Consider the following 72,089-nt stretch of genomic DNA (forward strand, 5'->3'; position numbering starts at 1 on the left):
AATCCCAAAGTCATTTGTTAAAAAGATTTACAACTATGTGAGACAGTTGGAATAGTAAGAAGTTAATTTCCCCTTAAGAGAGTAAAATATCCATTATGAAAAATAATTTTCATATGCTGTTTTGCTTAAAGGAGTAAATGGACATTTCTAAAATTCATAAACAAAATAAGTATGTAATCATATTTTAATCAGTAACTCTAAGTGCCTTATTGAAAATTCGAGAAAATACATCCTTACTAACAAAGTGGGTTTTTTTCTCTCTGATAGAATATTTAGGTACTGCAGGTTATTTACAAGTTGGGAAAGTAAAAGAATGAATTCTCTGTATTAATTCCATAAATATGAACAATATTTCTGAAAAATATTATTTTTCTGTTTTTATCTCTGAGGTTTTTCCATGTATTTTTCCATATTATCATATATTTATTGAACTTAGACTTTGTAAAATATGTATTTAGGTCTATATATATATACATTCACTTCCTGAGAGACTTTAAGGAAAAAATTATTTATCAGAACAGTTAGGAAAAGTTTTGTTGAGTAAATTTTTTATTTTTTATGGTACACTATAGTTTAACATCATAATGTGGATCATATTGACAATGGCACACATTCATATAGTACTTGGTGGCCCCCCTGCTTCCCCTTTCCCCCCTCCCAAAAATGAGTGTCCAGGTTGACCATGCTACATTCACACTTCTACACATATTCGGATGTAGCTGCTCCATTAACCAACCTCGACCTTCTTCCTCTCCTCTCCTTCCTTTCTAGCTTTGCTGAGGTTTCCCCTCCATTATCTGGAGTCCCTCTGGTATCCCCAATACTCCTCAGTTTGGGCATATTAGAGAAAACATATGTCCCTTCTCTTTCTGTGCTCGGCTGATCTCAACATAATCGAGGAATGGGCAACTGAATTGAATAGACACTTCACAAAAGAAGAGATACAAATGGCCACTAGATACATGAAAAGATGTTCTTCATCATTAGCCATCAGGAAGATGCAAATCAAAACTACGCTGAGATTCCATCTAATCCCACCCAGAGTGGCAAGCATAAAGAAATCAAACAACAACAAATGCTTGTGAGGATGTGGGGAAAGAGGAACTCTTTTACACTGTTGGCGGGAGTGCAAACTAGTTCAGCCACTATGGAGATCTGTGTGGAGATTCCTAAGAGAGCTAGGAATAGATCCACCATACGATCCAGCTATACCACTCCTGGGTATCTTTCCAAAGGGGTTGAAATCAGAGAACTAGAGTAACATTGCATACCCATGTTCATAGCAGCACAGTTTGTAATAGCCAAAATATGGAACCAACCTAGGTTTCCATTAATAGATGAATGATTTGCAAAATTATGGAAATACATACAATGGAATTCTATTCAGCTATAAAGAAGAACAAAATCATGGCATTCTTAAAAAAACGGAGGGATCTGGAGAACATTATGTTGAGTAAAACAATTGGATGAATAATGTATGATTCTTTTAAAGTAAAACAAACAATAAATTTATAAAATAAAAACTGTGCTAAGTCATCTGTTATCACTCCTGCCCATCGTACTTTCCTTTCTAAAAGTAATAAATAGCTAATCTTGGTTTGTGTATATCCTTCCAGATCTTTCTCTTTCACTCATATGATACTATTATGCACATACACAAAATAGAATAATATCTCATTAGCCTAGGGATATATGTTTTTGAAATAAAGTGTGTATAAATAAAAATGTGTATAAATATATACATGTATACATTATATATACATACATAAAATAGAATATCTCAATCTTGCATGTATGTCTTTGGAATATATATGTATATATGCACATATATATAAATACATACATAAATATATTCTGCTACTTGGCATTTTGGAATTTTGTATTTTATTTAATAATTTACAGTATTCATCTAATTATTTTAGTTTAAGCATCTACTAAAATACTTAAAATTGTTTAAATATATTTAAAAGTATAAATAAATTGTAAATTACAATTTATTTTTCAAAATATTATTATATTTACCTAGCAAGGACATCCTCAACTTAGTAAAATCCTGTTTTAAAATAAAAAATAAAATAGTGCTGGGGGTATAGCTCTGAGGTAGAATGCACTTGAGTTCAGTCCCCAGCACCACAAAAATAATTAAATTAACAAATAATAAAAGATATATCATTACTGGTATATAATGTTATATGTAGTGAAATGAATATATACCAAAGTAGTCAATATATCCATAATCTCAAATAATTTTCTTTTTTATAAGAATAACATTTAAAATCTATGTTCTTAGCAAATTTTAAGGGGACTTTACATTATTACTCATGATAATTATGTTATATATGATATATATGATATATATATATATAATTATATGATATATCTCTAGAACATATTCCCCCTTTCTAAACAAAAACTTTGTACTATATAATAAATATTTCCCCAATCTCTGTCTCTCCTTCTCAGCTTCTGGTAACCACCATCCTACTTTTTGTTTCTATGAGTTGACATTTTTACATTCTTCATGTGAGACGTACTTGTCTTTCTGTGTCTTGCATATTTGACTTAATGTCCTTCAGGTTTACCCAATGTGCTACAAAGGAGAGCACTTCCGACTTTTAAAAAGCTTATAAGAAAAGCCAGACTTCCAGGAAGATGGCGACCGAGAAAAGCGGGGTTTAAGAGCCCCGCTAACAACCAATCTCCATTACCACAAAATCAGCGCCATACATAGCCAGAAAACACCATCACCAGAGAAACAAAAAATCACCAGGCTCCAGAGAGAAAGTGGACTGAGAACAGAGCTCAGAGCCACAGAGGAGATACACCGGCCTCACGCCTGAGGACGTGGCAGCAGCGCTTTACTGCCGGCGGCAGCGGTGAGTTCACCAGACGGCTACAGCAAGCCCTGGTGAGCCGCTGCGGAACAGCCAGGCGGGATTATTTGGCGCAGGGAGCATCTAAAGCTCCCAGTGGCTAAGCTCAGCACACGCTGCAGGGACTCAGAGTGGAACTCAAAACCAAGAAAAAATATGCCAGCCTCACGGCCGAGGGCGTAGCAACAGCGCCATATTGCCAGTGGCAGCAGCAGCAGCAAATTCACCGAGTCCAGTACAGCTACATCTGTGAACTCAAGAACAGTGAGTCAAATTGCGGGCCCCAGAGGAGAAATCCCAGTACTGTATTCCCAGGGACTTGACCCAGTGGGGGAGTGGTGGTGGCAGAGATATCACACCATAGGAGAACGTGCAACCTAGCACCCCCCCATAGTTTAAAGCAGCCTCTATCGACTCTCTGGGTCAGAGACTCTGTGATACAACCCAGTAAAGGAGTAGTGGGGTCTGAGATACTACAGACTTGAGATCCAGAGCACCTTAAGTGAAGTCATAGTGACCCAAGGGAAGAACCCAGAGAAGGCACAAACTTCCAAAATCATGGGAAAGAGGAATAAGACTGGAGCAATGAATGCCCACAACCCCACAACATCAGAACCCGATAAAACAGAAAATCAGAGATTTCTAGAAGATCAAATCAGGAAAATAACTTTAGAAATAATAGAGGTGCTTCGAAAAGAATTCAGAGAGAGCCAAAAAGAGATAAAGGATGCAATTAATGAAGTAAAGGCCTCAATTCAAAGCACAAACAACCGATTAGACCACATGGAGAACAGAATCTCACTCTTAGAAGATGATCATTCCAAGACCACATGGAGAACAGAATCTCACTCTTAGAAGATGATCATTCCAAAAATGAACACATAGTTTCTAATCTAGAAAAAAATATCCGACAGCAGGAATCTGATATTGAAGAAATATGGGCCCATTTTAAGAGAGCTAACTTAAGAATAATTGGAATAGAGGAGGGAAAAGAAAGTGAAACCAAAGGGATCAACAATCTCTTCAAGGAAGTAATAACAGAAAATTTTCCAAACATCGAAGAAGAGGTTGATACACAGATCCAGGAAACTTATAGAACTCCCTTTAGACAGGATTGGAGAAGAGGATCCCCACGCCACATAATTGTCAAAATGACCAATGTGGAAGCCAAGCAGAGAATCTTAAAGGCAACAAAAACAAAGGGCCAAGTGACATTCAGAGGCAAACCAATTAGAATCACTCCAGACTTCCCAAACCAAGTCATGAGAGCCAGAAGGGCTTGGAGTAACATATTCCAAACTCTGAAAGAAAACAACTTCCAGCCAAAAATTTCCTACCCAGCAAAACTTTCTATCAAATTAGATGGAGAAATAAGAAGCTTCCATGACAAACAGAAACTCAAGGAATTTATGTCTTCAAAACCAGCACTAGAGAAAATACTCAAAGAGATTAACTCCAAAGAAGAAATAGGTAACACACACCAGAACCAGAGAAACAAGAGTTTCCATCCAACAGTCAACTAAGATTGGTTATCTGTGGAGATTCATTATTTATGTTAGTCTTTTACCTATCTCTCAATGGTATTGTTTGCCTTTATTGTTGTTAATTTTTAGGATTTCTAGTTGGAATATTAATACCTTCAGATATAGCATTTGGAAATATTTTATCCCATTCTATTAGTAACTGTTAACTCTGTTTACATTGTCTTTGGATATAGAATTTTTTTTTATTTCTTAGGGAGTTTGTGTACTCTTCTGTTGCCTGTGCCATTGAAATCATATCCATGAAATCACTCCCAATTTCAATGTTGTGAGGTTTTATGACCCAGATTTTCTTCTAAAAGTTTATAGTCTTAAGATTTATATTTAGGTCTTTTATCTATTTTGAGTTAATATTTGTATATGGGATTAGATAAGTGTCCAATTTTATTCTTTTTCATGTAATTATTATTTTTCAACAATATTGAGTTAAAAAATTATTATTTCCCCCAACAAATGTTCGTGGAAACCTTGTCAAAAATAACTTGACAATATAGGGAAGAATTTAGCTCTAGGCTTTTATTTAACTCCAATGGTTTATATATCTGCCTTTAAAACAGTACTACACTTTCAATTATTGTAGCTTTATATGGTTTGAAATCAGAAAATATATATCTTCTAGATTTGTTCCTCTTTGAGATTGTTTTGGGTATCTAGAGTCTATATTCCATATTAGGATAGATTTTTTTTCCTGAAAAATAAATATATAAATATATGACAGTTTCACCTAAAAAAAAAAAAGAATAAAATATTCTCTGGTAAGAAAGAAAGCAAAACAAAGTATTGAAATGTTATCTTTAAGTTATCAAAAGCTTGGTATCAGACAAATGAAACTGTTATGTGAGATTATCATTTTTAATTTTGGATAATTTGCTATAATACTAGATGTCAACCACTAAGCCAAGCATGGGAAGGAGGGATGGGGAGGGAATGGGGTGGGGATAGGGTGGGGGCTGACTGGGTGATGTGTGCATGTATATCTACAAAAGTTTGTATCCCACTATGCTGTATGAATACAGTGCACCAATAAAAAATTAAAAAAAAGAAAAAAAAAAAGAAAAGCCAGACATGGTGGTGCACCCTTGTAATCCCTGCACTTGGGAGGCTGAGACAGGAGGATTGCACAGGTCCGAAGCCAGCCTCAGCTACTTAGTGATGCTCTCAGCAGCTTAGTGAGACCCTGTTTCAAAATAAAATGTAAAATAGGTCTAGGGGTGTGGCCTGGAGGTAGAAAGCCCCTGGTTTCCATTCCCAGTACCACAAAAAAAAAAAAAAAACTTATAGGAAAGAAGGATGAATAGTATTCTCTTTTGGACATTTAGCACATTTTCTTGGTCCATTCTCCTGTTGATGGACACTTAGGTTGTTTACATTTCTTAACTATTTTGGATAGTGCTTCAATGAACATGAGACTGCAGATATCCCATCAACATAATGATTCACTTTATTCTAACCATTTCTCTTTTTTAAAATAAATTTTTATTGGTGCATTATAGTCATACATCTCAATGGGATAAAAAAATTAACTTGTGGAGATATACATGCACATGTCACCCAAACAACCTCTACCCAATCTCTAACCCCTTCCTTCCTCCTCCCTCCCACCTACCCATGCTTGGCTTCCTGATTGACTGTATGTTTAAGTACATCATGTGCTTTAAAGAGTTTCCCTTATCCTCCCTCTTATACCCTTAGATATGTCACCTTCATTGCTCCTCTATAGGGCCCCTTCTTCATCTAGAATTTCTCCTATAACCCATTTCTCCCTAATATTTTGCACATTAGGAAAAACATCTGATTTCTTATTTTTTTGACATTTCACTGTAAATGCCATACTTTTGTTCTCTCTTATGGCTGGGCAAAATTCCATTGTGTACATATCCCAGTTTTGAAATCCACTCATTCATTGAAGGACATCTTGTTGTTTCTAGTCTATCCATATTATAAACAATATTGGATAAACCATTCAACTATGTATGCTAATAAAATTGTGTATATATGTAGACTTTTGTGGGGCAAAATCCTAGAAGTACACTGCTAGGTCAAATGGTAAGCAGAAAAATTCGAAATTTTTTTCGTAGAATCTCATCTGATAGCTAGCACACTCAAATATATATTTACCCTGTGATGACCAAATCTGTCAGAAATACTGCTTACCCTGTTTTCCTCAATCTAGGAACAATAATCTGGTTTGCAGTAGTCAGGGAGATTGCCCAAGCTCATTATGTTATGCCTGCTAAAAGCAGGCATGACATTGTGTGTGTGTGTGTGTGTGTGTGTGTGTGTGTGTGTGTGTAGTACTGGGGATTGAACCCAAGGGCATTCTATTTCCAAAACACATCCCCAGTTCTAATTTTTATTCTTAATTCTGAAAAAAAAAAGTCTCACAGAATTGCAAAGGGCCCCACTAAGTAGCTAAGGCTGGCCACAAACTTGTGATCCTCCTGCCTCAGCCTCCCAACCGATGGGATTACAAGCATGCATCACCATTCTTGGCTGCATGTACGACTTTTTAGAAGAGAAAAAATGGTCAGTTTACATCTACTCCCTGTATGAATGAATAAATACTATTTAGTCTTCCTCTGATTATAACAGCAATGCATGTGTACATGTGTGTGAAGAAAACACACATAGAGTTGTTTACTTGACTGAGTACTGTGCATATCATAGAGTTTTCCACACTAAATAATTTTTGAAATGTGTAAGTCATGTGATTCATACAATATTTTTAATCTGGCAGTGTCTGGGTACTTTTCCAAAGGAGCTACTGATTTTTACCAAGTTCTATAAAATTCTGGTTACATTGGGTTTGTTATGTCCCTTATGTTGAAGTTCTCTAATCTTATTTCTTACTCATGAATTCACAGTGACCTTTTTTAAATGACATTCTTTATCAGATTACTTTGACCTGAGGCTCTGCTTTCATCCTTTTAATCACAGTTCATTCATTCACCTAGGAATTACAGTTCTACTGTCTGCTTAAGTGTTTATACTGTGGACATGTTCTTGTATTTAACAGCAATTTGGCATGGTGTTTATGAAGAGAGTATTTTAAATACTTTGGGGCTGAAGGAGTAAGGGAAATTAAGCTGATTGGGGTCTGCATTGTGCCATGTTATCTTCTGTGTTGTGCCATCGTGACCTTTTGCGCACAGCCATCTGCACCCCACCCCTCTCCTGGTTTACATAATCCAGGAATATTCCTATCATGTCACACTCACTACTGCAAATTAGTGAGCACAATGTCCTACACATTGTAGATGCTAAGAAGTCTGTTTAATAAAAGGATGAATTAATCAATCCGACTGGCAGGTTATTTCACAGTCAAGTTTGTCAAAGCCCTGAAATCCATTTGGTTGTCATTTCACTTTGGATAACTTGGAGTGAATTGATACAAATAAAAAATGCTTCCTCAAAGCTTAATATTCTATAAACCTACCACATAAATGTACTTTTCTCCCATAGGTATGAAATGCTGGAGGCCATTATATGCCATTAAGGCACCATTAAGAGCCACCCTGCTATTGTTTTGCATTCTGCTCTTAGTGCTCTTTTGTCGGGAAAATGAATTGCTCATATTTTAAAACAGTGGTAATAATCATCATTATTAGGTATTTAGCATTAATCACTCTGTTTTATCACCCATTAAAATATGTGACAATTCTATTCTGTAGAAAATATCAACAACTAAAACATTGACCTTTACAATGTTGTAATATAGCACATCATTCCAGTTCTTCTTGGGTGCCTACTCTGAGTAACCTACGGGGAGCAGGTGAAATAGCCAGTCATTCTAAATGCAAAATATTTGAAAGGTCAACTATAAAAACAGTCACTTAATGCCAAACCATAAATTGTCATAAGAAAGGGGCCTGAGCTATCAAGGAAGACTGCATCCTAGTCACTTTAGTGAGAACAAAAAATAGCAGGAATAAACCTCTTTTGATTTTGCATAGTGCCAATGGAATTGCGGACTGCCTCAGGTAGTATTGAAGCTATTATAGGTATTGTTGTACTGAATATGGGTAATGATATTTTGGATACTGCATTGGTGTGTAACATTTCTATTTTCTTTATTCTCTATCATATAACGTCTGTGGGTGGGGGTACTTGGGATGGAACACAGAAGCATTCTATCTTCAAGCTATACCCCCAGCCCTATCTTATTTTATTTAATTTGGGGGGAGGGGGAAAACAGGTTTTGACAAAGTTTTTCTCAGAGCCTCACCAAATTGCAGAGGCTGACTTTGAACCTGATATCTGTCTCAGCTTCTCAAGTACCATGATTACAGGTTTACATCACCATGCCTGGTTTATCATATCACTTTTGAGTAAAGCCATGTAATTGTTTTAGTAAAAAGACTTAGACTTTCATGCATGTTAACATTAGACAATGATATACCTGGGTATATTGCCCATGCCTATAATCCTGGTTATTGGTAGAAGCTGAGACAGGAGGATAGCAAAGGTTAGGCCAGCCTGGAAGACTTAATGAGACCTTGTCCCACAAATACAATTAAAAGAGGGAGAGAAGCCATGTGTGGTGGCACACACTTATAGTCCCAGCATTTGGGAGGCAAAGACCTGAGGATCGTGGTTCGCAGCCTCAGCTACTTAGTGAGTCCCTTAACAACTCAGTGAGACCCTGTTTCAAACATAAAGGACTAAAAATATAGGGCTGGGGACGTAGCTCCTAGGTTCCATCCCCAGTAGCTCAAAAGAAGAGAAGAGGAGAGAGAGAGAGAGAGAGAGAGAGAGAGAGAGAGAGAGAGAGAGAGAGATAGCCTCATTGGTAAAGAGATTGCCTAGCTTATATGTGGCCCTGGGTTCAGTCCCCACAATATAAAAAGAAACATTTTTGTATAATTAAGTATTATAATACTTCTCAAAATTTTCATGGAGGACATCAGATGCAAAATAAGAAAAATCAAAGTCTTCTGTCAGTGCACACCCTTTCAAAACTGTTTCCTATACTTTGAATGCTCTTTTTTTTCTTTATAGAATAATCCTATGCATCTTTTCAGTTAAATTTATTGTTTTTTCTTGCTGCTACAGGTCGACCATTGACTGTTAAAAAAAGTCCATATCAATTATAAATTCAATATAAGTTTAAATAAGCAACATGACAATTATATTGAAAAGTAGGTGACCTCGTATAGTTTCTACTGTTAAAAGTGGCTTAGGTAAGAATATAAAACATTGATGGACTAAGAATTTGAATATTATTACTGAGTGTTCATGTAGACAAGGTGTGACTGGAGGAAGCAGGTCACTGGGGGTGTGGCCTTGGAGATTGCATACCACATCCTTCCCTTGCATGCCTGTTCCCTTTCTCTCTCCCCTCTTCCCCCAGTGACCTACCTCTCCTTGGGCTTCTGGCAGCCTCCATGATGTGACAGCAGAATCGTTGTGTGCACCCTGCTGCTGCCTCCACCACCACATTTCCAGCCTGGTATCTGGTCCTATTAAATGAAACTTTTAAAACCATGTGCATCAGTAAAACTTTCTACCTGTACATTGTTCTTATCGGGCATTATGGTCACAGTGGTGGGAAATCAGACTAAAAGAGTATAGAAGGTTGTTCAAAATATTATAAACAATGGCAACATAGGCCAAATGTTGTAAGTCTAAATATAAATTTCTAGAATGATGAGATAAAACATATGTAGACCTGAGAAGAGTTACAGGTGTTTGTTTTGGTGCTGAGCATTGAACCCAGGGGCCATCTATCTCTGAGCTATACTCCCAGCCCCTTTTAACTTTATATTTTATTCATTTATTTTAATGTGGATAAAATTGGAAATGGCATACATTCAAACAGTGCTTGGGGCCCTGGCCCCCCACTTCCCCTTCCCTCTCTCCCAACAGTGAGTGTCCAGGTTGATCACGCTACATTCATACTTATATAATATTCAAATATAGCTCCTCCATTAATCAAACTCAGCTTTCTTTCTTTCCTTTCTAGCTTTGCTGAGGTTTCATCTCCATTATCTGGAGCCCCTCTGATATCTAATATTCCCTAGTTTGGGCATATTAGAGAAAACATATGTCCATTCTTTCTGTGCAGGGACTCACTAAGTCGCTGAGAGCCTCACTAAGTTGCTTGGGCTGCTTACAAACTGCAATTCTCTTTTCTCAGACTCCCAAGTAATAAGGTTACAGACATGTGTCACCAAACATGGCTTCAAGAACATTTCTTTCTTATCCATTTAGCCCACAGCCTAACTCTAAACCTGCTTTCTTTTCCCATAGTCCTTCCTTGAGTCTCACTTGACTTTTTAGAGGTAGGTTAAAAGAATAAACAAGACATATTTTTCTTCCTTGATACCCAGGATAAGCCACCCACTTCATGTTTCCTTTCACTGGATTTTCATATTTGTCTAGTGATTCCTTGGCAGGGCTATTTCATCTCCTAAGCAATATCTGATTACATGCACCATATGGAAATGAAGACAAGAAGAAATAAACAATGCAAAGCAGAAGAGAGAATCAAGAAAGGAAAACTTTCCCTTTCCAATCTGTTGACAAAACATGTTCTTTGCTTACTAAACATTATTTTGTCTTCTTTGGTAAACCTCTTGCTATAGTTTGGATCTGGAATGACCAACAAAGGCCCATGTGGTAAAGGCTTAGTGCCCAGGTTGGTGGACTATTTAAGAGGCAGAGGCTAGTGGGAGGCTATAGCCCTTGGTGGCATGCCTTCAAGGAACCTGGACATTTCCTCTTTCATTCTTTCTCTTTTTGACCATGAGATAAGCTTTTTGCTCTGCTATGTGTTGTCCTGCCACAGACAAGATACAACCTCCAAAACGAAGAGCCAATATAAAACTTTTCTCTTATAAGTTGATTAGCTCAGGTATTTGTTACAGTGGTGGAAAGTTTTTTTTTTTTTTCTTTTTGGTGGTACTGGGGTTCCTGGAAACCCTCCTACCTCCGGGCTACACTCCCAGACCTATATTATACTTTTTTTATTTAGAAATAGGGTCTCTTAAGCCAGCGTGGCTGGCTTCGAACCTGCGTGATCCTCCTGTCTTCACCTCCCAAGCGCGGAGATTACAAGCCTGCGTCACCACGCCCAGCTCACAGTGATGGAAAATTAACTACCACCCCTCGTATGTGTTTTGTAGGTCTATGTTATTATTTCTTACTTAGCCTTTTCAGACTATGCTGATAATTGCCTACCTAATAGTCATTATCCTTTTCTTCAGTATTAACAGAGAAATTTGAGAGAAAGGAGTGAAAAAAGTACCACTGGACATGCAGTATCAATTTTTTATGATCAATAATAGGTGAGTAGAATTTTACTGTGAGGACTCTAAAACAGCTGATTTTTTTCTGAAATAAAAGAGACTCAGCTATGATGAGTATTTTCCTTTACTTTTCTTCCTACATTAATTTGATAGGGCATAAAAAGAAAGGTATTTGGCATATGGGATCTATACTATCGGGTTTGAATTTCACTATGGATTTCTTTTTAGTTGTCAGGTTTTCTATTAGTATATCTTGAAAGTAATTCTTACCAATATAGTAATAAAATCTATGAAAGAATTAATTCTTAGTGAGTTAAGAGTTGAGAGAGAAAGAAAGAAGGAGGAGGAGGAGGAGGAGGAGGAGGAGGAGGAGGAGGAGGAGGAAGAGGAGGAGGAGGAGGAAGGGAGAGTCCCAAATCTTCAATTTGTGTGTCTGTAGAAGTGAAGGAAGACACTTGATTCTTTCTAGGAAGTTAATATATATATATATATATATATATATGATTTTAAAAAAAAACAGAGTATGGGCCTGGGGGTATAGTTCACTGGTAGAGCACTTGCCTAGCATTTATGAGGTCCTGGATATGACCCATAGCACTGCCATTATCATCACCACCACAGCAATGACAACAACACACTTTATGATACTCTCATGAGTGGTGATATTTATTTTAAACAATACAACTATAGTAGTTGAGATAGTTATTGGATGTTTTTAAAATGCCCTTCCTAATGAGGATGTTATTGGATATTTAAAAAAAATGCCCTTCCTAATGAGGATAAAGTGCCAGGTTAAATGTTTAGACTAAGGATGTGATAAGAGAAGGAGCAGATGGGACGAAAGACAAAAATTTCTAGATGGAATAAAAAAGAAGAAAAGTTATAAACATGACAGTCACTTAAATTTCTAAATATAAAAAATTCCAAACTGATTCAAAATTGTTCAAAATCAGTAAAATAGTATGAGGAAGAGTGTACACATTGTATACCTGGAAGTATTTCCAGATTGTCACTTATGCTCATGTAGCATTTGTCCCCAAGGGAGAATTTTTTGAGAATACGTGGCTTAGCCTAAAAGATATAAACATCATTCATATTGGAAAAATCTAAATCTTGACATGCACATGTCATTTATTTTCTATTATTCTTTCTTCTTGTGGTAAGGAAAATACTTTGCAACATTTGAGGCACTATTATTTGCACTCTATTTGAAAAATCCAGCTGTGATTGGTCTTTGATTTATACCATTAGGATCATCTAAGTTAGATTTTTCTCCTTTAAGGCTTATACTGTTCTCGTTTTCATTAAATGTGTTAGATTATCTGCTGCAGAGTTTTGCCATTTATATGTAGCAATATTATATAGGAATTCATGAAGCAAATTTATGATATTACTGAAGCAGATGGTTTTACATTGTCAAGTTCTGGGCCTATTAGACTGTGTTCAAATAAGGCTAGAAATTGCAAACTGCCATGTTTAACCAGCCTACATTCAGTTTCAAGGACCACAAACTATAAAGCTGACCAAATCAGGACATCTTAAGGGTATACTAGTACTTTCTTCTTCTTTGAGCACTCTGATGATAATATTCCCTCTTTAGGGTAGCAAAAGTATGATTCTGCCTTGTGACAGCTAGAAGGACTGAATTATCTCTTTGAGGAACACTTGTAAATTACCATGATTTTGTGATTTTGAAACTAATAATTCTATCCTATTGTTCATTCCTCAAATAGTCAAAAAGCTCAGCAAAAGTAACTTAAGATAGAGAAGGAACAGAAGTTCTACTAAGGAAAAAGCAAACCATGTATTTGTCATGGCATTTTTTTTTGTCATGACATTTTTAGTGGTATGTGACTGCTCAAAGTAGAATCAATACAGTGGAGATAACATGAGCTCACAAATCAGAAGCTCATGGGGTTAACTGATATTAGACGTGACAGGATCTAGTTTTTCAACTAAGTTCAATAAGAATTTCTCTTTTTTATATTCTTTATATCACTGATTGATCCTCAGTCACACACCTTTCTATGGAAGTCTATATTTGTGTTATCTTTCTTAGTAGAAATGTAGATATAAGAAAATTATTCTTTTTTAGAAATTGTTAGAAAAGTTCTGCTTATCACTATACCAATCACTGTGGAAAAAGGAATTTACTACATCAATTGTTTAGGCTGTGTCCATATTTAAGCCCATAAATATAGGTCTGAATGAATCTCAAAATACTGGAGTGATTGGTATAAATCCACCCAATATATGTGAATTCTGAAAGTTAAGAGAAAGATGCTTCTTCACAGGAAAATCAAGTGTTATTATTAAAAGAAGGAAGAAGAGTTGAGCATGGTAGCACATGCATGTAATCCCGATACTTGGGAGGCTGACACAGGAGGCTCTCAGGTTTGAGGCTAGCCTCAGCAATTCATTGAAACCCTGTTTCAAAATAATATAAATTAAAATATAAAGTATGGGATTGTAGCTCGGAGATAGAATGCCCCTGGGTTCAACCCTTAGTACCAAAATAATATATAAAAGAAGAAAGAAGAAATGCTGTAGCTACAATACAACAGAGTGAATTAAATAAAAAGAAACAACAAAGATAAAACCATTACAAAAGAGAAACGTGGAAATAAATGCATGCTTATCCAACTGTCCCTAGATTACTTTTCACTTTATAATAAAGTAAAAGGTAGTTTTTTATGTGCATTTCAGAATTTTTATTTAATAATTGGATAGCTTGTCTTACTCTGTGTGATAATACACTTGAAATTTTTAATGAAACTATCACCAGAACATTTTACAGATGGGATGGGGACAGAATGCAGCCATTATGTTCTCAAGAATTGGCTGTGTCTTTAAAGTTCCATTAACTGCATTGTATCTCCTATTCATAAATTGCTTCTCTAAATTTTTTTCTTTAAATATTTTAATCAGAATTTTAGAATAAGTTAAGTGTTTAAGTATAGGGAAAAATCAAGAATAAGTTTCAATGATAAACCAAGGCCTATATACCCATTTAGTTCAACTCATAAGCAGAAGTGAAACTTACTTCTTCACTATACCTGTTTAATAAATCATGGTATACAAGAGTTAAGATGATAGCATTCCCTTTAGGAAATAGATTCTGCTTTTTTCCCCTAAAACACTAAAATGCCATGGGAAATTTATGATGTTTTTCCCATACAAACTAAGTACTATGATTTATGTTCAGTTCCAGGATATTAAACAACAGTGGCACAGTGATTGTAATTTACTGAAAAGTATCTAGTGAAGTGAAAATTTTAACAATAATTCCAAATAGGATTACATCTACTAATATTACTCTCCCATAGATTCCTACTAATATATCTTTTCTAAGTTTTTATAAAAATGTATGAGAATTTTGACCAAAAAAATCTTGTTACTTTTGAATCTTTTGATAAAACTCTAATCTTAACCAGTTCTCAATTTACAAAGTGGGAGTTATCTTTATTTTATTTAGAAGACTATCTGAATCAATTGACCTATTTGATTTTTTTATTGGTGCATTTTAATCATAGATTGTGATGAAGTGCAGAGTAATAGAGGCATATATATCCACAGTAGTAGTTGAACCCTCCCCCAAGGACTTTCCTATTCCATCTCCTCCCCTTCCTTCCCATGCTCAGCACAGTGATGGGCTGTGTGTGTGTGTGTGCGTGCGTGCGTGCGTGTGTGTGTGGTACTGGGGGTGGAACTCAGGGACTTTCTACCTCCAGGCTATACTCCCAGACCTATTTTATGTTTTATTTAGAAACCGGGTCTCACTAAATTGCTGAGAGCCTCACTAAGTAGCTGAGGCTGGCTTGGAACCTGTGCGATCCTCCTGTCTCAGCCTCCCAAGTGCAGGGATTACAAGCGTGCGCCACCACGCCCGGCTTCAGTAATTGGCTTTGATAAGTTAATTTATGTACATCATGTCTACTGAGGTGTTTCTTTCTTCCTCCCCATCCATCTCCCTGAATTAGGTCACCTTCTTCACTCATCTAAGGGTTTCTCTTCCTTTGTATGGGAACCCTCTTGTAGCCCAATTACTCCCTAGCTTCCACATATGAGATGAAATATATGACCCTTCACTTTCTGTGACTGGCTTATCTCCCTTAGCATAATATCTGCCAGTTCCAACCATTTCCCTGCAAATGACATAATATTCTCTTCTTTATGGCTGAGCAAAATTCCATTGGGTACATATCCCATAGTTTTGTAATTTATTCATCTGTTGATGGACATCTTAACTGGTTCCAGAGTTTAGCAATTGTGAATTTTGCAAGTATGAACATAGATTTGCATGTGTTAGTCTGGTAGTTTGGCTTTTGGGTAGATACCCAGAAGTGGTATTGCTGGATCATATGGTAAGTTCATCCCCATTTTTCTGAGGATCCTTCACACTGTTTTCCAAAGTGGCTGTAATAATGTGCAATCCCACCAACAATGTATTAGAGTTCCTACTTCTCCGCATTATCCATAGCACTTGTTGTTTGTGTTTTTAATTATTGTAATTCTCATTGGGGCTAGGATCAAATTTCAGGGTAGTTTTGATTGTATCTCTCTGATTGCTAATGATGTTGACCATTTGTAATTTTTCTTTTGTGAAATGTCTATTTAGTTCACTTGTCCATTTTTTTTTTTTTGCACCACTGGGGATGGAACCCATGGGCATTCTACATCAAAGACACAAGCCCAGATCTATTTTTTATTCTTCATTTTGTAACAGGATCTCACTAAATTGTGGAGGGCCTCACTAAGTAGCTGAGGCTGGCTGAAAACCTATGATCCTCCTGTCTCAGCCTCCCAAGTACCGGGATTACAAAAATGCACCACCACTTCTGGCTTACTTTTCCATTGGGTTATTTGTTTTTATAAAGGTGAGTTTCTTGAGTTCTTTCTATATTCTAACTATTAGTCCTCTATCAGAGGAGTAGTTGGCAAAAATGTTCTTTCACTCTGTCGGCTCTCTTTTGAAGTTCTTGATAGTTTCCCTTGCTGCATAGAAACTTTTTAGAGCCATAAAAATAAAAACAAAATGGTACTGGCACAAAAGCAGACACTTAGGCCAATGGAGCAGAATAGGAGACTCAGAAACAAATTCACACACTTATCACCAATTGAATTTTGACAAAAGGGCCCAAAACATACACTGGAAAACAGATAGTGTTTTCAACAAATAGCACTTGCAAAACTGGTTATCTATATGCAGAAAAATGGAATAAATCCCACTTTCTCACCCTGTACAAGAGTCAATTCAGGACGTATCATCAGTGACCTAGAAATTAGACCACAGACCTTGCAGCTAACTGAAGAATGCATAGGACCAACCCTCCAACACATAGGCAAGGGTAAATACTTCCTCAAGAAGACCACAAAGGTACAAAATCAAAATGAGTATCAATACATGGAATTGGCCTATTTGGTTTTTTAAATTTCTTTGATAAACACCAGTAGATGCTACGAATGGGGAAATATTATCAAAGATAATTGACATCTCAAAAATTGAAAGCATATAAATTTTGATAAAATTCAGATTATATTAGATAAATTCTATTGCATTTAAACCAATGTTGTATTCTTACATATACTATACATACATTTTTAAAACAACTCACAATATATTATTTGTTACACAGCATCCCAGAACCACTATGGCTTATAGTAAATCTGTATATATGGTATACATATTTTAGAAAAATATGGGCAGTAATGATCTTATAAAAACAAGTATAAAAAGTTTATTTGGTGACTTAGTACAAGGCAGGGTCAAAAATGAGATTGATTAAAAATGAGCAAATATGCTGGGTGTGGTGGCGCACGCTTGTAATCTCAGCATTCGGGAGGCTGAGACCGGAGGATCCCGGTTCGCGGACAGCCTCAGCTACTTAGTGAAGCCCTCTGCAACTCAGTGAGACCCAGTTTCAAAATAAAGAATAAAAAAATAGGGCAGGGGTGTAGCTCAGAGGTTGAATGCCCCTGGATTCCATCCCCAGACCCACAAAAAAAAAAAGAAAAAAAAATGAGCAAATATGCAAATGAGAAAATTAACTGTATACTATGAAGAGTATAAAATAACCTAGTAGTTGAATTTTTCTGTGCTTTAACCTACTAACAACAAAAGAACTTTCTAATCTAGGTTTTATATTACCTGAAAGCCTGACTTCTGGTTCAATTCTCAGTTCTGTCACTGGCACAACACATTGCCTTGGGCAAATCACGTTACTTCCTGTGTGCCTGACTCTCTGTGAAGAGAATCAAGCAGAGACACAGCTTAAAGTTTATGCAACACTCAGAACTCCTGGAAGCACAGCGCCCTGGTGCATTGACGGCAAATATAAGAAAAGGTATTTTAAAAGCTTCACTTGTAATTTTATAGCGTCTCAATGTTCACAAGAGAATAATGCACTTGAAGTTTGATGCACTGTTATATGTCTTATTCTTATAAAAGCAAACAGTCAAATTGATGTCATGCTGCCAAGATTAAGTCACCTGCTTCTCTTCAAAAATACTGACATTGTAACCCATTCTTCTGTGGATGGACATCTACACTGGTTCCATAGTTTGGCAATTGTGAATTATGATGCTATAAACATAGATATGTATGAATTACTACATAGGCAGTTTTACATTCTCTTGGATAAATACCCAGAAGTCGTATAGCTGGTTCATAGAGTAGGTTTATCCCCATTCTTCAGAGGGTCCTCCATACATTTTAAAGTCAGAGAAGACTTTGTTCAAATACATATTCTGCCACTAAGAATCATGTGGCTTTGAGCACATTCCCAAAAGATGGAGATAATCATAGACTGGCATAAAAATAAAATAAGACAATGTCATAAGACATTACATAAACAGAATAAAGGATGAGGAACAAAAAGTCTACCAAATTAAAAAAGAAAAATTACTTTTCCTGTAACCTATAGAATATTCTTCTATGTATTACAACAGTAGGTCCTATCCAGGTGGATATACCCTTGAGAGTGCAGGTTTGGCAACTTGATAGTACCTTTTTGCAAACTCAAAACACTGCTGTAACAGCCTTGTACCATAATGCAGAGCTGAAAGACCCTGTGTAGATGCAATTTCTGCCTTAATATGCTCTATCTCCCATGTGAACTTACAAAGAAAAACTTATGTAACCTACATCTCTGTCATCATTTATACCCCAAGTAAATATGTCAATAAATTCTACCTGAAAAAAGACAGCCCTTTATTTGAAGAGAGATCCAGTGACTACCTTTTTTCTATATCATTAACAACTTTAATTGAAGAAAATTTGACCAAGAGGCCAGAAGTCCCTGCAAATTCTGTTTTGTGAAGACTTGACTCTTGGATCTACTATTGTGCTATACATATCAAATAAGTGTAGTCCAAAATCTTGGTCGATAGTAAAAGTATTTTAAGCACATTTATATTCCAAACTGTGATCACAATCTACTCTGCATAAGTAATTTGGCAGTATCTTGAGATACCAAATGAAGAAATTCATCTACAAATGGTCGGAAACTAAAAAGCAAGCAGTATGATATACTAGTTAGTGTCCTGTATTTGCGAATCTAATAGAGTTTAATTTGAATATACATTTCAATGTATCATTTAGTAGTTATTTGGCCTTGGGTAGAGTTCTTCATGTCTGTGAAGCTTAGGTCTTTTCATTGCAAACAGAAATAATACTAACTTTGTAGAGTAGTTCTGAGGCTTACGTAAAAATCCATATAAATAGCTGACATACTGCAGTCACTCAGTAAGTGATAGTTACTTGTATTAACTATTGATACATTTTTTTCAGAATTTATTATGCCCTACAGTGAACAGCATCAGTCAAGTTAGGTCAGCCCTGGAATGAGTAAGTTCACTGATGATGTATCAGGATTCCAGAAGGATTTTCAAACCTTTCTGCACATGACTAGATGAGACATTTTCATGATATTGAAAAAAATACTGAAAAAAGGCAGATACCAGTATCTTTGAAGAGAGGCAGGTGACTTAATCTTGGCAGCATGATATCAATTTGACTGTTTGCTTTTAGAAGAATAAGTCATGCAACTGTGAGTTAAACTTCAAATATGGTGCCCTCATGTGAACACTGAGAAACTATAAAATTACAAGTGAAGCTTTTAAAGTACCTTTTCTTATATCTGGCATCAATGCACCAGGGCGCTGTGCTTCCAGGAGTTCTGAGTGTTGCATAAACTTTAAGTTGTGTCTCTGCTTGATTCGCTTCACAGAGAGTCAGGCACACAGGAAGTAATGTGATTTGCCCAAGGCGATGTGTTGTGCCAGTAACAGAACTGGGAATTGAACCAGAAGTCAAGCTCTCAGGTAATGTAAAACCTAGATGAGAAAGTCCTTTTGTTGTTGCCAGGCCAGTTGTTTCTCTTATTTCTCTTTATACTAACACATCGATTATACTTCTTTTCTTTATGATCTGGTTCAATGTTTGTATGCCTCTACTAAATCACTGGTGCTTGGTTTAGATGAGAAACCACGAGAAGTTAGGGACATTTCTACAACAGAGACAAATGGAATCAGCAGCTCTCCAGTGAGTCTATGGTTTCTTTATAATCTGACAAAACCTGCAATAAATGAGGCTAGAAAATCACAATGTAAAGCAGGACTAACACTTTCTTTTAACAACTAATCACCATTGCGCTTCCATTTTCAGAATTACTATTTTGAGGAGGTATTGGAGATACCATGGTAGAGGAATGATTTTGCACATCCATCAGCAGAAAATACGAAGATCTTGAGTTTCTATTGATTACTATTATAAAGAAAGAAAGCTAGCAGGACTTGACTGTAGTTTTTATATGCCAATAATTATTGAATAAATTGATTAGTCAATACCAATTTTTATTAACCTTTCCCTTCTTGAAGTGGTAAATTCACTGAAGAAGAATCTTATAGAGGTGGCAAAAATAAACTAATTAAAAGCTCATTCTCATATTAATAATTAAAATGGAACCCTAAGATTTATCAAAATCATTCCAATATACCACTGGATTTGATACATACAAGAGTCCTACAAAATATACAAAACCTAGATTAGCATCCCACTTTATTTGTGATTTTCATTGACACCTGACTAGCAAGCAGCAGTATAAGATTAAAGAGCAACATAATCTTTTAAAAATATACTTTTATTGGTGCACTGTAGTCTCACATCATGATGTAGTTCACAGTGATAGTTACATACATGCACACAGCACTGGGTGAGCTTTCCCCATGACTACCGCCCCATCCCCCATTTTCTATACTTGATACTGAGATTAGCATTGATAATTTCATCATAACATATGGCATCAATTTCACCATACATAACATCAGTGGAAGTATTTTCTTCATTAATTCTCCCACCACCACCACTCTCCCTTAGACGCGCTACATCCCTCCCCTGGGGTTTTTCTCCATTATCCAAAATCCTCCTGAAATCTCAATTACTCCAGAGCATCTACATATGACAGAAAACATACGACTCTTCATTTTCTGTGACTGAATAATCTTACTTCACATAATGTTTTCCAAGTCCTTCCATTTCCCTCAAATAATATAATTTTATTCCCATAATCTTGTGATCCATTCATCTGTGGATAGACATCTGGATTGGTTCTATAGTTTGGCTCTTGTGAATTGTGCTGCAATTCTACATTACTATAATATTCTGATTTCAGTCTCTTTGGAAAGACAAGGAGTGGTATACCTGGATCATATGGCAAATCCATTTCCAGCCCTCTGAGGCATCTCCATACTGATCTCCATAGTGGCTGCAGTAATTTTTAATCCCACCAACAATGTGGAAAAAGTCTTATTTTCCCACATCCTCATTACAATGTATTGTTGTTTGACTTCTTGATGATTGTTATTCTAATTAAGATTAGATGGAATCTCAATGTAATGTTGATTTAACATCTCTTTAATGGCTAATGATGTTGAGCATGTTTTCATGTATGTACTGGCTATTTTTGTATTTCTTCTTTTGTAAAGAATCTGTTTAAGCCGGGCTTGGTGGTGCACACTTGTAATCCCAGCATTCGGGAGGCTGAGACCCAGAGGATCATGGTTTGCGGACAGCCTCAGCTACTTAGTGAGGCCCTCTGCAACTCAGGGAGAGCCGGTTTCAAAATAAAGAATAAAAATAGGGCAGGGGGTGTAGCTCAAAGGTAGAATGCCCCTGGGTTCCATCCCCAAACCCACAAAAAAAAAAGAAAAAAAAAGAATCTGTTTAGTTCAATTGCCCATTTTCTGGATTGAGTCATTTGTTTCTTTTAAGTTCTTTGCATATTCTAGATAATAGTCCTCTATCAAAGGAAACCCTGGAAAAGATCTCCCATTCTGTAGGCTCTCTCTTCTTTTTAAAATATAATTTTATTGGTGAATTTCAATTTCATATCATAGTGAGATTTAGCGTGATACATTTATACATGTGCACATGACTTATCTCCCTCTGCATCCACACCCAGCCCATTCTCTTCTTCACCCTCTCTATAGATGTTAGTGAGATTGGTAGGGATATCATTATATATGGACATAACATTTTATAAACTGTTTTCTTCAATAATCCATTTTCCCTTCCCAAGTCACTCTCCTGATCCCCTTCCATTATTCTCCTGGTCTCTATCATTTATTTGAATTCTTTTTTCTTTCCTGTTTTATCTCTAGTTTCCACATATGCCCCAATTATGAAAAAAAAAATGACCCTTGACTTTTTGAAATTGGTCGATCTCACTCAGCATAGTATTCTCTAGTTCTTTCATTGTCCTGCAAATTATATGTTGTTCTCTATTGCTGAGTAAATTTCCATTGTGTGTATATGGCACGTGTTCATTATCTATTCCTCTGTTGTTGGACACCTAGGTTGGTTCCCTAACTTGGCTAATTGTGAATTGCTACAATATGGATATGCATGTGTCACTCTCGTAATGTGACTTTAATTCTTTTTGAAAGATACCAAGGAGTGGTATAGCTGGGTCATATGGTAGTTTCATTACTAACTAATCTTTTAAGGAATCTTCATACTGATCTGTATAGTGGTTGCACTAATTTACAATCCTACCAACAGTGAATTATCTTCTTGTATATAGTCCAGCCTACTTCTCATTGTACTCTTTAACCAGAAAAACCTTCAGAGAAATCATATCTGGACTTCTGACTTCAGTGAAGATAGATTATATTTTCATTTAATAGCTCTAGAGTTTAAGTACTATATTACTTCTCAACATCCGGCTCTGGATTACACATCTAATCTCATAGGGCCAAGGTTATACCCATCACAACGTGATCTTTAGTTTTGAATTAACTGAATTTCTTTCTAGACTCCATAAAATTACTATGTCTAGCATAAATCAATATTTTTACATGTTAGTCATTATTGTATTCTAATTATAGAAATCCAATATTTTTCATACCTAGGAGCTTGTATTATTTAGTGGCTATCCAAAGCCCCACTCTATCTGCCACAGATTATATAAAATCCTGTCATTATCATTTCTGCTGTGTTCTCTGTCCATTGTCATTTCACTGCATGTAAGTCAGAAGTGAGACAGTGTCACACTAATAAACTAATTTAGGAGAAGACAGAAAAGGCCTGATTTGAAGCATTTGATGACTTCCATGGTGTAGATACAGCTACCATGACCAATTTTAAACTACCAGTGAGATAGTGTTGAACACATAATTGAGAATAGATATACACCATTAGCTCTTGCTGGCTCTTGTCACTAAATTATAGAATGCTGTAGAAAGTGAGCAATAGATTAGAAAATTGTGAGGGCATGGACAGATAGGGTAAAGAATTTATTCAAACATCTATTCAGCACTTATTATATATCTGAATTTCGGTTAATTTTTGATGGAGGGGACAGAGGTAATACATATCATTTTTAATTTGAATGCTACATATTGGAAAAAAATACTAGGCCCTTTATATACATATTTTCATAGCTTCCACATACAATATACATCCTTTCTCTTTTTATTTTTACATATGATCAGACTTAGTCCTCAAAAGCGTACACTGTGCTTTTAAAACATTAAATTTGTGAGGAGTAGGTCTGGCCAACATTATTAAATTTGGGCAGTGTGTAGTATTTAATGTGGCAGATTTTGTTTTTAAGCTAACAGGGCCACACGAAAGATGCAAATGGCTTGACAGTGATTCCATTACAATGAGGATAATATGTGCTCTTATTTAGAATGAGACATGTGTTTTAATATGCTCTATCTTTATTCCACATATACACTACTGGGAATGGGCCATAGAAAGAAGGTAATTTGGAATGTTTCAAGGTAAAAAAAAAAAAAAGAAGCTGTAAAAATACAGAAAACCTAGTTTGGTTCCATATTTTGGCTATTATAAATTGTGCTGCTATGAACATGGGTATGCATATGTTACTATAATTCTCTGATTTCAACCCCTTTGGAAAGATACCCAGGAGTGGTATAGCTACAACTGGATCATATGGTGGATCCATTCTCAGTTTTCAACAACAATAAAATAACTTGCATTTATGCATATGTGTGTATGTGTGAAAGATAAAGAGATAAATATAACTCATTTTTGATAAATTAAAACTATTTATTCCATCTCCAACTTTTTAACTTTTGATTTTGGAATGCTGATATATATTCATATCAGGCTGCTTTGTGTTTGCTTGTTAGAAATGATGGCATATATATATATATATATATATATATATATATATACTGTGGTTCTGGGATCATATAATATTAGGCATGTTCTTTATTCTTACAGCAATATTTTATGAGCTATGCATGGTGGTGCACACTTGTAATCCCAGTAATTGGGAGACTAGGGAGACTGAGACAGGAGAATTGCAGGTTTGTGGCCAGCCTCAGCTACCTAGTGAGGCCCTCTGCAATTTAGTGAGACCTTGTTTCAAAATAAAGAATAAAAAATAGGACAGGGGTGTAGCTGAGAGGGAGAATGCCCATGGGTTCAACCAATTCCTGGTCACACACACACACACACACACAAACACACACACACACTATAGGAGTTAAAATCAGTGGTTAAAAATAATCTATCAAGGAACATAATTTTGAACAAAATTCTTATGTTGAAGACCCCAGAACCTTATAATGTGACTGTGTTCAGGGTAAGGTCTTTAAACTGGCAATCAGGTCATTAGGTTGACCTTTAATCCAATATACCGGTGTCCCTAAAAGAAGAGGAAATTTGGACACAGGCATGCATAAGTAAATATAATGTGGAGACACAGAAAAAGCATGCATATGGACAAGAAAAGAAGTCTACATAGGAACCAGGGCCATAAAAAATGCATTCCTGTTTAAGTCACTTAGCTTTCGATACTTGCCTATGGCAACAGTAGTTGACTCGTATACCTATCAGTTTCACTAAGACAAATACTTAGTACTTTAATTCGTTTTTAACAAATATTTTATTATAATATAGACATTTCTTTTAGCAAATGCAAATTATGGGTTATTATATATATAAATACAGTGACTGCTTCCTACTGATGAAAGCAATATTAATATTTTACTATATTTTTCAAGAGATTATTATTCACTTTTATTTATACAGAATGTTTATCTTACTTTTCCAGTAACATTTTCTTTCTTTTATTGTGGTTCTCAGGAATTGAACCCGGGATCTCACACATACAAGACATGTGCTGCTCTACCACTGAGTTGCATCCCTAGACACTCATAATAACATTTTTTTTATACTGGAGATTGAACCCAGGGACATTGTACCTCCTACTCCCTGTCCTTTCTATTTATTTACGTTTCTATTTTTGAAATAGGGTCTCACTAAAAAGCTGAGGCTGGCCTCAAACCTGAATTTTTTCTGTCTCAGCCTCCCAAGTAAGTACTTACTGATTGCAGATGTGTGTAATACTAGTACTTACTGAAAGTCACATAGCAAGTAAGTGTCAGAATTATAGTGCCTTCCAAAAGGCACTACCTTATGGAACTGAGAGAATATGTGTATTCTGTTTTCACTGCACACACATTTTATTAACCTGTTTGCCTTTCGTTTGTTTGCTTTTTTATAGGGAATACAACTTATGTCATAGGAAGCATATCAAAATACAGAACAGTTGTATTCCCCAGTGCACTCCATTTCTATGGGCCTCATCGCCATGTTGTGTGCTAAAAATTGCTCTTTCTTTTTCACTTGATGAGAAGACAGGAAAAAACAAAGAGGTAAAAAGAGAACGAGAACATAGAGCTTGTGAGAATGAGGCTGTTCTGATTGCTTCGGGAATTATCTGAATATCTAGCTCTTACCAACCTGTGTGAAGGTGAAACATGCAGAGTCAAGTATTTTCATGACTGTCCTCTTACTGCCCAAGCTTTTTCCTTCAGTGGAAGACTGATATCTGTCAATCTAGAGTCACTGATGGGAGACTGGGGGTTTTCCTTGTGCCTCGGCAAATGACTGAATTGTTCCATACCCTTGGTTTTCATTGCTTTGTAAGTTTTTGTCTTTTTCCTGTGCTTTTATTGACTAATTTAATTAACCTGGGAAATGATAGATCAGGGCGAATAACCCGATTCTTATTAAAAACCTTTGGAAAAAATAAAATAAATAAATAAAAACCTTTGGGCATAAATCTAATTCCTTAATTTCAAAAAATTATTTTCAGAGACGTGGCATTTCAAATGGCCTATTCATTCAATGTTATTAAGAAAGGCAATTTGTAGTCATTCTTATATTTATGAAATATCAGTAGCTGAGACAGGATAAGCACAGATACTTACTTAGCTGAGCATAAGTGATTTTATACCTTGTACTCCATTGGCTTTATGCATTTTTAGTTATAACTTTGCCTTGAAAATGTTCTTGGCAAAAGTCATATTGGAACACTTGAAGAATATTTGAGTTCTGATAAAAAATAAGCCTAGGTGTATGTGTGTATATATATAGTGTTTATATCAAAGAAATATAGGAGTTTCATAGTATTTGTAAAACATTCTTTGGTTATTTTTATAGCATTTAACATTATATTCTCACTTTGACATTTTCCAATTTTACAATAGAATAATTTGTAAGGCATTCTTCTGTGACATTGCCTGAGGCTTGAGCTCTACTTGCAAAGGATGGATTCTTGAAGTAAGTAAAGTGTTCTGCAGTAATTTCCTACCTGCACATAAGTTGCATGTGCTTTCTGGAATAATTTCTCATTTGTCTATTCATACTGAGAGCTTCTTAAATTGTCTCTGAATACATGATATATAAATGTACAAATATATTAAAATAAAAATGTTTAAGTAAAAAGAGTTTCTGGCCATTTGGGAATTTTCTTGGACAGAAAGATAGTGCATTTTTAAGTTACAGTAGCAGTCAGGTACAAACAATGGTGGTGAAATCCGATTATTCTATGATTGCCAGAAACTCTAAGAATTAAATAGGAACCGTGAGTGATTTTTACCATGTGTAAAGAACGGACTTAGGATAGCAACAGAAAGCTGGGGAAGAGAAAGTATTTGCTCTGCACATCATTCAGAAAATGATGTAAGCCTTTTTAATTTCTCTATTTGACATAACTGGGATTAAAAAAAAACAGATTATTTAGGTATAGGTAAAATCATTAGTAAGTTATTACCAGAAAAATGCTCATCATTCTCTTCTGATGTAATTATTTCTAGAGCAATGCAGGAGATGTGCATTTTAAGCAAGATTATTGGGTTTGAGGTTATACAGATATAATTGATTTTTGCATTTTGTTTATTTAATAAATGCACACACTTCTACAGAGCATGTGAGCAAACCATCATGAAGAGAAGATAGCATAAGATCAATGTCAGAGAATGTGTGTTAACAAAGTTCAAGGGAAATGACATGTTAGGCTTATATAATGTTTATTTAAAATTATTCTGAAATGGTATGAAAATATAAACATGATCTTTTCAAATAAAACATTGGCTTTATTCTTTTTTATTGGTGCATTGTAGTCATACATCTTAGTGGGGTACAAGATGGTGGAGGCATATATGCACACATCACTCATTTAGCCCTTCCCCAATTCCCACCCCATTCCTTCCTCCCTCCCTCCTTCTCATGTTAGGCTTAGTGATTGACTTGGATATGTTTGTGAGCATACATCATGCACATTAGGCAATTTCCCTCTTTCCCCTCCCATTCTCCTCAGGCAGGTTGCTTTATTCGATCATCTATGGTTTCTCCTTCCTCCTCTAGAGTTCTTAATCTGGTTGGAAGGAGGAGAGAATAAAAAGGAGGAAAAAATAAAGGAAAAGCTAAATTTGTCTCTCACCAAATGGAAAGTGTGTGTGTGTGTGTGTGTGTGTGTGTGTGTGTGTGTGTGTAGTACTGGAGATTGAATCCAGGGACATTGTACCTGCTATCTACATCCCCAGTCCATTTTATTTTTTGAAACAGGGTCTTAGTAAGTTGATAGAGTCACACTACTTGCTGAGGCTGCCCACGAACCTGTGATCTCCCAGTCTCAGCCTCCCAAGTATTAGGATTACAAGAGTATACCACCACACCTGGCATAACTGACCATTTTATAAGTCGTCTCTAGGTATACATTATGAATGTAACCTTGGGTCAGGCAGCCTACTGTATTATATTTCTTATTAGAAAGATAAGTATTGGTTATAGGTAATAATATTTTGCCTTATATTATGATGTGTGCAATCATAAACTATTATCTTTTACATTTTCAAATAAGACATGATCATTATAATAAAAGCAAAAATATATAGATATGCCTAACGTAGCAAATTAAAATTCAGCTCCTCCATATCATCTCTGAGAGTACATGACCAGTGAAGATTTGACATAATTTTTTTCAGATTTTATGTGCTTATATGAACACAAGCAGATGTACATACACTACTGTAATATAAAATCAAATTGCAATTTTTTTGTAGTATTGGGGGTGGAACCCAGGGGCTATTCTACCTCTGGGCCAGACCTGTTTTATAATTTATTTGGAAACAGGGTCTCACTAAGTTGCTGAGAGCCTCACTCAGTAGCTGAGGCTGACTTCGAACTTGTGCCATCCTCATGTCTCAGCCTCTCAAGCATGGGGATTATAAACGTGCACCACCACGCCAGGCAAAGAAGAACTCACTTTGCCATGGTTCCACTGGGGCCCGAACCCAGGACCTTCTGCATGTAGAGCAGACGTGATAACTGCTACACTATGGAACCACAGTCAAATTACACATTTTTAATACATCCTGTATGCTATGCAAATGTTCTAACACTCATATGTCTAGCCCCTACATGTCTGGTTTGTGGGGGTTTTTTTTCATTTGTTAATTTATTAGAGGACTTTTGAGTAGTCTCCAAATTGTTGCTACACAAACAAGACTAAAAGCAAATATATTTAATACAAGTATCCTCATGCTCTTTCTCAAGAATAGAATCCTAGAATATAATTGTTTAATCAAAGGAAGTATGCATTTTAAATTAGAATTGACACTGCTCAATTGACTTTTTTTTTTTTTTTTTTTTTTTTTGCGGATCTGGGGATGGAACCCAGGGGCATTCTACCACTGTGCTACACCCCCTGCCCTATTTTTTCTTCTTTATTTTGAAACTGGGTCTCACTGAGTTGCAGAGGGCCTCACTAAGTAGCTGAGGCTGTCTGGTAACTGCCATCCTCAGGTCTCCTCATTTGACTTCTAAATATGTACACCACTTCAAGAGTGTGTGAGTTAGTGGCGGGGTGTGGTGGGGCACACCTGTAGTCTCAGTATTTGGGAGGCTGAGACAGAAGGATCAGAGGTGCAAGTCCAGCATGTGGCTACTTAGTGAGACTCTGCTTAAAATTTTAAAATAAAAGAGCTTAGGGTGTAGTTCAGAAGTAGAATGCTCCTGAGATTAATCTCCAATACCACGAAAAAGAGTGTTTGTGTATAGCCTTTTTTCCATACTCTCTTCCAAACTGAATAAAACAGTTTGGTTTATTTTTTTCATTCTCATATACTAATAGAGTATTTAAGTGAACTGTCAAATATTTTATATGAAATATCTTGCGGCTTCAATTTTCAGTCCAATCTCTTACCTCATCGGAAACTCCATTTATTGAATTCTCAATCCTCAAAAATCTTTAACCTTTCCTCTGAGAATTTTAAAAATTAATAATAATATCTGATCACCAATGTTTCATACTTTCCATGCCTCTGACCATTTTATTAAGTTAAAAGGTTTACTTGAAATCACACGTGAATCTAAAGAGCTGCAATTCTTTATGCCTAATAATTTTTCATATTTAGTTCCCATTTCTTTGGGGAACTTGCTTCATCAATCACTCACTATTCCTTTATATATTCAACCTTTATCTCTTTACTAACTCTTCCTACATTCTTAAAATATCCTTAAGTTTCTTTCACTTAAAAATATCCCTCTCAGCAGGGCATGGTGGTGCACGCTTGTAATCCCCACACTTGGAAGGCGAAGACAGGTGGATTGCACATGTTCAGAGCCAGCCATGCTGGCTTAGGAGACCCTGATTCCAAATAAAAATATAAAAATAGGCCTGGGAGTGTAGCCCAGAGGTATAAGGGTTTCCAAGAACCCCAGTACCACCCAAATAAATAAATAAATAAATAAATAAATAAATAAATCCCTCTCGCTGGGTGTGGTGGCTGAGACAGGAGGATCAAACAGGTTCGAAGTCAGCCATAGCTACTTAGTGATGCTCTCAGCAACTTAGTTTGACTTTAAAGGCACCAATTTCACTCTTCTTTCCATGGATAAAATACATGTTTTAAGTTTAAGAAAATATTCTGAAACCAGGCATGGTGACACATGCTTATAATTCCAGTACTTGGGAGTCTGAGGCAGGAAGGTCACAAGTTCAAGGATACCTTAGCTACTCTGAGGCCCTCCACAATTTATTTGTGATACTGTGGATAGAACTCAAGGGCATTCTAACACCAAGCCACAACCCAGCCAGATTTTATTCTTTATTTTCAAACAGGATCTCACTAAATTGCATTACTGAGGCAATCCTCCTGTGTCAGCCTCCCAAGTACTGGGATTACAAGTATGCACCACCCTACCCAGCTCCAGGCCCTCAACAACTTAATAAAACCCTATTTCAAAATAAAAATAAAATAATTTTCAAGGTGTAGCTCAGAGACAGATTGTCTGTGGGGATTGGCCCCAGTACCAAAAGAGAAAAAATTTTTGAAAGTACATGGAAAATTTATATTACCTCATTTTCTAAATACAGCTAAAACAACATCTTTGTTTGACTCACATATTTATTAAGTTTAGACCTTCAGCCAGTCAGAACTGAGTAGTACCTGCCTCCTTCAGAAGGGACATGTGACTTAATTCATTACACTCCTACCATCTGTAATTGACAAATACTAAAATAAAGGAGCCCTTCATGGTTCCAGTAGATTTTCATTTGATCCATGTCCTAGAAACCATGTTTTAAGAGTACCTTTTCCCATTCCTTGTTTAGATAATTCCAAGATAGCATGTAACTTTAGGGAATTTAAGTGAAAGCAATGGAGCCTTTTGTAAATGTTCACAATGATATGCTCTGAAGACTAATCAGAGTGAGATAATCAGGCAACAGCTCTTTTCAGGCTCTTATGATCAATGCCACACCCCACACCTCAAATTGATTTTGGAAAGATGCATGGCCAAAACAGATAGCTGAGACACTAGCACATAATTAGGATAATATAAAGACATATATATATATATATATATATATATATATATATATACTGTACAAACACAATAAAACTAAGACTATAGCAAGATTACAAATCATTACACTATCTCTGCAGTCTTTATTTTAAGAAGCATTACAGATAGGCTATGAGACAGACACTAATTATTAGAATACGGCATTTTTATTTTCAAGAAAGCTGCAAGCAGAGTAAAAGTTTCTTGCCCAAGGTTACTAAGGTCACTGGAGAATGATCAAGAATAGAAGCAAAGCCATTCAAATTCTGTGCCACGGTCCAAAGCATGTCTTTTTCATCACAGTGTTGTTAATTGAAAGAAAATAGTGAATTATAACCATATAAATCCTTTAATGACTTTAAATATTAAGTAATGATTGGCTGATATAGAATTAATAAACAGAAATCAAAAGTGGACAGGAGTACCAATTATTTTCCTTTTTGTCCATCAGAGTGGGTATTGAGTAAAATAAAGTTCAGGCTAGAGGTGGAGGAGACAGTACTGTCACTGCATTTAAAGTATGCAAACACAGCAAAATAAACAGAGTGAAAAAAAACATTATTGGTTGTTATAAAACTTTTGCTTGGATTTTATAATTGCTAAGATTTGGCATATTGGCTGATGGGAGACTGTAAATAGCTAAAGCACGAGACTGATTAATTGTAAACAGTAAGATTAAAGTGGTTTGTGGAGTCAAGACTAGAATAAATCAGAAGACAAATCTCTTTCTAAAATTAAAGGAGAAAGTGTACCTACCTTCTAAGGGATAAAAAAAGTCAAGAAAGTCAAATGATTTAAGGTTTTGGGAGGGGCTGGGTTTATAGAAAAAAATGCATAGAAGTAGAAAGACATCCTTTATGGCCCTTTCTCGCTACATTTGCCCTATTATTATTATCTTGCATTAATGTGGCATTCTTGTTACAATTCATTGTTCAATATTGATATACTATGATTAAGTATAATTCACAGTTCACATTAACCTTCACTGTTTGTGCTATATAATATATGGATTTTAGCAAACACATGCTGTGTGTCTACCCTTACAGTATCATACAGAATGTTTTTGCTGCCCTGAAATATGTGCTCATCTCCATCACCTATTCACTCTTCTCTTCTTCCTCCCACAACACGAGCAACCATGTTACTGTCTTCATAGTTTTACCTTTTCTCAGATGTCAGATAATTGGAATAATATGGTTTAATCTTTCCAGATTCACTTCTTCTACATAGGAATATAAATTAAAGTAAATTCTATATATTTTTGTGGCTTGATAATTCACCCATATCTATTGCTGAATAATATTCTACTGAATTAATTTAGCACAGTTGGTACATTCACTTGGTAAAAGAAATTTGGGGTTGTTCTGATATATAAACATGTTTAAAATAAAGCAGCTATCAGCATACATGTACATTTTTTAAAATACCAAAGAGAATGATTGCTGAATTTTAGTGCAAGGGTATGTTTAATTTTGTAGGAAACTCTCAAATTGTCTTTCCAAATGTTCATTACATTTTGCGATTGCACCAACAATGAATGAGTTTCTATTGCTCCATAAACCTGACAATATTGGTGATGTCTGTGTTTTTTTTTATTTTAACCATTCTAATAAGTGTGTAGTGGTATCTCATTGACGTCTTCCACAGAGCAATTTTTTATTTTAATAACGTCCAGTTGATTAGTATTTGCATTTTACATTTACACATATCTTCCACAACTTGAATTAATATTTGTTAAAAGTATAATATCTGAGTACATATTTATTTGTTGTGTTTGTTCATTTTTTGTATGAGGGATCCAATACTGTTTTTTGAAACGGCTATCCTTTTTCTACTGAATTGACTTTACCCCTTTGTCACAAATCACATAACTACCTGTGAGCTACATCCCCAGCCCTATTTTACTTTTTATTTTAAAACAAGCTCTCACCAAATTTCTGAAGACATTGCTAAATTCTAGAATCTGGCCATAAAACTTTGATACTTTTGTCTCAGACTTCCACGTACTGAGATCACAGATGTGTAACACCATTCCCAACCTGCACTATCTCCATTACTGTAGCTTTAACGTGTTAATTCTCTGATAATTCTTCTCCCTTAATATTTCATAAGCTAATCAGGGTCTTTTGCCTTTCCATTTAAATTCTAGATTTTGTTTTGTCAATATCTATAAGATAACTTTGTAAAATTTATTTGGATTATGATTAATTTAAAGATAAATTTCAGAAAAAGTCTCTCTATCCATGAGTGTGGAAAAACTCTCTATTGACCTAGATCTTTGTTTTCTTACAGTTATTTTGCTGCCTTCTTCATATAGATCTTGCATATGCTTTGCTACATTTATACCAACTTATTTCATTTTTAGTGTCTTGTAAAAAAGATGTGTTTTTAATTTCAAATCCAATTGTTTATTATCATTATCCATTGGTTGTATATAGGAAAATGATTGTTTTTTTTATTAATCTTGTATCTTGGAACCTTGCTGTAATTGTTAATGACTAATTAGCTCACAAATTGTTTCTCCTAATTTGGAAGGATTTACTACATGAATAATCATGTCATTTGCAAAGAAAGCTTTATTTCTTCCTTCAGAATGTATATACTTCTTTAATTTATTTCTTGTCTTACTGCACCAGCTAATACTTCCAAAACAATAAAAATGCTATTATGAAGTTGTGCAACTTGATGTGAACTCCTTTACTTGTCATTGAAGTCAGAAACCACCTAGTTTCTTACCATTAAGTATAACATTGGCTCCTTGCCTACTTTGCATTCTTTTTTACTTCCACTTCCTCCTCCTCCTCCTCCTCCTCCTCCTCCTCCTCCTCCTCCTCCTCCTCCTCCTCCTTCTTCTTCTTCTTCTTCTTCTTCTTCTTCTTCTTCTTCTTCTTCTTCTTCTTTTCTCTCTCTCTCTCTCTCTCTCTCTCTCTCTCTCTCTCTCTCTCTCCTTTTTCTGGTACTAGGGATTGAATTCAGGAGCTTTCTACCTCCAAACTATACACCAAGCCCTATTTATTTATTTATTTATTTATTTATTTATTTATTGAAATAGGATCTCACTAAGTTCCCAAGGATCTTAATAAATTGCTGAAGCTGGTCTCAAACTTGTAATCCTCCTGACTCAGCCTTTCAAGTACTGGTATTATGGCATATACCACCATGTCCAACAGATTTTCTTTTTTAATTCATAAATTTCTCTCCACCAGTAATTTGTTAAGTCTCTTAGCAAATGTTATTTCAGGCTATCCGGATTAAAATAATTTTAAAGATGTTATTTCTTAGAGTTTTCATGTTCTCTCAGAAAAAAAGTTAAATTATAATGCTCTTATTAATATTTCAAAACCTAAGCTAGACATGGTGGTGCACACTTGTAATCCCAGTACTTGGGAGGCTGAGACAGGAGGATCAGAGGTTTGTGGTCAGCTTCAGCTATTTAGTGAGACCATTTGCAATTTAGTGAGACCCTGTTTCAAAATGAAGAATAAAAAATAGGACTGGGGGCATAGCTCAGAGGTAGAATACCCCTGGGTTAAGTCACCAGTGCAAAAAAAATCTAAATATCTTACTCTCTACACAGTTGCACTGAAGAATTGTTTTCTTTGTTTTATTTTTCTTTTCTCCATTTTTATTTTTTACAAATATAAGGAACAACCTTTCTGCTCCCTAATACTGAGTTATCATTCAAAATGTGTTTGACTCTTAAGTATTGGAAAATCCAACTTGAACTGGTTTAACAATATGTCATAGAAGGCTTATCAATTTAAGTAACAATATTTATTAACTCACGAATTTTAGAAATGTAGTGGTTCCAAGGGTGATTAATTCAGGGGCCTTTATGAGACAAAACATCTACTTCTGTCTCCAATAAAATAAATCTGTTGGACTAAATCATCGATTCTTATATGGGCTCCCTATCACTGAAGATTGTATTATGCTCAAGAATCACTACCAAATATGTAGTCCCTTATCTTCTATGACATGGTCTTCCAATTCCCTAAAATTTAAAGTTTCAATGTCATAACATTTTAATTTTATTACTTTTATAACCCTTGTCCCCCACTATAGTTTGGATCTGCTGTGTCCCCCAAGACCCATATATCAAAGGCTTGATCCTAAGCCTGTGGGATATTGGGATAAATGGTGAAATACTTATGTAGCATATGGTATTCATGTTGATTGATTAGGAGTCTCTCATATGAATGACAACGGAGTCAGAATGATTTTTGAGAAAAATTTCTTATATTGAGGGTTTTAACCAAAGCATTGTAAGAATTATTAATCACAGTAAACAGTAAAGCAATCATGGGATGAGTCAGGGAAAAACATCAAGGTACATGTAGGGTTAAAATTCCAGGGAATAAATAAAGAAGTTTTCAGGGTTCCTGATAATTGGTCCTATTTGGTCCTTGAAGATTTGTGTACATGAAAACAAATCTGCTTTGGTACTCATTTTGTGCCCCTCCCAAATTGGACCAACCAGTCCTCAAAACTGACTAAGAAGGCCGCCAATATATAAAAGAGGGGGTGCATAACTGAAGAAAGTTAGGTTATTAAGGGTATATACTTGAAGGGGATATTAGTAGAATGTTACTTTATTTTTGCCTTCTGGCTGCCATGAGGTAAACAACCTTCTCTACCATAGACTTTCCCAGTGATGTACTATGCTGTTACAGGCCCAAAAGTAATGTGGCCAAGCAGCATGAATCGAAACTTCTAAAACAATAAGCCTTTCCTCTTTATAAGATTTTTATTTTGTGCATTTATCAGAACAATAGAAAGATGATACCCCCTAAAATAAAAAATTTCAAGACCAAGATAATAGAGGCTTCTAAGAATAATGCCAATATATTTGAGATTCTTATCCTCACTGCAGGGATCGACACATGTATACTATTGATGAGTTAGTTCTCTTTGCCTTTGGTTTAACTAGGGAACAGATTAGGCAAGGAATAGAACACAAACTGGCTAATCTAATGCTATCTTTCTATATTTTACTGGTAAATTAGTATTACACAACATGAAGCATCTTTGATATTGGGCTGAATGTGTCAACTTTTGAGACATATGAAATATCAGGTACATACAAAAAGTATAGGATACAAGATTACCAATTCAGGACTATTGCAATAACAGAGGGATAATATGATATCTGCCTACACCAGAGTACTTTCAGTGTAGATGACAGAAAAATGTTAGGCAGTAGTTTGGACAAAGAATCAATACTTGGTTTATTAGCTTGATGCTAGGGGTGTGATAATATGAGATGGTATCTGCAATTACTTTTAGTTTTTTTGGTTTGAAAGACTATATATTTGTTCTATTTCCATAGATGGGAAATATTACTATGGGGATAAACAACTGAATTTTGATTATGTTATTAGAGATGTACTTATGTTATCCAACAAGGGGTGTAAAGCCGTTGTATGTACTAATTAGGGAATGTTTCTGATTCTGAAGTATAAAACTGAGATGCCTCAGCACATAGATGCTATGTAAAGCCATGGAGATAGATGTGACGGCTAAGAAACAGTAGTGAGCATAAGAAGAAAATAGAACTTAAAATACAGTCTTGAGTCTTATAATAATTAAGATTTAAATTAATAGAAGAGAATAAACTGGTAGAAAATATTTAAAAAGGACAATTAAAGATGGAAAAAGAAATTTAGAAAAATTTGATTGATAGAATCCAAGAGAAGACAATATTCTTAGAAGTGCAGTGTTGTTGATATTGTGAAATGTTTAGAGGCAGAATACCAGAGCAACTAGATTGGTTATGGTGATAGGGATGTCATTGGTAAAATTACCATGGAAAAGTTTTGGTGGACTATCAGAGATAGAAAGCAAACACGTGCATTACATAGTGCATAGGAGGTGAAGACATGAAGACAAAGAGCACAGACAACTCCTTTTATAAGTTTGTATATGAAGAGCAGGTAATAAAGCAGCAGCTGGAATCCAGGGAGAGTTTGTTATTATTTAAGAAGAGTGATTAAACAAATGGAAAATAGAGAAGTTGAAGACAGAGGGATAGGTTGGTGACTAGTAGAGTCTCTAATCTGATAAGGTTGGTGGGACTAAAGAATCAAGAGTATATTCCCTAATGTACATCATATGCATTCACAGATATATCAAAGTCAATCACTAAGCCAAACATGAGAAGAAGAGAGAAAAGAGGGAATGGGGTGGAAATTAGGGAAGGACTAAATGAGTGATGTGTGCGTATATGCCTCTACTGTCTTGTACCCCATTAAGACATATGACTATAATGTACCAATTATAAAAAAAAGTATAGGACATATTGGAATCATACATTTTTTATTTTCTTCCATGATTCTATCACCACTCTTCTTATTCTCCTTCTTCCTTCAAACCATCTCAGGATTCTTTTACCTTGGTCTGAGTTGTTTTGTGAATTCTGGCCCTGAGGTTTCTACAATGCTAGAATGGTGGAATTAATGATTCCAACAAGATGAGTCAGAACTAGTTTGAGTTCATTGACTGCTGCTTTACTAGTGTTCAAACTTGGGCAAGTTGCATAATCTTAAATTTTTTATGCTCAAGTTAGGACAATAATAATTTACTTGGAATCGTGTATTAAATAAGATAATATATGTGAAATGCATAGCACAATATCTGATATGTAGTAAATATCAGTTTCCTGCAATGCAAGATGATTGCCAGATGATAGCTCCCAGCTCTAAATAATGGTCCCTGGACAAGGTCAGTTGTTGACACATACAATAGATATATTCACTGCAGTTTTGCTTTATATACATTTTAAACAGTTTGCAATATGATAGCTTATGACCCAAATAAAAAGTACCAAATACATTTAGCTTGTTCCATAGTATTTAAAAAATACCTTATTTTTGCAGCATTTAAATATCAGGAGATTTTATATATATTTAGATTTTTAACTTCTTCTGAAAAATGGATAGACCTGCATTAATATATGAGAACACAAGACAGTGCTAACAGCTTCATTAATTCAGGTTACCTGCTTTACTCCCTTAGGCACTAGAGTTTAAAATCCCTATAATAAATCTTGAGGGTATAATTCAGCAAAGGATTAAATTATTGCCTTTAACAAAGCTTTTGTAGACATTTATGCAACTATTTGCAAAACAGCTGATGGCAAATCTCCAACGCTTTGAGACTATATTTTGATTTAAAATATAATCATAATCATTTGCAAAAATATTTTAAACCACCTAGAAAACAAATAATCTTCTCAGATATCATTTAATTTTGTCTAGAACATTTGTGAGTTGGAAGATTGACAAGGTGGAAATAACTGTGGACTTCAGTTAAAAATAATTTCTCTAACATCCTAATCTAGCTTCATATATCCATTTAAAATAACACTTATGGGACCACTCAGGAAATATTTAGGCAAAATTAAAGCTCAGAACCGGCATACCAAATTTTCCGGCCTATTGCCCAGTTATTCAGCCTTGCTATCTATTTTAAAATGACCACCTTCCAATAAATGGCTCTCAAGAAATGAGGGCACAGAGACCAAAGGTTACATGATTTTTTATTTTATTTTATAAGGGTTCCTTTATACTAGCTAATATTATATTAGGCACATTTCATCTGTCCATTTAGCTGTTGACAATGGAGTGTCTTAAAAATCAATAATATTCTTCAAATTGATTTTAATTGAAATAGTGTTTCAATGTATTCTTTGAAAATAGGTGTTGCAAAATATATTTAATACCTGGACATATATACATGAAACAAATACTTATGAGAGGCATTTTAACTATTAAAAATATTCTGTCACTATATAATTATATTTCTAGGCTACAGGGGTCAGATACTCAGACTCCACAAATAAAAGGAAAAACATAACTTAGAGTCCTTTGAAATTATGTCATTCTAACACATTACTAAGTCTCTGAATCAAATTTCCATTTTTAAAAATACTTAGTTTTTTCCTGCTCAGAAATTAACTGATGCTTATGGCAACAAGAAATGGGCATAGTAGCAAGGAAGTATTACAGTAAAATGTTTCTCAATTCCATTCAGATACGATCCTCAAATCTAATCTAATCTAATATACATGAATATTAATAGAAACACACAAATTAAAACTTATAGTGGTTAACCACAGAGATCAACATTGGCTAAGTCTATTAAGTCTATTAAATTAATGTCTAAGAAGTAGAGAATCTTAGGATCAGACTTTCAAAACTAACTAGCATTGTTTTGTTTCAAAACTCATAAAGCAACTATTATTTAATTTCCAGTGTTTGGCTACCTACTAGAGAATGGGCCACAAATGACCTGAGTGTGTGTGTGTGTGTGTGTGTGAGTGTGTGTGTATGTGTGTGTGTGTGTGTGTATTCATATGTGTATGTGTGTTTCTGGGCATTGACTCCAGGGGCACTATACCACTGAGCTATATCCCCAGTCCTTCTTATTTTTTTTGACACAGGCCCAAGTTTTCCAGGCAGGCCTTGAACATACAACCCTTCTACCTCAGCCTCCCATGTTCCTGTGATTACAGGTATGCACCACTGTACTCTGCATAAAGATTTTTAACAACAGGTATTTTGGAAAAAAACTATGTTAGTATTTTCCCATTCATATTTGTTTTGTTTGTGGCCTAATTACAAGGAGAAAATGTGTTGATATTCCCAACAGAACTATTTTAATCTACATGACAGTTACATTTATGATTATAAATTAATAACTGAGTTTTATTATTCTGTAGATTTTATGTGTATGTGACTAGGTTAATGCAGGTTTTCTGATACTGATTATTTTTGGACACAGACAAAAGTATATCTCTAAGGAAATATAGTAAGGAGAGCTCCAGATTCTAGACTTCTGTGCTTCAGTGCCAGATACTACTCATAACTATCCAGTGTTTCCCTAAACAACCTTGGTGACCATGTCATTGTTTACTTGCTTTCATTTTACTCCAAAAAGAATTAGGGCAGGAGGAAACATGAATTGAGAGACATAGGGAAAATGCGGTAATAGATTTGAAATTGTATTGCTTAATGTTTTCTTCTTTGATGCTTAGAAATGAGCCTGAATTTATTATCTCTGGGGCCATGCAGATTCCTGCTGAAACTAACTATAAACTAAGGATCTCCATGAGTAATATTGAAGCTTAAGATTCTGTAAGATGACCCTGTTTCCTCACTATTCTGATTCCAATTCGAACAAGTTCTGCCACAGCCATGTGGATATTCCTTATGCAGCCTCGCTGGGCAATCCAGAGGTTCAGAGACATGAAAAGCCAATGAGATTTGTCCTTTTAGTTGGTACTCTGTATACACTAGGGTTATAGAATTGTTTCTTTTTTACTAGTTTGCTGGTAGCCTGCATTGCTTGGAGTTAGCAAAGAACACTGAGTTTGAACATTCTTGGACAATGTTGCTTACATACTAATTCATACTAATCTATTATCTAATCAAATTAATCTGTTTGTTCTTGAGAATGAAGATATTATGTTTCAGCTTCTGTTTTCCATGGAAGAATTTTGTTTCCCCATCAGATTTGAAAGCTATCTTTTCTGTATAGTGTAGCCTTAACTGGAAGTTGTTTTCTTTCAGGATTTGGAATATGCCACTACAGGCTGTTTTGCCTTTCCTGACTTGATGTGAGAAGTCTGAAGTGATTCTCATTGTTTTGCCCCTGAATTTTACTCAGTCTTTCACTCTTATTGCATTTAAGATTTCTCCTAGGCTTGTACACTAGTCAATTTAATTATTATGTGACATATTGAAACTTTTCTCTGATCTTGTCTTATTGGGGATTTATGTGTATCAACTTTGTTTTCCTTGTTTCACTTTGAGACAAAAACATTGGGAATTGAGGTTTTGAAGAATAAGAATCATCCATAAAGCAACTGAAAATGAACCTCATTTCCTATTTTATTACACATCTATCCAATATCACTGTCTGAGATGGTGTATAGACCCTTTAAGACTATTTTCTACCAATGATTTTCTATTTCAGATATGAGACAGAAACTTATTTTTTGGCTCAGCTGTAGTTGCAAATGTCTTCTAATAGATAAAAAAAATGAATCAGAATAGGAGTATTGTAGCTGGCACATAGTAAATATTCAATCATCAATAGCAATTACATTCTAGATTGGAAGACTCTTGTTCTTATTGCTAAATTGTCAACAATGACTCATATATGTTCTCTTCGCTTCACATATTTTATGTAGCAATTGCTGGGATTCCTTCAGATCATGATAAAAAGAAGATAACTAACCCCCCCCAAAAAAAAGGTTTATTCATAACTCTTCTGTTAGGAGGAAAGAGGTGAATATTTCAATGCTAAAGTATTTCTAAATTTACTGAACGACTCAAATTCTATATAACTCATGAGGGTTTTTTGTGTCTACATTTCAAAAGTATAGCTTAATGTTTCATAAGGCAATATATATGTACTAATCCATACCCAGTACCTTTTACACTGAAATGAAGATTTGTCTTTCAAGACAAATAAAAAAATGAATCTCAAGTAGTATTACAAGATTGACAAACATTCTTATAAATATGCTGGTTGTCACAAATTCATGTTGCATAAATAGCCATTTCCTGACTTTTATGATGTGATTTTTGACCCACAGAGTTTAATATCATGCTAGGATGAGCAGGGAATAAATAAGATTTTATATTATAAGCCTAAATCTTTTGAATAATAATCTTTCATTTGACAGAAACTTATGATTATGCCCATCTCAATAATACCCAAACTGTAAGACAAATGTCTGAAGCTATTATTAAATGCACTATAGCAATTTTGTTACATGAAATGGTTATTTTAGACTTGTTATAAGCATTGAAAGTTAGAAATATGGATATATTCATTTATACAGAAAATAAATTACCTTTGTTTTATAACACTGAAACTTAGAATATAATAAAAAGCTAATTAACCAATTTATCAAAATAGCAAACAGACCAGCGCTTTAGGTAATTATCAAGACAACTCAATTTTTGCTTTACTATGCAAAACTTGTTTACTGAACTGAATTGAAGATCATCAAAATTACTTACAATGTACTGGTTACCAAAGCATGACAAAATTAAACTGTTACAACCAATTAATTTAACTTAATAAAGCTGTTAAATTATTTTTGTTTATTAGCATTCCTTTGTGGTTAATGATTCGGTCTTGGAGGGGGAGCTAGAAGGAATAACTAAAAATATTAGAAGATAATTAAATTTATCTTGGAAAGCCCATAACTTCCAGACAGGTAAACAATAAAATCTTCTGTCCAAAATCTAAAATGAAAGCAAAAATAAAAACACAATAAATTAATTTATTTGTACTCTTTGCTAAACATTCCACCAAACAAAACATTTTGTATATGAAATAACTTGAATTTTAATTTATCTGTGTTGATTTATTTTTCTTTTACTGCTAGGGACATATGTTGAATAAATTATTACTTTCTAGATAAGTTCAATTTTCTGACTATGACAGATATCTCTGCAATCTGTTGTATATTCTGTACTTTTGAAATCTATCATTTCTCTAGAAGAGAATAATCTACCTATAATGATCTATGATAGGGCATGTTGGCCATTGTCTTAAACTTGCATTTGAAGAGGCTGTTTAATTAGTTATGCTACTATAACTTTCTTTATTCTAATTTGTTTAAATTGACAGATAAAAATTTACATATTTAATGTGTGCAACATTGTGTTTTAAAACATGTATACATTAGAGAAGGGCTAAATCAACCTACCTAGCATATGTATCATATATATTTTTTGTGATGAGAACACTTGAAATCTACTCTTAGTAATCTTAAGGTTAAGAATCTGTTGTTATTCATTATAGTCATCATATTGTACAATATAGCTCTTGGACTTATTTTTCTTATCTAGCTGAAACTTTTTACCTTTTCACCAGTATCTCCCCAATTTCCTTGCAACCCCAGCCCTTGACAGCCACCATTCTACTTTATGTTTTTATGACTGACTCAGGTTGCACATGTAAGTTAGATAATGGGATATGATCCTAACTCTATATGGCTTATTTCATTTCAATTATATTTGAGAAGAAATTTGTATGGGAAACTGAAATGTCTGAGGGAGTAAATTAATAGATTTTCTGACAGGCGCTTCATACAATAACATTTACTTTGTTATATATATATATCTCGGTAAATATTCTGATTCTCAGATTAATAGGTCTGGAACATTAATTTGTTAGCATCTTAGAATTGCTATGTACTGATACACACATGTTTAGAATATAAATCAGAAAGCCAATATATTGGTGATACTTTTTAGTTACCATTGTTATGACTAGATATAGGATGACTTCTGAAGAGTTCATGCATTAATGTTCAGAGTTTATATAATCAAGTCATTAGGGTTGCAATCTCAAATGGATAAATCCATTGCGAAAAATTGGGTTGTCATTGAGGCAGGTGGGGTATAGATGGAGAAGGTGAGTTCCTGGGAGTGTGGCCTTAAGAATTTTATATAGTTCCTCTTCTCCTGTTCACTCTCTTCTTCTGACCTCCATGATTCCATGATAGAAAGTAAGGAACTTGATCTCTCCCTCACTGTGTTTTCCACCACCATGCACAGAGCTTGACATGTACTGAAACTCTGAAATCTCCAAAACTCTGAGCAAATAAACTCTTTTTCTAAGTTGTATGTGTTCATGATTAATGAATTACAGCAGTGAGAATGCTGACCAAATCAACCAAGTATACTATATTGTGCTAAGTGAAGTCATCAAAATATTGCGGACAAACTACATGTAGAAAAGTGATTAAACTAACAGTTCTTTGGAGTTATTTACCTGGGGTCCAACCTCATATATACTGTTTGCTATCTGTGACATCTCTGGAAATTTTATTAATTTCTATAATATGACCCCAATTTGTTTAGCTACAACCTAGAATAAATATATCCACCACATAGTATGTCTGTAAGTCCGCTTAAGATAAAGTATATAAGTGAATAGAAAAATACATAGTATATGGTAAAAATCAATTATTTTCTTCCTAAAGAAAATATTAGCAAAATCATTGAAAGATTGTTTTGTGAACTATCCACTCAATTATCTTTCCACTACACGGTACTCAAAAATGCTGTTGAAAGACCTGCAGTTGATTTATTTGAATATTATAGATTATAGCTATGTAATTCACTAAAGAAAAGTATTTGTATTTTAAAGTAATTTTATTAATTTATTTATTTAGGTATTAATTTTGGTATTGAGGATCGAACCCAAAGGCATTCCACCTCTGAGCTATAACCCCAAGCATTATTAAATTGAATAAAATTATTTTTTAAATTTTTTGTGGTGCTGACAATTGAACTCAAAGGCATTCTACCTCCAAGCTACAATCCCAGATTGATTTTTCTTATTTGGAAACAGGGATCTCACTAGGTTGCTGAGAGCCTCAGTAAATTGTTGAGGCTTTTTTTTAACCTATAATCCTCCTGTTTCAGCCACCCAAGTACTAGGATTATAAGCATTTATCGCCACACCCATTTTATTTTGTTTTTTGAAGCAAGGTCTTTCTAAGCAGCTGAAGGCCTCCATAAATTGCTGAAGTTGGCCTTGAATCTGGGATCCTCCTTTCTCAGCCTCACAAGGACTGGGATTAGAGACCTGTGCCAGGGTACACAACTATTTTTTTTTCTCGGTACCAGGGATTGAACCCAGGGCATTCTACCTCTGAGCTACACCCCCAACCCTATTTTTTATTCTTTATTTTGAAACAGGGTCTCACTAAGTTGCAAAGGGTCTCACTAAGTAGCTGAGGCTGGCCATGAACCTGGATCCTCCTGTCTCAGCCTCCAAAATGCTGGGATTACAGGCATGCACCACCATACCCTGCTTACACAACTATTTTTAAGATTAAATCAATTTTAAATATATGTAACACTTGATAATATGAATACTGTTAAAACCTTACAGGAGCCAACCAGCCTACTCACATCATTTTTCTCACCTTCTCTATAAGTTTGCTATACCACTTCAACTAATTTTTCAAAATAGGGGGAAGTTAGGAGAAAAATGACAAAATTATATTCCAACTAAAATTAAAGATCAGCAAGAACACTAAAATTCCAAGACAATATATAATATGCATCAAAATATCTAAAAATATTTTCTCTAAGAATTTGAACAATTTGTGTTTATCTATATCTTTTTGAAAATATAGAAACCAAGAGTGATAATAGAAAGTCCAAGAATGATACTTTATGAAAATAAGAAATCCCAAGACAATCCTGAATAAATTGTATCAAGTAATTCCATTATAGACATTAATAAATGATGGTTTAAAATTATTATTATTATTATTATTATTATTATTATTATATGCATCTGTATGTTACTGGGAATTTATCCCAGAGGCATTATACCTCTCAACTACACCCCTAGCCCTAGTGTAATTTTTTTTATTCGGAAACACCACCTTTCTAAGTTGCAGAGGGCCTTGCTAAGTTCCGGAGGTTAGCCGCAAACCTGTGTGAATTATCTTTATTATAATAATAAAAGGAGAAACATTATCTGAATTCCCAAATATCATTAAAGTAAATCAAAGTATGTTATTAGTAAATTTGCTAATTTACTAATATCAATATATTTAATTTACTAATATTAGGAGATTAAATATATTTAATTAAGTAAATTAAATGTTTATTAATCTGTTAAATATTAGGGCCTTGGATTCATCGTAAGTGTGTTTTAGAAAAATATTTTGACATGAGGTGGGATAGTCAGGTGTGGTGTCTCACACTTGTAATCCCAGCATTTGGGAGGCTGAGACAGGAGGATCACGGTTCACAACCAGCTTCAGCTACTTAATGAGCCCCTCTGCAACTCAGTGAGACCCGATTTCAAAATAAAGAATAAAAAATAGGACTGGGGTGTAGCTCAGAGGTAGAATGCCCCTGAGTTCCATCCCCAGTACCACAAATAAAAGAAAAAACAAAGATCATGCAATATATAAATAGAAGCACTATAACTTCTTCCTTTCTGAAACATTTTCTTTTCCTTGCCTAAGTTCTCTGTGTAGGATATTCAGTATTACATTCAATAGAAATGATGAGAGTTTTATTTTTGTCTTAAGGAAAGGCATTTACCTTTTAACACTAAATGTAATGTAAGCTGTGGATTTGAGATCTTTCACCTCTACTGTTGAGGTACTGTTATGGTTTGGATTTAAAATATCCCCAAACCTCATGTGTTAGACAATCCATCCATGTTTGGAGGTGGGAGTTGTCTGAAGGAGATGAATCTCTGGGGTTGTCTGTGGAAGGTGTGTTTCCCAGGCCAGACTTGTTTTCTCTGTCCCTGTCATTTTGATGATCTGAACAATTCATTCTCTCTCTCTCTCTCTCTCTCTCTCTCTCTCTCTCTCTCTCTCTCTCTCTCTCTCTCTTTCTCTACACCATGACTGAGATCAACTTTTCCTGCCACCTTGGTTTCTACCTTCCGACCAGCCAGCTACAGACTTAATCTTCTGAATCTTCTAAAATCTTTTCTCCTCTAAGAAAAGCCTTAGAAACAGCTTGTCATACATCTTGGTCTCAGCAATGGAAAAATTGACTAATACAAGTACATTCCTTCCAGATATAATGTCTTTATCATGAAAAGCTATTGATTTTTTAAAATGTTTTTCTTGTGCCTATTGAGAAGATCATGTGAATTTTGTCCTTTATTATGTTGATGCAGTATATCTCATTAAGTTTTGTAGATTTAAACATCATTGCATGCCTAAGATGAATCCCATTACACTCTGGTGAATAATCTTTAATTAACTAAGTTGGACTCAGTTTCCTAGCATTTTGCATCTGTGTTCATCAAAGATATTAGCCCAGAACTTCTGTTATGTTCTTATCTTATTTTGGTAATGCTGGCCTTGGAAAAACTCATTCCTGATTCATTTTTTGAATAATTTAAAAATATCTGGTAATAATTCTATCTTAAATCTTTGGTACAATCCAGCACTGAAGCCATCTTGTACTGGATTTTTTTATTGACGATAGATTTTTTTTTATTACTGATTCAATCAGCTACTCTTTATCGGTATCATGTTTTCTATTTTTTCTTGATTCAATCATGGTTACATGTATGCATTCAGGAATATACAATATATATCTGGTAGGTATATTTGGTCTAAAGTATGCTTTAAAAATAAATTTTTTTATTGATTTCCATTTGGATAATCTAATACTAAAAGTGGGGTATAAAATCCCCACTTATAGTCTATCTCTCCCATCAGATCTATTAATACATTCTGTATACTTATTACATCTTGATGAATTGATGCCTTTATCACAATATAACCTTTGTCTGAGTTTAGAATTTTTTACTTACAATATATTTTTTAATTTCAATATTGTTTTTCTTATTCTCTTTTTGTTTCCATTTATATGAGATATATTTCTATTCTCTTATTTTTACCCTGTGTGTTTTTATAGGTGAAGTGTTTCTCGTGTTTCTCTTGCAAGTATATAGCTGAGTATTGTATACTTTTTAAAAATCGATTTAGTCATTCTATATCTTTTTATTGGAGAACTTAATCCATTTTTTTCAAGATGAGTATATATAGGTCTATACTTACTACTGCCATTTTGTTGTTTGTAGATCATTTGTTACTTTATTCCTTTCTTGCTGATTTCCTTTGTACATGTGATTTGTTTTCTAGAAACATTATTTGAATCCTTAATTTGTGTCCATTGTCTACCTACTTTACATTTTTGCCATGTGGTTACCATGAGGCTTACAAATGAACTTATAAACCCAACACGTCACCTTAATCTAATAACAACTACATTTTTATAACACTAAAAAACTATACATTTTTACTTTTTGTGGTACTGGGAATTGAAACCCAGGGATAGTCTACCTCCAAAATATACCCTCAGCCATATTTTATTTGTTATTTTAATAACAAGGTGTTGCTAGTTTCCTGAGAGTCTCACCCTTGCCAGAGCTGGCCTCAACCTGCAATACTTCTTTTTCAGTCTCCCAAATACTGGGATTATAGGTATGTACAACCATGCCCAGCTAAAGCTATATACTTTTAAACATTTTAAACTACATTTTAAATTTGTAGTGCTTTTATACACTTTTAAACATTTTAAATTTGTAGTGCTTTTATACACTTTTAAACATTTTAAATTTGTAGTGCTTTTATATACTTTTAAACATTTTAAACAACATTTTAAATTTGTAGTGCTATAATTTACATCATTTTATGTTGTGCAACCTTTATTTTTTATTTATTTATTGTGGTACTGAGGGTGGAACCCAGGGGCTTTTCTACCTCCAGGCTACATTCCCAGACCTATTTTATATTTCTTTTGGAAACAGAATCTCTCTAAGTTGCTGAGAGCCTCACTAAGTAGCTGAGGCTGGCTTCGAGCCATCACAATCCTCCTGTCTCAGCCTCCTAAGTGCTGGGATTACAAGCGTGTGCTACCATACCTGGCGTGCATTCTTTAAAAATGATTTCTACTAATATTATTTTCAGTAATGTCTTTACCTTTATGCTGAAGATATAAGTAATTTACATGATAACTAATGTATTAGAATCTTCTGAATTTGATTAGGTACTTTTACCAAAACATTTTTTTTTGCCTTCAGATGTTTTTTGTATTGCTTATTAGTGTCTTTTATTTTAGTACTTTTTTATGAAATAGGTCTGGTGTACATATCTGACATTTGAGGCCAGAAATGCTAAAGTTATATTGGGTGAGGTCTGAAACCTAGGGCCACAAAGGCCAGTTTTATTCCTGGGTGTTCCTGGATTCTGTATTTATAATGGCCAGTTTGAAGGCTGGTTATATGGTTGTCTGCCTAATGACTAGGGCTTCAGGGACTGGCCTGGTACTGAGTAAGGCCTGAAATTTGGGTCACTAATGGCCATCTCAGTGCTGGGAGATGCCTAGAATCTCAGTCCACTGGAATTCTTCTTAACAACTACATTTTTATCACACTAAAATACTATACATTTTTTGTGGTATTGGGAATTTAACTCCAGGGATATTCTTCCTCTAAAATATACCCCAGCCCTATTTTATTTTTTAAATAAATAAAATATTTAACAAATATATTTTTCTGGAGTAGGACTGTAGATAATCCATTGGAATGGCTCAGAATCTGGGGCTATGGGACTCTGCCTGACATTGGGGTAGATGGAGGGTCAGTCTGTAAGTATCAGCTTGTAACCTGGGGTTATAAGAGATGTGTCTGGACCCTATATAATGGCCTGGAGGATTGGTCTGTGTATAACAGCCTAATGACTAGGGGTACAATAGACAGCCTGTTGCTGTGGTATTCCTGAAGCCTATGATTATGAGAGCCAGGCCAGTGTCAGGGCTTAACCAGAGCCCCAAGCTGTTGAATTCCACCTGGAAATTAGGAATCCCAGAGGCTGAGCTTAGCACATGAGCCTAGATTCTGGAGCTGTGAAATATAGAATAGTACCAGGCATATCTGGAGGCTTAATTCAAGGGTATCCAACTAGAGTCTTTGACCATGAAGGCCTGCCCTTTGCTGTGTTTACTGAGGTAAGCTCCGTTTTAGGTCTGAGGCCATGTCCAGGCTTACTTGCCTTTCTCTCTGCTGCACAGAGGATATTCCTAAGCTATTCTTCCTGGGGTTGGGTGAGGGTTGACATGCATAATATAAAATTGTCCTTACCCACCTCAATGTATCTTTACTTATTTATTTGCTCTAATCAGGATTTGTAATTTTAAAAAGATATTTTCATTGAAGGATTGTTCAAATAGACATTCTGCAGGGAGACAAATTCTGGTGAGTCCTGTTCTACTATCTTGCATATGTCTGCCTCCCTCGAAATGATATTTTATGGAAAGTAAACAGATATCTGCCCTACAAAATTACCATGAATCTCTAGGAATTTAGGTAAGGAAAACTAAATAAAATGCCCACTTCAAAGCTTTAAAGAACTAGAAAGGCTTGATAATGTAGAATTAAAATATTTCATCAGGACAGTTCTTCTTTCGATTCAAAATACAATAGAAAAAATAGATAGCTATAATATAAAGACCCGAATTTAATTTGCAGTTCCTGAGCTTTTTATATATCCAGAGTATATGAGAAGCTTTTACAATTTAGTTGAAGAAAACAAGACTTCACATTATTTTTTAATTTTTTATTGGTGTATTGTAGTCATACATCTTAATGGGCCACAAGATGGTAGAGGCATACATTATTAAATAGATAGTCTCTGCAATTGACCTCTGGAGCATTTTATATAGCCTCATTGTCTTATTATATCTCAAGGTGCTGGCAGTAATCAAAAGATCTCCCAAAGTTGTAATGCAGGTCATCCTTTTATTTCTTTATAAAATTTGTAGAAGCTCTGTGCACACTATATTAGCTCACAAAGTTGATTCCAAATATCTTTTCTCCTAAACTTTGTTTTTGTCACTAAATGACTTTGCCCTTGTGTGTATATCTCATAAATTACTCAAAAATTTGACAAAATATTTCTACTTCTGTGACAAAGGTTGTCAATGAGATATTCAATTCAGTTAATATTTCCTGACTATTTAACATGTGTCTGGCACACATTTTACATACTGGGGTTCTGAAAGGCAATGTAGTTTAGTGGAAAAGACCTAAGAGTAAATTGTAAAAATACAAGTGGCAAAATCAGTGGTCATTTCTTATTTCTTCTTCTTCTGAAGTAATATCTTATCTTTACTGAGATTCAATTCTTCCTAAAACTCTTTCTTCACTTGAATGACAATAACAACACGAAGACCAAAAGAAATTACATAGATACATGGAGATTGAATGATACACTCTTGAATGGGAATTAGATCAGAAAGGAAATAAGGAGAGACATAAAAACATGTTTCGAGAATTAAACAAAAATAAAGACATGAAATACCAAAACTTATGGTACACTTTGAAGGCAGTTTTAAGAGAAAAAATTTATATCATGAGTGTTCATATAAGAAAAATAAAAAGTGATGATGAATCAAAACAACCTAATGACACATCTTCAGAGCCTGACAAAACCGGAATAATCTAATTCCAAAGCCAATAAAAGGAAAGAGATCATTAAAATCAGAGCAGAAATCAATGAAATTGAAAAGCTCAACAAGAAAAGAGCTGATTCTTTGAAAATACTGGCAAGATTGAAAAACTCCTGGCCAACTTAATCAGAAGAAAAAGGAAATCAACCCAAATTATTAAAATCAGAAATGAAAAAGGAGACATAAACACAGAGAATGAGGAAATCCAGAGGGTCATCAGAAACTATCTTAAAAACTTATACTCCAATAAACTGAAAAATATGAAAGAAATTGAGAGATTTTTAGACACCTAAAACCTACTTAAATTGAAGCAAGATGATATAGAATAAATATATCAACCAATAGCAAGCAAAGAAATAGAGCAATAAAAGTCTTCCATAAAAGAAAAGTCTAGGTCCATGTTGATTTCCAGTTGAATTATACAAGATCTTTACACCTGAAGTAAATCCAATAGTTCACAAGTTATTCCATGAAATAGAAAAAGATGAAATCTTTCCCGACTTCTATGAGGCCAATATCACATTAATACCAAAACCAAGTAAAGACAGCTCAACAAAAGAAAGCTACAAACCATTATTGTTGATGAACTTAGATGAAAATTTTCTAAACAAAACATTAGCAACACACATTCAAAAGCATGTGAAGAAAGTTATATACCACAACCAAGTCAGGTTCATCCCAGGGATGCACGATTGGTTCAACATATGCAAATCAATACATGCTATTCATCACATAAACAGAACTACGAGCCGGGTGTGGTGGTGCACACTTGTAATCCCAGGATTTGGGAGGCTGAGACAGGAGGAATGTGGTTTGAGGACAGCCTTGCTACTTCGTAAGGCCCTTTGCTACTCAGTGAGACCCTGTTTCAAAATAAAGAATAAAAAAATAAGGCTGGGGATGTCGCTTAGAAGTATAATGCTCCTGTACCTCAAAAAATATAGAACTAAGGACACAAATCACATGTTCCTCTCAATTAATGCTGAAAAGCATTTGACAAATTTCAACACTCATTCTTGTTAAAAAAAAAAAAAACTGCAGAGACTCAAAATAGGAGCTAAATTTAACGTCCTCAACATTGTTAAGGCTACATACAGTAAACCCAAAGTCAGTATCATGTTTAATGGAGAAAAACTGTGAGGGTTCCTTTATGGTTGGAAACAGGTACAGGAAGACTCTCCAAGAGGTACTCTGACATGAATATTTTTAAAATAATCAAATTCTAGGTATCAAGTAACATAACTTTTCTTCCTTAAAACTACTATGTTAAAAAAGACACGTCTTAGAGGCATTTCTTTCTTCACATCCCTCTTGGAATTGTACTATTCTATTTAGAAAAGAAAGGCACAGCTCTTATTTATGAGGGATCTTGCCTTGGGGCACTGCCTCAGGGTTTTAATAACTTTAAACAACCAACAAAGATATCATATATAAATAACCAAAATATATTTCTACTAAGGAGATAGTAAAAATCTAAAATATAAATTAAGACTGATACACACTCAACAATAAATTATTTTGGAAACAAATTCCAACTTTTTGCTCTTAGTGAAATTAAAGTGAGACATAAAGAAGTTATGAGGTAATACATAAATCATATCTTTTCCATGACACCTTACTACATAACTTGGAAAAAGTTCATTTTATTGAAGGACAATGCTGTAACAAACTTCTTCCCATTTGCATACCCCTATATTTGTGAACAAGGTTTCTCACTGCTTAAATTTATAAAAAAATTTAAAAGTGAAAAAATTGACTCTGAACTCTGTACCATTTATAACAATAAGTTGTAGGCATCCATAAATATATGAGCTAATTGAAAATATTCCCCATTTGTTGTTTTTTTTGTTATGCATTTCTGTTGATCAATAGCATTTTTTCCAGTAAGTTTAATCATTACTCAATCCAGAAGTATTTAACACTTGGAGTATAACAGTCATATTAAATGGAAGTAAATATTAATTTGTGCTCATATATGATAGGTTGATACAAAATTTTCAATCATAAAATACATGTTAGCAGGAAAATATTTAGTGAGTGAATTGGAAAGGAAATATGAATTCGTGAAGAAAAACAAATGATATGAATTATATGCCTTTTAAAGAACTGTTCATATTTTTAAATGAATTATTATGGTATCAAATTCCCATGATATTTAAGATCCATTGAATACATTTCTATTTTATCTTAAAATTTTATTATTTTAATATGTAAGAAATATTTTCACTGCTATGTAGAGTCATTATAAAAACTTTTTGATGTAAACTTAAAATATGCAATTAGGCATGCCTACTTTTAAAATTCTTTTAGAGATATGTGAGCAAATAAAGCCATATTCGTTTTGTTTTAAAAGGAATACATTTCAGCTTGAATACAGTTCTTCTTACTGATCTGGCCACCACGTAAGTGATAAGACTTAATGATGCATTCTCCTTATATTTGGCAAGAAAATCAACATGACCATTTATATGAATCTGTTTAATTTGATGCCAAAAAGTTGAATGTTGAATAGTGAATTGGTAAATATTTGATTCACTTAATTCACTAAGATGTAAGCTTAAAATATGCAATTAGGCATGCCTACTTCCAAAATTCTTTTAGAGATAAGTGAGCAAATAATGCAATATTCATTTTGCATTAAAAGGACTAAATTATTATTATTATTATTATTATTATTACTATTATTACTATTATTATTATTATTAAAATACCAATTTTTCTGTACTTTAGTCACTTTAGTCCTATTAATAAGCATGTGAATAGGAATGGCAAACCATTTATACCCTTTTTATATCAAGTAAAGAAATTCACCAATTAACATCTTTGACCATGAACCAAGGTCATTTTTGTTGAATCCTGTCTGATACTGCTGATTTTTTTACTACTTAAAAATTAGTTTTTAAATGCATCTTCTGATTGATGTAATGCAAATCTTGATTTAAAAAAATCTAGCCCTTCTCTGTCTTCTAATTACAGGAGGAGAAATCACAGAAGTAATGTCACTTCTTCCTTTCTTTATTCCTTCCATTTTTTGAACAATTTTTTTGTTAAGTATGAATTGCAGGGAACAGGACATGAGAATATACACAAAAGAGATATACCTAAATACAATCAAATAGAAGTCCTATACTCAAAGCATTTACAGATATCATATGAGAGTTAAGAGACACACAAATAGATCATTTTATTCCAATATAAAAGTTATAACAGGTAAAATAGATTATAGACACTTATCATTAACTCTATGAAAGGTTGAAATTACCTAAACCAATGATTCTCAAACCTAGTCTGCTGATCTGTGACATGACAACTCTATAAAAAATCATTTAAGACTATTTATTTAAATAAGTATTTGTCGGGCATGGGGGCACAGGCTTGTAATCCCAGCATTTGGGAGTCTGAGGCAGGAGGATCACAGTTCATAGACAGCCTCAATTACTTAGTGAGGCCCTTTGAAACTTAGTGAGACCCTGTTTCAAAATAAATAATAAAAACTTAGGGCTGGATGTGTAGCTCTGAGGTAAAATGCCTCTGGGTTCCATCCCCAGTACTGCGAAATTAATAATAATAATAATAATAATAATAATAATAATAAAGAATAAGGATTCTTAGCCTCTACTACTATGAATTTTGATTCTGTGTGTTTAGTGTGGGTTTCTTAAATCTGTTATTTTGCAGTTTTGCCATGTTTAACAACCACAGGTCTAGAAATAGGTTTGACATGAACATCATTTGATGCATTTGAGAATAGTATCTATTTAAAAGTCCTTGCCATCTGGTACATTTTATAGAATTAGTTACCTGAGAATATAAAAAGCTTCTTTTGGGAACCTGTGATGATATTTAATGCTTCTCATTTACTTTGTGCCCACTGCTTGTAGTAGCATGTTTTACGTTCATTAATTTATATGAATTCACTTTCTCCAGTTAAGGAAATCAGGGCATGGTGAAATTAATTAACATGTCTGAAGTTCCAGTTTGTAAATACTGTATTTGTGGTCTGGATCTAGAAAGTCTATCTCTATCAGCTGTACAACTATGTTATAATCCTCTCATTGATCATTGTGCTTTATTGAAATAACTTTGTCATATTTGGCAAGAATTACAAAATGAAAAACAAGTGCATTTACACAGGTGCTATGTACTTGTTCAGATTATGTCAATTCTTTTTCTCTAGAGAACTTATATCTCTAATTTACTAGGCTGTTTTATTTATGAGATAGTTGTTCCATTTCAAAAGCATTTTAACAGGTTTTCACTTTAAATATTACAGCATAATTTTTAAAATACATCCATGAAATTTTGAACATTCATATTCAAATAACTTAAGACACATGAAATATATTGTTCAGAGCCATTTAATTGTTCCTCTATGAATACATCTTAAGATGCTGTTTTTGCAACAGCACTTTATTCTCTGAAATGTGTTCATTTCAAGTCAGAAGACCTTGATTGAAGAGTACAGGAATAATTTGTTGAATGTCAACATTATAATGCAGCATGTAAGCTTTGTTGGCAAATATTGATTTCCTGTATAGCATATAAAAATTGAGATTGCATGATTTTCATTGGAAAGCTTTCTGAATACCAAAAGGATAAACAAGATATTAACTTTTTGAAAGTAGGAATTTAAGTATAACTGAACAGTTATCAAAAGTCAGCATTTGACATAAATGGCTCAATGTCTCTGTAACAAGGCATAAACAATAGCAAATAAGAATTGAAAAAATTGGGGAGTTGAGTGGGTACCTTCAATTACTTTTCTGTTTCCAGTCTCTCCATAAACTTATGATTAGAATTAAAGAGAAACAGCCTCCCTGAACTGACATTCTATGACTACTTAGGCCTAACATCTTTCGCAGTTTTTCTCTAAGAGTAGCACAAATTTAACTTGAGGGTCGTTAAATCAAAATTATTAGAAGTCCAAAAACACTTAACAGCACTCTTATCTTTGTTAGTATTTGAGAATTGAGTGTGATGATTCTTATAAAAAATACTACATCATATTTGTCTTCAGTGTCCTCCTAACAGATCATAGAAGGATTTTATTATTGGAACCTGATTTCATATTTCTTTACAACAGTTCAGAGAATGCAGTTCTAGTGGGTCATCTTTGTTCTATGTGAGTTTTTATGGTTTTATTTTCTGGTTTATATGTCATTGAAATTTGGGGAGCTTATTTGAGAAAATAGATATTCACAAAGGGTTATTTGTATTTTAAAAACTTTCATGCATTACGTGTGTGTGTGTGTGTGTGTGTGTGTGTGTGTGTGTGTGTGTGTTACTATGGATTTAACACAGGGCCATTCTACCTCCAAGATACATACCCAGCCCTATTTTTTTGCAATTGTACTTTGCTGAGAATCTTGATATTATTGAGTCTGGTATTGAACCTGAAAATTCTCCTGTCTCAGCTTTCCAAGTGCTGGGTGCCACCGTTCCTGGCTCCACACATTACCTTTTGGGGGATATGGCAATGTTACAGTTCAAAGTAGGCATACAATGATCCAGGGAGTAGCTTCTAGGGTATAACTTCCAGGTGTCTCAACCTTGAATATTTTGAAAGTCAACTTAGCAGTAACACTAGTAGGATGAAACTCATCCAGGCATGGTGGCACATGCCTGTAATCCCAGTACTTGGGAGACTGAGAAAGGAAGATTGCAGGCTTGACACCGACCCCCACAATTTAATGAGACCTCAACAACACAAGGAGAATATGTTTCAAGTTAAATAGAACTAGGCATATAGCTCATGGGTAAAATATCCCTGTTCTATAGGATCAAAAATAATATTTAGGTAAATAATAAATACAGTAACTATCAGAAGTATACCTATATTTTCCAGGCTCAGACACATACCATAATTCCAATTCACTAATTAACAGTGAAAAATGAATGCTTTGGTAAAGGTAACATCATATTACTTGATCAGTGCATATTGACTGAATAAGGTACATAAGATGCCTAATTTTCATCAGAAGTTTGCTTAATGAGCATGATATTAGAACAATAAGAATTTTTAAATAGTCAAAATGCCTCTCAAAGCAGTTGTCTTGAGGTACTCACCCACTGTGGGAACACATTGCCAAGGAAACTTGAATACTGCAGTCCTCCTAGCCAAGATTCTTCTCTTGGATAGTGAATAGAAAGTGCTGCCAAATGCTGGTTTCTGTGAATCTTCATTATCATGTTTCTGCGGCTCACTCAACTCCTGCTGGTGCTCACTCTTTTTTTTTTAAAAAAAAAGTACATGATGTAATTTTAATACAAGTATTTTCAATACATACTTGCAATAAAATAAAAGATTTTGGTAATAATAGGTTTACATCATCAGCATTAACTTATTACTTTCAAAACTACAATTATGTTTTACTTTTCTCTTTCTTTTTTACTTTTTATTGGTGCATTGTAGTCATACATCTTAATGGGATAAAAGGCTGTGTAGATATACATGCACACATCACCCAGTTAGCCCTTACCCGATCCCCACCTTCTCTCATCCCTCCTTCCCATGCTTGGCTTAGTGATTGACTTTGATATGTTTAAGTACATTGTGTGTTTTAGAGAATTTCCCTCTTCCCTTCTCCCATCCCCTCAGTTAGGTCGCCGTATTTGCTCCTCTATAGGATCTCCTTCTTCATCTCGAGTTCCTCCTGTTACCCATTTCTCCCTAGCTTTCACATACTAGGGAAAGCATCTGATTTCTTCTTTATTGTGACTTACTAATCTCACTTAGCATAATGTCCTCCAGTTCCATCCATTTCCCTGTAAATGATATAATTGTGTTTTTCTTTGTGGCTGAATAAAATTTCATTGTGTACATATCATACAGTTTTGTAATCCATTCATCTGTTGATGGACATCTTGGCTGGTTCCACAGTTTGGCTATGGTGAATTGTGCAGCTATGAACATAGATACACATGCATTTGTTTGGTAGTTTGGTTTCTTTTCTTTTGGGTAGATACCCAGAAGTGCTATTGCTGGATCAAATGGTAAGTTTGTTCCCATTCTTCTGAGGATCCTCCATACTGTTTTCCAAAGTGGTTGCACTAATTTGCAATCCCACCAACAATATTTTAGAGTTCCTGCTTCTCCACATCCTCACCAGCATCTGTTGTTGTTTGTGTGTTGAATGATTGCCATTCTAGTTGGAATTAGGTGAAATCTCAGGGTAGTTTTGATTTGCATCTCTCTGATTGCCAATGATGCTGAGCATTTTTTTCAGCCATTAATTGCCCATTTGAATTTCTTCTTTTGTGAAGTGTCTACTTAATTCACTTGTCCATTTTTTATTGGGTTATTTGTTTTCTTTTCTGACATTAATCCTAAATTGCCCTGATTAGAATGTTATTCTTTCCAACATTTGTTTGGAACTTTTGGGGTTTTACCTAGAAAATTGATCATATCAATTGTGAAAAGATTTTAATAGAGTTGAGCTCTATTTCCAAGTTATTAGAAAGTGTCACACATGGTATTAATATTACCTATACAAAGGCAGGCTCTACTACATACCAAAACATTAATGTAATGCTTGTCATATAATAGATGCTCAAATCATGTGTTGTTGAGTGAAACATCACCACCCATGACAAGGACTAATGCTTAACTTTCTATAAAGAAACATTTCTAGATTCCATAATGTCTGTCACACAATTGAAAGCATAAGAAAGAAAAGCAAGAAAAGGCTGAAATGAAGCAGAAATAATATGCCATAATGCTAATGCAAAATATCCAATGAGAGATCATCTCAAATTTTAAATCATATTTTATAGAGTTCCAACAACACAGCCTATCTTATTCTACAGAAGTATTTGGGAATATTAAGGATGGGGAAGAGAGAGGAGAAAATTTAAAAGGAAATAACACTGAAAATAGTAAAATAAAACCGTTGAAAATAAGGAGGAAACTGAAAAAAAGACTATAGCGACAACAGCACATTTCATTTTGTGGATTGTTTGGACACTAGGCTTCACCTCCCTTGCTGGCCTGTGAAATTCAGTACTCAGGAAGCTTTCGTGGTGTGTATTTTTGAATATCTATGATTACAGGATATAAAAAAGTTACAGAAAGAAATAAGAACGACGGGACTCCAACTTCTGCAATTTTTTGAAGAAGGAAACCTTTTGTTTTTCTGCCATTTCTTTGTGATCTGGAGGGTCTCAATAAAAAAAAAAATATGCTAACCAACCAAAGAACAAAATAGCGCAAAAAGGTAGTGTTAGATGAAATTTTAAATATTACATATAGGGACTTATTTATCTAAATATATGTATTTGCAGTAGCCATTTGCAATAAAAATAAAAGCTCTTGGTAACATTTTATATCATCAGCATAATTAGTTAATTTTAAAAGTATTTTGTAAATAGGTTAATCTTGTTTTCTTTTTGTTTAAAACGTTGACCAATTTTATTAAAATCTGAGAAAATCTACTAAATTATTCAAAAAATGTTGGCTTTGGAAATGCATGAGTGTTAAAAAATCAACTCTGTTTCAGTATCTAGTATTTAAAAGAAGGTGAACAGTTGCATATTCACTCAGTAAATATTTCCATCTAAAATGTCTAATGCAGTAAAGAAAATTAAATCATGAAGTTGTAGCTTCAATTATATGTAAAGTCAATTTGTTATGCTTGTAAATGTGGTGAGGTAGAAAGACATACAAGATTGCCTTTGATTATAAAGGTTATTATAAAAATACAAGACAATATTGTCTAGCCTTTTGCCATGAGAACTCATATAAGAAATGTGAACTGTTCAAATCACTATTAAGAGATTCATTTTTTCAGAACTCCAATCTTATGACATCACAAAGGGAAACATCATATAAATAAAGTAAAATTGTGAGTGTTTGATGATATCATTACCATGTGTACTTTAAAGCATTTTAAAAGTTAGCTATTAGAAATAAATCTTTTACTCAAAGGAATCAAGTCCCACTTATCAATGTAAGAGAAAGATAAATCATTTTGACCTGGAAGCAGAAGAAGTCATTTCAATGTCTATCAAACAGTGTGTTTTAGGCAATTACCTGTCTGTGCCCTGGATGTACCACCCCAAAAGACATATCTGTATGACAGAAGCTTAATCAAAGTAAAAAGAAGTGAAAGAAGTGCCTTGCTTTGGTGTACTAGCATATAAAAAGAACTCTGCCTCTTGCCCTTTACTTATTGCCATTGTCAATATTTTGGGTAATTTAGTAAATGCCTAGGATTTTAATTATTTGGTCAAAAGTATAAGTAAAACAGTAATTACAAGAATAGAATTACTCCCACTTAGCCAGGCGTGGTGGCGCACAGTTTTAGTCCCAGCATTCGGGAGGCTGAGACCTGAGGATTGCAGTTCGCGGACAGCCTCAGCTACTTAGTGAGGCCCTCCGCAACTTAGTGAGACCCTGTTTCAAAATAAAGAATAAAAAATAGGGCAGGGCATGTAGCTCGGAAGTTGAATGCCCCTGGGTTTCATCTTCAGACCCACACACACACAAAATAAGAATTACTCCCACCTGAATTTCAGTATATAATAAAAGTGGCTGAGGTTTTTTTTTTTTTTTTTCAAAATGACTGTTTCAAAGATTTACAAAATACTACTTAAAATAGTACATGACAACACACTTTTTTATTGATGGTCAAGAATATTTTACCCAATGAGTCAAAGTCATTTTCATAAAGTAGTTGACCTATGAAAAGATATTCCTGCAACATGTATAAGGCATTGATTTTCTAGTAGAAAATAATGAAATAGAATTTGAACAATTTGCTTTCTCTATAACTGTGATATATAAAAATTACATCCAGACCCAACTTTCAAGCACAAAATCAATAATACTCCAATATCACTGCATTCCATTAAGTATAAATGATTGTTTGGAATAGTGATAGGACAAGTATAAAGACACACACAATGAAAAAGTAATTTGATCAATTCATTTTTATATTTTTAGTAAATTTTCAGTATTAGCTTTATTAACTCTATTTATTATAATTTAGTAAAGGACTATGTATTATTGAAATAAGTGGTTGTATACTTGGGAGCAATATTTTTTTAAAAAAAATTTAACCTGACAAAATTCAATGTGTCCTATATCTAAATAAGATACTGGTATAATGGCAACTTTTCATTTATAGTCAATTATTAGTTACCATTTTCTATTTCACAATGGCTAATTAGAGATTATTATTCACCTCTTTGTCTATAAAAACATCATAATAATATAATAAAATGATAATTTTATTTTTAAAGCTAATTTCAAATGAGTCAATTATGCAATCTTAACAAGGACAGGTTCTTTATTTCTTTAACATTTTTCAGATTAATTACTGACTGATGAACCTTTGTATAATGTACACATTTCTATGGTGAAAACCTTACAGATGTTCTTTATCTATTTGGGAAGGAAAGAAAATCGGTTCTGATAAGTAGAGGTGTCTGGTTCTTTCATTTTTTGGTAGAAACTGCATTGCAGCGTTTGGGGAGCAGTGGGGATATAGAGTGTTGGTGAAGGATGTATGGTCAAATGGCTTGTGATTAACTAGCAGTGTTTTATATGACAATGATGAATAAGGTGACAGACCGAGAATGAAAGTGCTGAGCCAGCTTGCATAACCTGCTTAGGTTTTCTTTGTGAAAGCAACCAATTGATCTTACTGCCTAAGATAACACCAACTGCAACATCTGATGGTGACATTAATGTCCCTGTGCAACTCCCCACACCCAGCAGCACACTGAAAAGACTGAGCTGATGGATGAAGTTCACTACTCCATATTGACTCTGGACTTCTTGTTTATGAGATTTAGAAGAGTCGCTATTAGACTGTCTCAAATACATTGCTGAAATACTGTCTTCTTCCATCTTTAGTCACTTGTTTTTATCTTTTTTTTTCCTACACAGTTATGATAAGCTAAGAAATTTTGCCCAGATACACATATTTAATCTATATAAATATTTGGCTTACCTGCTAACATCAAAATGTCATGGTATGGATTCATTTCAATAGAGACTACTCAGTGATACGCTTGTTAAACAGTTTCTGGCCCCCGGATAAATAAAGAAGGCCCAGAAAAGTAACTTTGTGTCAGGATGATATGCTGGTTATTGCCTAATTAGAAAGCCTGACAGTTTAAGACAATTAGTAGTGTGTTGACTTGAAACTGAAGGCCTAGAAGTATTGATTAAAATCAATTAAAGCAAAGAATAGTGTAGGTATATGTATTTATTTAGTACATGAAAGGGAATAAACATAAAATTAACTGAAAAAATATTTTATGAAAGTTTAGTTGGAGGGCAACTAAAATAAAAGAGCAAAAAATTCTGCCATTCAATTCAATTCTTATACTAGGAGGTAACAAAATTATTACTTCTGCTATATGGCTACCCAATAGAACATGCAGTGGTTATTTGATGATACAGGCAAAATGTTGGGGAACTGAGAAAAGAGCCAAAGAATGAAAAAGGATAGGGAGCCATACAAAACAATACAAATATAAGAATAAAACCACAAGACTTGGTGGCACACATTTATCATCTAAGTAAGTACTTGGAAGGCTGAGATGGAAGGCTTTCAAGTTCAAGGTCAGCCTCAGCATCTTAATGAGACCCTTAGCAACTTAGCTGTGAAGAATGCAACTGCCAGACACAGATTAACATTTAGCTTGTAAAGGCCTAAGGGTCATGGAAAGCTATAACCAGATTGCTGACCTCACTGAAGCAGCCTGTCCCTCCAAGATAAATGTTCCTGTGTTTCTTGCTGTGTTTCTTGAGTGTCAACTCCCAAATATCCCCACTTGTCAAACATTGTTTCAAGGATTTTTGCACATCCTCAGAGGCTTGATTGCTAACTGTAATCTCAATAACTTTCTGCAGTTGTTCTGCAGTTTACCCATTTAACCATTACCTCAAGAATTCCCTGCATGTTGACCCATTATACATTACCTCTAGATCTCCCAGCACGTTCACAAGTTAACCATTACCTGCCAGATTCTCTGCATTTATGCATCAGCATCAAAACCTCAACCTCTTCTCTACCAGTATTGGGAAGAGGCTTCAAAATGTATTAATGTACCAGTATTGGAAAAGATTTTCAATTTTTCAAATATATCTATGGTAGTAAAGAAGCCAGGAGCTTCAGAAAAAGAAGCTGCAGGGTTCCAGAGACCAAGGGAGATTAGCAGGACAACAGAGATAGGTTCAGGGCCTTTTCCATTATAAAAATAAGATTTCCCAAGGAAGTGGAAGGATGCCATAAACCTTCAGGAGATCCCAGACTTCGATATTCATGGGAGGATGCCCTAAGCCTTCAAGAAAGACCAGAATCCGATGGTCAAATAACACATTTGGGGGTCAGTACTAAAAACAGGATAGACTGGCAGGAAGGAATCCCCCCCACATCAAAAGGGAGGGCCCTAGAGGGGATGGGTCTGGTTGAGGACTGACTATAAAATACTCTGTACCCAGGAATTATTGGTGATTTCATTCGAAGTACCCCTTCATGTTACCCCTTTAACATGAGGCTGTAACTATCTTCTGTATTTCTATCTTTTTAATAAACTCCTTTAAATCTTCAGCAAGAGTCCAAGCTATTTCATATCTATCCTTAGCTCAGGACAAGAACCTGTGGTTTTATGCGAATAGTCTTGAGGAGCCTAACAAAGGTCCCCAGGGACAGTTTCCCAAACCATAACAGTCCAGAAACCATAACATCTTCCATTTAGAATGACAATAAAAGCTGTGGACCAGTGTTAAAAGGGACCTTCCCTAAGAGTGAGGTCCCCTGGCCTGTCCCTATCAATCTGCTCCGGGGATGCTCTTAGGATGTTACTGACACTTAGTGAAGTGACACCCTATTTCAAAGTAAAAACTGAAAGTGGGCCGAAACATATAGCTCAGAGGTAGAATGCCATTGGGTTAAATCCCTAATAGCGATGAAAAATAAGAATAAAAATGGGTTGAAAGAAATACATAGAGTATTAGTCACCAACCACATTTTGTACTCAATACTTTCCCAAGTCTGCAACACATGTCTTCCTATTCTTTCTTCAGAATTTAAAATTAAGAGCTGGGTATGAGGATGAGACAAGAGGATTATAGATTAGAGGACACTCTCAGCAAATAGTGAGACCCTCATCAATCTAGCGAGACCCTGTTAAAAAATAAAAATAAAATAGTGCTGAAGGCGGAGGTCAGAGTTAGGATACCCCTGGGTTCAATTCTCAGTACCACAAAATTTTTATCAGTACCACAAAATTTTTAAAATTAAAATCTTGATATTGATATATTTCTGGCATTTTAACATTGATATATAGTTAATAGAAAAATATATCTACTAAGTATTGTTCTATGCAGAGTTAGTGAAAAATGAGAGACGGGAGAGTCCAAGGGAAATGTGCCAATTGAAGCCTTCATTAGCTGGCCAGTGGCGGAGCCCTCAGTCTAGAAATCAGACCAGAGGGGCGCCCCGACTGGCCAGGGTAGGGGGCTTATAAGTAGGCAGGTTTACAAAAGCAGAAACAGGCAGGTTAGGAGGTGTTGGGGGAGGGATACCACACAGGAATTTCAGGTAGTGAGATAACCATTAGCAAAGGGCAGGGCAGGGGAGTCATCCCCCTCAGCAGGGAGTCATCCTGCTGAGCTCCAGGTCTTTCCTAGAGATGCAAAATTATACTTTAGATTAGCTGCTTGAAAGAGGAATGGGGAAGGCTTGAGGGGATTTAGTTACACAATGTCAGGTGAGACCAAATGGAGTCTCTTCTGCTTCCACAGTATCTACTCTTTTATCATGTTAGGTCTTTTAAGAGCACTTTTAAAGCTTGTGATGTTATAAAGCTTGGTTTCTTCAACCTAGGTGAATGGGTTCAAACCTTGTATTCATCACTCTTGTTATGGTTGTAAATGGTGCAGTGGACTTTTTTTCCTCTAGTCAAATAGAATTTGTTGAATAGGGAAATTAAAATTTATACAAAGATTGGTACAACTTTAACAAGTCTTTTTTACAAAATTAGTAGGAAAATAGAAAGGGAAGTGAAAAAAGCAGTGTGCCTGGGGCACACTGGAGAGCCTAAAAATGGAACTATGTCCTCCTCTCCATCCCTGGCCTTTGAATAGATTTTGTATTGGTCTGTTCTTTTCAGCATTATCAAGGCAATGGGCTACTCACTTTTTTTTGTTTGTTTGTTTGTTTGGTTTTTTTTTTTTTTTTTTTTTTTTTTGCTAGGTATTATCTCTTCAACTCTGCAAAGTGTAAGAATCAGTAATCTGGCTTCTGCCTCACTGTATTAGGCAGTATTGGTCGTACATCAACTATGGGTGCTTTGAAGCAGCAAATGGAGCTTGACTTTTCTATACCCAGGCAGGATCACAAAGGAGAGGAGGTAAACAGAGTCACTGATCACCTCTACATATTTTTAGGATTTCTAAGGTCAAAGGCCTTAATTTGTTTTACATTCTCACTATAGCTTAATCATTAGAACAAAGGGCAGAGGGCGAGGGGAACTCTGCAATGTAACAGCTGCTGAAGGACCAAAGAGATGCTATGACAGGCTCCAGTTAAAGCTTTAAGTAGCATCTGCCTAAGTTTCTGTCCAAAATTAAGTTCATGTTCCCCAGTAACCTTTGCCCTATTCCCTGGAAAGAAGCTGATCTTCCCCCAGCAACAGCCAATCAGTGCTGAGTATTTCTAGGTCTGGAATTCGCAGGTATCCCAGGCACAGTCACTCTGCCTGGAGTTAGAGACCCCCACCCATCCTGAACATTCCTGAGATAAGCTTCCCAAGGCGCAAAAGCTAAGCCAATGGGGATGCAACAGCCGACTTTTGTTTTAAAATAGCCAATCAATGCAAAGGTGGATTGGGCAGCCTTTCTAGAGGATAAAGGCTTTGTTCTCAGGGGAACACACACTCTTCTCAGTGACCAGTGTGTTGGTGCACTTGGAGAGACCAAGCTCGAGCTTGAATAAAACCCCTCTTGCTTCTTGCATAGAAACTTTGAGCTACTCATGGTCATTGGTGGATAATGGACTGGCATAACACTGCTACCCCTCACTGCCTGAGTGCCTACACAGCACACAGGCTCTGACTACCTTTTACATTTTAAAAATCAATACTGGAGCAATTTTTCAATACTAGCATAACTTCCTAGCCAAATGACCTTGGGAAAAATGTTACCTCTTTATGTCTTAATTTCATTTGAAAATGGGAGCTGACACTATCACTTTGTTTGCGAGATTATGAAAGGATTAAATAATTTATATTGTATATGTGAAACAGTTAGATCAGTGCCTGACCCAAAAGCAGGGTTAGATGTTTGCTATTTTTATTATGAAAATCAGCAAAGCATAACATTTCACACTCTAGTAGTAGAAAGAAGACTGACACATGAAGCTATAGTCAAATATAAAACAGTATCATTACCTTCTAAATTGTTATTCAGACAATAAATTTTATAGTAATTGGGAAAGAAAAGAGTGAAGAACCACCATAATCAAGGAAAGCCTTAAAGGAGTAAGTTTTAATACTAAAATTCAACTTTAATGAGAGTTTGTTATTGATAAGTTGGGTCCCTTCCCTACTTGATCTCGCAGCGGAAGCCAGAAGCGGAGATATCTCGAGACTTCAGGTGCCTCAAGACTCCAAACATCGCGATGCCGCAGATGTTGCGAGAGAATCAGCATGCCTATAAAACAGCAGTGCCTCCGATCCCCCACGTGACTCAGCCAGCCGACCAGGACTATGCACAACACTCCAGACTCATGGCCCGTCGGTCCCTTCCCCCATGGCCGGATGACTCTCTGGAGGGTACTGGGGTTGGGACCTAATAAAACAGCGGTCTCTGATAACTCAGTTGGTGTTTTAGTCTCCCTCCTAACCCCCTAACTCTATTTTCACCCTAACATTCTGGTGCCAACCCTGGGAGGAGTTTTGGGGGTTTTTTCCCCCGTTTTTTTCCTCTTTTTTTTTTTTTTTTTTTTCTCTTTTCGAGCCCCGGACTCTCTGACCCGCCAGCTGCTCAACCACAAGGTCCTGCGATGAAGCTTGGCTCTCAGGTGCGGCTCCGCCTGCTTCTGCTGCCATGGCTACTGCCACCACGCAGTACAGGCTCTGCCAGCCGCCAGGCCACCAGTTCCACCCACCCCGGGCCAGGCTTCTTGGGGGTTTCTAGTACCTGCTCTCCCTGCCAACTGCCACCGTTCCAGCTCAGTGCTCAGGGCACTGCCGGGACCTCTGGCCATTCTGTTCCACCCGCCCCGAGCCAGGCTCATTGGGCAGCTCACAGCCCAGTTTCAGTGTCCGCTACAGCCACCCACGCCAGGCTTGACTTGCAGGCATAGCTCCATGAGCTGCCGCAGCTCTGTTTCACCCGCCCCCAAGCCAGGCTTGCTGGGCGCTGTGACCCATGGCCCGGCCTCAGCATCTGCCGAGTGCCTGGAAGCCATTTTGTTTAAACGCCGCAGGCCTGGGAAGCCTCGCCACCACTCGCATGCCACCATTTTTTGATTCTGCCTGCATCAGCCGCCAGTGCCGCCCACACCAGGCACAGGCGCCATACACCCCGACTCCACCACACCCCCAGCAACTTTTCAGTGCTTCTGCCGCAGCTGGCACTGGCTGGCAACCCTTCATTCCGGTAAGCTCCCTCCTTCCCTTGGTTAGCAGAATCCAGACCTGAGTCTTTCAGTCTACTGGGACCCAAAAATCCAAGCGCTTGGTGATCCACTCTCCCCTGGTCTACTGGGACTACCCTCCAGATGACCAGCTCATCCTCTGGTTTTTGAGAAGGGATGGGACCATATCTAATAAGGGCTCCACTACAACAGCCTCATGACAAATTGTCTGGCACAGTTTTGGGGCCCACTAGGCTTCATTTTTTTGAGCATAATTCTCTTTAATGTTTTTATTTTAGCAGGTCCATTCGTTTACATAGTATGATGTTCTCCCTCTTCAGATGCCAAACAGCCATAAGTATTAAACTCCCTAAAATCTGTTACTGAGGTTTCCGACCCAATAGCATGTTTTCATTTGACCAGACTGACCCAAACCCATTCACTGCTTTCACAATTTGCCTTTTCTTTAATAGCTCCTCAGCTGTTAAAGTCTCCTTTAACGCACTTCACCAAGCTGTCCAGGGTCTCCACTGCAGCCATACTCCCACCTGCCCACTTCTGGAGGACCCGTCCTCTCCTGGCCAAGGGGCCCCCCTACGATGCCCCCTGACAGCAGTAAGTAGCTTAAGACTCGGTCTCCACCCATTATCACCAGCCAGGATGATAAGTTGGGTCGCTCCCCTATGTGATCTCGCAGCGGAAGCCAGAAGCGGAGATATCTCGAGACTTCAGGTGCCTCAAGACTCCAAACATCGCGATGCTGCAGATGTTGCGAGAGAATCAGCATGCCTATAAAACAGTGGTGCTTCCGATCCCCCACGTGACTCAGCCAGCCGACCAGGACTATGCGCAACTCTCCAGACTTGTGGCCCATCGGTCCCTTCCCCCACGGCCGGCTGACTCTCCGGAGGGTACTGGGGTTGGGGCCTAATAAAACAGCGGTCTCTGATAACCCAGTTGGTGTTTTTGCCTCCCTACTAAACCCCCTAACTCTATTTTCACCCTATTACTGTGTACATCTGCATTTTAGTAATAAGAAACCTGGGTTTCTGCATATGAGAGCAAGCATATGACCCTTCACTTTCTGTGACTGATGAATCTCACTTTGAATAATCGTCTCCAGGTCCATTCATTTTTCTGCAAATGGCATAATTTTTTTCATCGCTGAGTAGAATACCATTGAAGGTATCTTGCACAATTTTAATCCATTCATCTGTTGATGGATACCTATGTTGGTTCCATAATTTGACTACTGTGAATTGTGCTGCTATAAACATGGATTTTTCTATATTACCATAATATTCTGCTACCAGTCCCTTAGGACTGCTCATCAAAGGAAACCATCATGAGTCTAAAGGGAGAGCAATGGTTCATTTAGATCTTGATATATCCAATGTAAATGGACATTAGAACTTCCATAGAGTAACAATCTATGAGAATTGCCATATCTTCTTTATTTGGGAGGGTATAGGGTGTTACAGTTTGGACTGTGACTCTTACCATCTAGGAGAACTGTCCCCAATGACCTTTGTTAGACCCCTGGGAATAATTAAAAAAAAAACAAAAAACCGCAAGTTTTTGTCCTAAGCTAAGGATAAATATGCAATAGCCCAGTCTCTTGCTGAAGATTTAAAGAAGTTTATTAAAAAGATAGAAATACAGAAGACAGTTACAGCCTCATGTTACCCAACATGAGGGGATGCTTCGAATGAAATCACTGAAGTACAAAACACGAAACAGACTTTTTATACACATGACATCCTCCATCTTGTTTCATGTAATTCTGACCTAGTAAAAGTCCCTGTAAAGTTTCTCCCCTCACTTTTCCTGCCAAACTCTTAGTTTACACCCAGGTGTGTCCTTTCAGGAAGGTCAACATCCTCCTACCATCCTAGCTAGATTATCCAATTATGTAAACCTGTCTTTAGAATGAGGAAGTCCTAGTTCCCCTCTCCTATGGACTTGCTAATTACCTTTAGCTAGGTAAATTTACATTAGAATAGTTGCCTGCTTCTTGGCAGAAACAAAGACCTTCCCCAGGTCTGCCCTTTTAACACAATGATTTTTGAAATATATTTATTAATAATCAGAGCTTTCTCAAATCTTCCTAGGCCATTCCCAATACTGGTACATAGGGGTTGCTGGGGATTGAACCTAGGCGCATTCTATCTCTGAGCTTTACCCCCAGTTCTTTTTTAATTATTTATTTTGAAACTGGGTCTCATTAAGTTGCTGAGAGTGTCACTAAATTGCCAAGACTGGCCTTGAACCTAGGATTGTCCTGTCTCAGCCTCTCAAGTACTGGCATTACCAGTGTATATCACCTGGCCCAGCTTATGTCCATATTTTTCAATAGTGTTCTGTGTTTTATAATCAGGATGTGTTATAATTACTATTTGAATAATGCCTTGACTAATAATTATTGATACAATATAGTATGCTATTTATTTTTATACTTTATTGGTGCACTGTAATTATACATAATAATTTCAGAGTAATAGAATGATACATGTACAAGCCACACCTGGTGGCACACACTAATAATCCTAGCATTTAGGAGGCTGAGACAGGAGGATCGCAGGTTCATGGCCAGCCTCAGCTACTTAAGCCCTTTGCAACTCAAGAATAGAGCTGGGGGTATATCTTGGAGGTGAAATGTCTCTGGGTTTCACCCCCAATACCGAAAAAAAAAAAAGAAAGATACATGTACACGCCACTTTGAGTGTTTCTCTCTGCATCTCATCTTGCCCCCCCCCCCCCACTTCCTTGTGGTTTCTTTTTTGACAGTTTATTCAGGTTTGACTAGAATTAATTTTAGGATAAGGAATAAGGCAGGAAATTCATTTTCCCAACACAGTGTGTTGGATAATATTTGTGCATCAGTAGAATGATTTTAGTTGCAAGTCACAGAAACTATGATTCAATATGAGTCAAATAATAAAGGAGATTATTGGCTCATGTTTGGGGTTTAACTGATATCCAGCTTTGATTCTTCTGGTAGACCCGGTTTCTTTTTAAAGTGACTTTGCTATGCCACACACAGTTTCTCCTTTGTCTTAAAGTCTGCTTCTGTCTTCGAGGGAAATTAGCTGCAGCAGTTTTAAGCTCTACATCCATATGGTACACCATCAAGGACGGGGAGATGATTCTGAGACCTCTACATACTCTGTCTGTTCAAGACAGTGTTTGTGACAGGAAATGGGCATCCGGGTTTATGACAATCACACATCGGGAGCTGGTGGGGATCAGATGTTCTAAATGCACATTGGCTATGGGAGAAGTTAATGCCACAACAGGATAGCTGGATAATGTTAGAAAAGTCAAAGCAGGGGGAAACAATCTACATATTATAACCACCTTAGCCCCAATTGGTGAAAGAGGAAACTTTCTTTCTATTCTGCTCCATTCATTTGTCAGCACCTCACTGTACTCACTAATGCTTTCTTACATTGCAACTATAGCATGTGAGCCTCCCTTTGGAGTTTTCCCCTAAGTAGTGCCCCTTTGCAGGATTTTGCTTGCTGGTGCCCTAAGTTTCTTGTCACAAATACACTTGATATTTATTCCCTCAAGATATTTAAAACTATTTCATTGGGATTTTGTTGGAGAATGTACTGAACTGTTAATTAAAATAATTAATATATTTAAATTATATGTCTTCTCTGACAAAGAGATAATGCATATCTTTCAATTTGAGTCTTTTTAAAAATATATATGAATTGATGATCAGGGTTTGGTGGCACAAGCCTATAATGCCAGGACTTGGGAGGTTGAGAAAGGATGATTGCAGGTTCAAGGCGAGCCTTAGAAACTTAGCAAGGGCCTGTTTCAATGTAAAAAATAAATATCCAGGGGTGTAACTCAGAAGTAGAACATTCCTGTTTAATCACCAGTAGCACAAAGTAAAAGTACTCATTGATAAGTTTAAGTTGTTCTTCAGTTCTTCAAGCTAATTCTGTATCTTTCCTACTGAGTACATGCACATTCCATTCTGTATATTTCCTATTTTTATTTTGTTATGTTGTTTCATTATAAATTTATGTATTATTAGTATGTATAATAACTTATTTTGTGAATATTAATTTTATGAACAGTTTGTGAATGTTTTTATTGATTCTAATAATTTTGAATGTTAAT

This window comes from Muscardinus avellanarius (genome assembly GCF_963383645.1).
Source record: "Muscardinus avellanarius genome assembly, chromosome: X".
NCBI lineage: Eukaryota > Metazoa > Chordata > Mammalia > Rodentia > Gliridae > Muscardinus > Muscardinus avellanarius.